This window comes from Cavia porcellus, unplaced genomic scaffold (assembly GCF_034190915.1).
Source record: "Cavia porcellus strain 051 isolate PalLab524CR breed Dunkin Hartley unplaced genomic scaffold, mCavPor4.1 scaffold_34, whole genome shotgun sequence".
Taxonomy (NCBI): Eukaryota; Metazoa; Chordata; class Mammalia; order Rodentia; family Caviidae; genus Cavia; species Cavia porcellus.
In genome coordinates, this window is record NW_026947517.1 from 19,417,496 (window position 1) to 19,489,584 (window position 72,089).

General features: G+C 37.9%; 1 protein-coding gene, 1 long non-coding RNA gene and 1 other non-coding gene across 14 annotated transcripts in view; all 3 read left to right on the plus strand.

Moving 5' to 3' along the window:
- The window catches only part of LOC134474614 (uncharacterized), an 18,749-nt gene extending 9,140 nt beyond the window's left edge, over positions 1–9,609 (plus strand). For 3 of the 4 annotated variants that reach the window (XR_010045484.1, XR_010045485.1, XR_010045487.1), the window contains 4 exons: positions 1,232–1,290; positions 3,607–3,733; positions 3,907–3,990; positions 5,525–9,609. This is a non-coding gene — a long non-coding RNA (uncharacterized LOC134474614). The remainder of the gene's footprint in view (positions 1–1,231; positions 1,291–3,606; positions 3,734–3,906; positions 3,991–5,524) is intronic. The other variant, XR_010045486.1, reaches the window with a different exon arrangement.
- A 13,483-nt stretch (positions 9,610–23,092) lies between these two features.
- Positions 23,093–51,421, plus strand: LOC134474612 (zinc finger protein 431-like). Of its 9 annotated transcripts, XM_063243127.1 has the most exons (8): positions 23,110–23,385; positions 25,134–25,246; positions 27,149–27,189; positions 30,026–30,147; positions 32,685–35,377; positions 46,890–47,016; positions 47,216–47,276; positions 48,738–51,421. In XM_063243127.1, the coding sequence occupies exons 5-8, from the start codon at positions 35,375–35,377 to the stop codon at positions 50,311–50,313; spliced, it is 1,767 nt and encodes a 588-aa protein (XP_063099197.1). In that variant the 5' UTR covers positions 23,110–23,385; positions 25,134–25,246; positions 27,149–27,189; positions 30,026–30,147; positions 32,685–35,374; the 3' UTR covers positions 50,314–51,421. The 9 variants fall into 9 exon arrangements, 8 of the variants coding, with proteins under 8 accessions (XP_063099200.1, XP_063099199.1, XP_063099201.1 ...); XM_063243126.1 differs by having other exon boundaries at positions 23,101–25,246; XM_063243130.1 differs by lacking the exons at positions 27,149–27,189; positions 30,026–30,147 and having other exon boundaries at positions 23,093–23,385; positions 34,880–35,377.
- Trnak-cuu (transfer RNA lysine (anticodon CUU)) lies at positions 30,623–30,695 on the plus strand. Its single transcript has one exon. It is a non-coding gene; the product is annotated as a tRNA-Lys (tRNA).
- Positions 51,422–72,089: the final 20,668 nt, after the last annotated feature.

Sequence of the window (72,089 nt, forward strand, 5' to 3'; positions counted from 1 at the left end):
AGCTCAGTGATACAGTGAGCTGCCTGGAGAGAACAAGGTCATGAGTTCAATCCCTCATAGAAAAAAATAATTCACATTGTCAATGATGCAGTGCTATGAGCACATTTATTGAAATGGATACTTGTTAATTGATAGGCTCAATGTTTCTTTTGTGGTCTACAAAATACCTGCAGATAACATGGCAATTACCATGAATGATATACTGTCCCCTATAGGATTGCTATTTTCTGAGTTGTTTTTATTTTTTGTTTTCCCACATACTTGAAAGTTGAAAATGTTGGCTGGTGCTAGGTAGAAAAACTGTGATAATCATTTTTTTCAATTTAATGATATATTTCCCTATATTCTTTAAGAACATTTTATTTGCTACAATTATTCCAAGTGAAATTGATAAACAATTCTTAATGTTACAGGCAGCTGAGTTAGTTAGATATACAGGCAGCCATACCATGTTATAGTAGAATGAAATTCCTGAACTTCTATGTCTGTTATGAGTTTGTGTTCTCTAAAATGGAAGAATGAATTTTAGAAACAACAGAGGTGAAAAGCAGAATATATGTATTGAGAGAAAGCAGGTGAAAGTGTTTTGCCCTCAATAGGATATTTTGGCAGTGGAATGAGGAACCAGGAACCTTTTATCTTGAGATCACTTTCCCCTCCCCTATGCAACTTACCTGTGTCCAGAAAAGAGTCTCAATCAGGCACCTGTATACACCAATGCCACCTTTAAGCACCACCCAAATCAAAAACTATATGTGTGCCCCACACATTTCCAGAAGAAAAAGCCAGAACCCCAGTGGTCATGGGGTTCTCTCCCTGATTTTAGAATAAAGGCCTTTTTGACTTTATATGCTCTTCTTTACTACACCAAAAATCCTATTGGAAAGCTTCTGTCTGAGAGAAAGAGGAGGGGTTCTGAGCAGGTAGCAAAGGGCTCTGTCTTTTCTAGGGACTTTATAGAATAAAAGCATGTGGTGAGATAGGTATAAAGTGGGTTAGATTACTGAGGTTAGTGAGGAGGTAAATTAGTACATTAGAGAAGCAGAATATAAGAAATGGAAAAGTGACCTTTTATTTAAAGAATGTGGAGAGGTTCCCACAGCCACCAAGGATTTGGATTCTTTTTTTCTGACTGACTATGGGGTTATGGGGTATATGTGACTTTTGACTGGATGTGGTGCTTGGAGGGGACAGTGATGTCATGCAAGGAGCTGATGGAAATTTTCTTTAGGCCCCTGGGAAAGAAAGAGGAAGTTGTAATCAAGGAGAAAAGAGGAAGTGGCCATATGAGTAAGCATCCCTGATTTCACCTTCTTCCACCTTGGACTACAACCATGAGGTCCTGCAATTGTTTCTAGCGCAAAATTCTTTCAAGTACATCCTTCGGTTTGAATGAAGATATAAAAAAAAAGAAATTTTGCTATCTGTCTTCCTCCATGGCTGGTGGTAAACCATGCATAAGAAATATTTTGAGTCATTTCTTTAATGCATTGTTGATACCATAACAAAAATTACAGGTCAGTTCACTTTCAGAAAACAGAAGCAGCACTTGAGGCAGGGCTAAAGCCCTTCAATGCAAGTATCACTGTAATGGTGACATCAACATTGTAGAATACAAACTACTGCTGATTTCTCTGACTTCAAGAAAGAGAAAATTTATACTGATATTGCTATAGGGGAATGAATCTCCCAGTCTACTATGTCTGATATGGGTTCGTGTTCTCCAAGGTCAAAGAATGAATTTTAGGAACAAAAGAGATTAAGGGAAAAATACACTTATTGAGAGAAATAAAGCTGCTTGAGACACAGAAGGGTTTCTGAGCAGGTTGCCAAACACTGTACTTTCTATGGACTTTATAGAGTAAAATCATGTGGGGAAATGAGTTTAAGGGGGGGAGAACTAGGAATTCACAATGCAGATGGGCATAAGATGGGACAGAGCTATGGTAGCCAATCAGATTATAAGTTCAGGTAAAGTTGATTAAATTGGGAACAAAGGGGAAGGGAGTCACAAAGAAAGCATGCATTCTCAGGCAGCTGTGACTCTTCACTTAGGGGTTTCTGAGGGTGACTCCTGAGTTGATCAGGATGATAGGAACTATTTAGAATGTCAGCCTATAAGATAAGGATACATTTCTTTGAATGGTGACTCCTGACTTCCTCAGAGGGCTATGGAACTATTTAGAATATCAATCCTTAGGATAGGCATGAATTTGCTTATCATTTGTCTTGAAACCAAATTTATATTTCAAAATATTGCTTAATTATATTAAGAACAAAGTACTCAAGTGAGATTTGAAGAGACATCATCTGTAGTCTATCAAAGGGATTGATGAGATATTTTTATTTTTTTTAATTTTGAAAGTGGTGAAATACAACAGAACAAGACAGAATAAGGCCACCTAAGATTATACAGTGAAACTGGTACAGAATTTCATGGCAGGTTAGTGGGATAATAATAATAGGTATCACAGTATATTTCATTATTTTATAATAGTTGTTCTTTCAATCACATATATCCAAATGAGATGAAATACAGAGCATTATAGAACTTATCAAAACAAAATATTGAATAGAGCAGTGCCATTATTCAGAATGGAGCAAATTAGTAATAAAAAAATTTGCCTTCCAAGAGATAGTAAAAGGAAATCTCCCTTATTTGCTTTGGTTAACTTCCCAGGAGACGCTCATTTTTCTGGTTCCCATTTGCTAACAGGAGGATGATAGGAGAAGAGGGGTAGGGGAAGTGTGATATTTGATTCTAGGCTGTGAATCAGTATCAGTAGGTTCATTATTGCTTAGCAGGGAGGCAGGCTGGTTGTTTGGTTTCACAGCGTCCTAAGTTCCAAAATGGCGTGGATCTCAGGAGCTGCTGTTGGTTCTCCCCCTGAAGTGCCGCAGTCTGCCAAACCACCACTGCTTACCAGGGATGGCAGGTGCTTGCTTGGCTTCCCAGTGTCCTAAGTTCCAATATGGCATGGATCTCAGGAGCTGCTGATGGTTCTCCCCCTGGAAGGGCTGCATTATGCCAGACTGCCACAACTTAACAGGGAGGGGATGTGCTTGCTTGGTTTCCCAGTTGATTGATGAGATATTCATCTGCCTCTGAACTTTGTGGATGCTGGTCCTTCAGGCTTCTCACTGTGAACTCTGCTTTAGAGACAGTACACAGGGAATCTTGCAGTGACTGAGCACAAGAATCAGTGCTCCTATTTGGCTCTTAAATTAGCAGTGTGTCGCAATCTAGCATCAAACTTGCTGTCTCCAAAAGTGTGTATATTCACACAATTAATGACCCAGACATGGAATTAAGATTTGAATGAATCAGTCTCCATTCAGCTGTTCTATTTGGTGTTATTTGTTTAGCTTAGTTTTGTTTTATAGAGACAAGCATTCTTTATGTATATCAGCTGGATTTGTACCCTGTATGGAGCCTAGAAATCTCCTGACCTCACCAAAGAGCCCCTGTCTCAGCCTTGTGAGTGCTGGGATTATAGATATAGACCAACACATTTTGCTTTTGATTCAGATCTGTAGAAGAGAATTTAAGATATACCAAACCTGGTGTCTCAACATTCTTTGAGGAATATATGTATGATCCTTTAGGAGGTGGTGACCTTTGAGGATGTGGCTATGAACTTCAGCAATGAGGAGTGGACTTTTCTGAGTACATCCCAAAAGAACCTCTACAGAGATGTGATGGGCGAAATCTTTAGGAACTTGACTGTGATAGGTAAGCATGACATCTTTTTGTTACTCATGTTGTTAGAATGTTTGTTGCTCATCACTGCTGTTCCATTAAAAGGAATGTGAAAATATTTTGAAAAATAGCTCAGGCCTAGTCACATTATATCATAAATCTAAAAAAAATCTATTAATTTGTATTTATTACTCTAATCAATACAGGTATTTCTATGTCTACAATTCAGGAAGAGTTTGGGATATCCAGGAAGCTGAAAAAGAATGCAAAATTTACTGGAGATACTTAAGGTAATTCGCACTCACAACGGGAAGGAATGTTCCTGAGTAATTAGTTTGTGAGCAGAAAAATGACAGCCAAAGAAATGAGGCACCATTCAATTTAATGTCAGTAATATTCTCCCAAGATGTATAAGCCAGGGTATGTATAATAAGGGAATTAAATCATAAAAATGTATGACATTGCATATAGATGTGTGCAAAAGGCATACACTTTGAGTTATGAAATTCTGCCTCCAGTTTTTCTATCCATATATACTTGCAAATACAACACATTCTTTATCTAACAATTGCTAAGATTGCAATAGAATTTGAAATAAAACTGAGTGCTCATGTTTCCAAGCCATGCTATAGAGAATCAGCCATTCTGATTAAAATTCTCAGTAGGCTGGTGGAATGTTAAGTGCATTCATTCTGAATATCAGTATGCAGTTATCTCTAGAAGTTGATCCCCTTATACTTGTCCTGGATATATTTTTTAAAACACAAAATCCACATAAAATACAGATACATGCTTACTCATATACAAAGTAGATCAAGTTATAAGAGACCAAGCCTTGAAGCAGCTTAGCAATCTATAACTGTATTTGTGGAAAAGGAAACTGTTAATAGACTGTGATTCTGCATTCTTGTAAACCCAGCACTCTATGAATCAGATTTTGCAGAATGGCAAATTCAAGTTCAAACTTCACCGCTTAATAATCAGTGAAAATCTCTTAAAATAAATATAAAAGCTAGAGATTTTATGCTAATACCTGTTGTTCATTCCCAGCATGGAACCTAAAATCGTGTTATATAATGTCAAAAAATAAATAATATAATGTCATTTATGATAAGAAATGCGTGAGTCGTTCTCCCATCAATTCAGTGAAATAGCTCAGATATAAAGTCTAAAATGTCACAGGGTTTCTTTTAGATGAGAAACCAAAATATTAATTGTGGTATGAAATGAAAGAGATTGATAGTGAAAGGTAACACTGACTGTATGGAAATGGGAATTACAGGTTAGGGACAGAAAGGAGACTATGATTGAGAAATGTATCAGAATGATTTCTCTGTGATACACATATATACCCATGCCCAAAGTGAAGCTAAATATTCTGCATTTCAAAAGGTATCAAATTTTAAGATTTCCAAATGTGTACTAGTGTTTTGGGAATGGTTGTTTTCAACATATCTTACAAGGCCATTCTGTTGCTTCATTGTCAGAATTTCTTAGCAAGCATTAAAAGCAGAACTTCACGTTTATGTAGTCATTAACACAGAGACCCATTTCATTGTGATTTTTTTAAAATATTATGTAAGGAAAGACTAAACAAAACAAAATAAGTAGAAATAATGCTACTTTCAAAGTGAAAATAAATGGTAAGAAATAACTAGTCGATGATTTCTTATGTGCTCATAGAAATAGTTAATCAAGATACAAAAGTGAAACATATGAAGTGGGGATTCAAACAGTGAGACTGCAAACAGTTTTGTTCAACTCTCCAACAAAAACTTAGTAATATGGTTATCAATCCTATATGTGATTTTTTTTTCTTTACAGAAATGAAAAGCTAGGGAAATCCTATGGACATACACCTTGCAATCAATGTAAAGAAGTATTCCTTTGTACTGCAGAAGGTAATGTGAATGAGAAAGAAACAGAAACACACTACAATGTTCAGATCCATAAAAAATATTGCAGTGGAGGTAAACCCTATGTATGCAAGCAATGCGGTAAAGGTTTTACCACACATGGAATTTATAAGAAACATGGAAGAATTCACAGAGGAGAGAGACCCTACATATGTAAGGAGTGTGGGAAAGCTTTTACAACATATACATATTGTTAAGCACATGAAAGTCTACACTCTGGAGACAAACATTATAAATGCAAGCACTGTCAGAAAGCTTTCAGCACATGTACTTATTGTGCAATCCATGAAAAACTTCACAGGCAGAAATTGTATATATGTAAGAAATGTGGGAAACCTTTTATCAGTAACATTCATTGTCAAATACATGAAAGAATTCACACTGGCAAGAAACCCTATGTATGTAAGCAATGTGGAAAAGGTTTCACCCAACCTGGAAATTGTAAGCAACATGATAGAATTCACACTGGAGAGAAACCCTATCTATGTAAAGACTGTGGGAAAACTTTTACCACACGTGGAGGGTATAAACAACATGAAAGAACTCACACTGGAGAGAAAACCTATGTATGTAAGCAATGTGGGAAAGCTTTTACCAAACACGGACATTGTAAGTAACATGAAAGAATTCACACTGGAGAGAAACCCTACATGTGTAAGCAAAGTGGGAAAGTTTTACCCTACATGGACATTTTAAGCAACAAGAAAGTTGACACTGAAAATTAATCCAGTGTATATAAGCATCGTGAGAATGGTTTGAGCCCATGTACATATTGCATAATGCATGGAATCTTCACACTGGGCAAAAAAGTTATATATGTAAGGAATGTGAGAAAGGTTTCAGCAGAAACACTCATCGTCCAATACATGAAAAAATTTACACTGTTGACAAACCCTATGTATGTGAAGAACATGAGAAAGCTTTCACCACACATGGATATTTTAAAAGACATCAATGACTTCACACTGGTGAGAAACCCTATGTATATAACAATGTGGCAAGCTTTTAATGCATAAAGTCACTGCAAAACATGTGAAAGAATTCACACTGGGAAGAACCACTGGCTATGTAAGCAAGTGGAGACACTTTCAGCAGCCAGAGCCATGTATTTCACTTACATGAAGAAACTCACACAACAGATAAATCCTATGTGTTATGGGAATCCTCTCAGCATACATGATCATTGTTACATATCTGAAAGAGCTCACTGGGCTGAGATCCTATGTGGATTAGCAATGTGCGATATATTAGCAATCCATATTTGTTGTTAAATACCTATTAAAAGCGTCACTGGTCAGACAGTTTAGATCTAAGTTTACTTTAAAATTCCCTAGGAGACTTGAAGAAATAATCACAAATTTTGCAGAAATGACAAATCTGAGGTGGAGCTCTCCTCAAGTGCACATGTTGCAAGGTTTTCAGTTAATCACTTGTACCTCTCTAGATTTTTTAAAGTGTCTTTGTGCTTCAATATGGCATTTTGTAATTAAACATGTTAAACTGAAATGTGCTTTTCATTTTCAGGTATGGATAGTTACTGTTGTAGTCAGGGGTGTGCACAGAGAACAGTTGGATCAAGACAAATGTTTATAATATTATTTTTATAATAGTCACCGGGAGTTAACACAGGAAACTGCAGGGAGTCTATCCACAGTCTTTACATACATAGGGATTCTCTCCAGTGTGAATTCTATCATGTTGCTTACAATTTCCAGGTTGGGTGAAACCTTTTCTACATTGCTTACATACATAGGGTTTCTTGCCAGTGTGAATTCTTTCATGTATTTGACAATGAATGTTACTGCTAAAAGACATAGATTATTTAGTCAAGAGCATAAACCCCATAGCAATGTCCCACATGAGTCCAGATAAAAATCCAGAGCTCAGGACAATGCCTACTATTAGTCCAACTGGAGGTCCAGAGCACAAAAGAAGGATTCATGGAGTGTCTTTTATGGATTCATGCTGGAAAGACTCAAGGGTCAGTGGTGGAAGCTAGAAAGTCTATGCCAGCTGGATGATGGAGCTGTGCTAGTGGGATGAGTGTTCTATGCTGGAGTTGAGAAGTCACAGTCACAACAAAGAACAGGTCTATCCTGAAAGGTACTACAGCAGTCCTCAGTGACACAGAGGCCCAGAGCTCCTCCGATGAGAAGCACAGTCGAGTACATGCCTGGAACCAGTGTGATGAGCTCATTCTGGAGACCAAGCAGCACATGTCTTCCTATCCAAGCCCTTCCCAGCCAAGAAGTAATGCTCAATGTGAGGACCAAGGCTTCTTCAGGAGAACCAACAGCTCAGACAGCAACTCGTAGGACAACCCACAATGCTTCCTTAATGCCTCAACCCTCATCACCTCCTTTGTTCTCCTCGTATTTATCCTGGCAACTTACCTCAGGTGGAACACCTTTGCTCAATGCCATGCTGATGTAATCCAGCTGACATTCAGTTGACCACCAGTTCTTAATGCAAAACAGTATCTATGTACTTAATGTTTTGTCTTTAAAACTTAATTTTCATATTTTTTGGTGAATTGTTATGTTTTTGTTTAAAGAGAAAAAACAGAAAAAAGGTAGAAATAACACAGAATTTCAAAAAAATAACAAGAAATCACTAGTTGATAAGTTACATATTGTCATCTTAGAAATAGTTGTTCAAGTTAAAAAATTAAAGCATACAAAGTGGCGTTCAAATAATGACACTGTGAACAATGCTGCTCAATGATCCAATAAAAACTTAGTAATATGCTTATCTCTCCTATGTACCTATTTTTTAATTTAAGGAGGGTAAGATTAAACATGACAAAACAGTACAGTACAGTTCATAAGAAAACAAGTTAAAGAAACACAGATTTCAAAGCAGCTCCACTGGAGATGTTCACTGTTTATCTTACTGTCTCTAGTTTTCTTTTAAATAGTTGTTCCCATATTCACACGCACTGAATATATACTGAACATTATAGAACTAATCAAATAATTACAGGATGATGCAGGTTTTTTGGTCTTCAAGTACTGATTTTGGGGAAGTTTATGATAATTACAATAAGGCCTTTCACTCTCTTCGTGGTAGCTGTCTTTATCTTTATGTATGCTGAAATTCAACATACGAGACTAGACTACTGTCTTACTTACTTTTTACTCATCGCTGAGACAAAATACCTGAAGCCCAAAGTTGGGAAAGGAAAGGTTTATTTCATAAAATTCTTTGAGGTTTCAGTCCACACTTAGTTGGCTCCAAGACAGGCGGGCATGGCTGGACCACAGTTCATGGCAGCTGCCAACAGCAAGCTCAAGCCAGAAAAAGAGAAGGAGACACCTTCCTGCCATTACATCACATCCTGGCTCCACCCCTTTGTGGGTGGAGCCCTGACACCTTCAATCCAAGCACTAGATACTGAACGAATAACAAATGCACAATTCAAATTTATGAGGCCTGGGGGACACAGACAGAAACCATGACAACTATTATCACTCTGAACAGTGAATAATAGTATCCTGAGAAGGAGAAAGGTGAGGAATTGCCTAAAAAAAGAAGGCAGAGGGCATTGTTAAAAGTGTATCAGGATTTAAAAGCTACAGTAGATTTATTGCTCTGTTTAGTTTGATTATATTTTGTTCTGGTCTGTCTACTCATATTAGATTTGAGGGCACAGACATATAACCCAAAAATATCAGGTTATACCATGGTAACTATCCTTAATTTCTTATTAACTTAAACTGAAACCCTATATTACTTACATTGTCTTACTATGACTAATATTTGAAGCTGGTTTGTCTGAATGCTATTTGGCCTTGACTGATTTTATTCACATTTGGTATGCTTGCTGGTATCAAGTCTAAGAGTAGAGGCAACTACTCTGAAGATGACAAGATGTAAAAGATATGCATTGGGGCGCTGGGGATTTAGATCAGTGACTTAAGCACCTGTCTGGCAAGTGTGAGATCGTGAGTTTGATCCCCAGTACCAAAAACATAAATAAATAAAAGATATCCATTCCAGGTTTGATTATTAACTGCTTTCACATCATACAATGTCTTCAAAGTTGTTTTTATAAAACTAGCTATGCAATCTTATGCTTAACTATATAATGCTTGATAGTGTGGAAAACTCTATTGATAATAACAAGAGAAAGCATAGAAAATAACTGTACATCACCCAATATTGTGGTCTTATATGTCTTTTTCATATCATGATTTTATACGAATTTGTTTTGTTGTCTTGTTTTGATCTGTTTTTCCCAATAATACAGAAAGGATTGATATACACATAGAGATTCATACCTGGGAAGAATTTCTAACCTATTTATGGGAACAAGTTATATAATACACGATGTAATGAACAGATACTCTGAAGAAAAGACACTAAGAAGCCCAATGCAAATTCTGTAACACTGTGATATAAAATTGAGCAATACTATTAATTAGTCTAGTCACTTATTTGTTGGTGAATTGTAATTTAACACTGCATTTGCTTTAATCTTTTGATGCACATGCTTCAATTTCTCTTTCATAAATGATGCTTCTGAAGTGGATGAAATATTTAGCACTAAGATATACATTTGTAAGGCTAGGAGCATGTGGTTTTGACAAAGTTGTGTTCTTTTCACATAACTTGCACATTAATGAATGTTATGTTTTCCTTGTGGTGACGAGACAAGATATCTGCTGATTCCCTAACATCACTGGACATCATACCATGTACATTATGTTGGCTGATTTTCTTTCTCAGTGGCGCCAATATTTGTGATTTAACTAAACTGTTGTTTTTGTACCCATCAGAATTTTAGCTGTTATGTTTATATTACATTTTTACTTTGCCAGTAATGTTTCTCCACATCTACCAAAGTAAACCATAGTACTGTGAATTTCTGATTGGCCCATACTGACATAACCATAACTTGTCTCTAATGGCACACCACAAAATATATTAATATCTCCAGAAATTATAAAATTTGGTATGATTTATGAGTAACAATACTTTGAAATCAATTTTCTTAAATGTGAAGGTGTTTTAGGGGAAAAGGTTGCTATTGGATGTATCATGCAAATGCCTTTATTTTAGTCCTTGATGCTGTGAATGCATTATATATTTTGTAATTATTACAGCTTTTTCCTAAAACACTGAAGTAATGGCATGAAGGGAAACCTAAATTTTGAGCTGTCAACACAGTAAAAAGTAAATTTGCTAAATTAAGATTCAGATTGTGTTCTGTTTTACTGAATTGTGAATTTATACAATGACATATCTCTTTATTTATAAGGACCAGTGCCTGATATTTATGGTGTGTGCCGATTATCTTTAAACACATACAATGGGCCATGAGTCCCAGTTGGTTTCCTGTGGCCTGTGGTTTTCACTTCCATTTTTACATTCATGTAATTTGTAAAGTGTTTAATGCAGTGTTGTTGAATTCAAAATCTGCTTAGGTTCCAATGGTATTATGTTTTGAAAATATGTGGTGTCATGAAAACACAAGTGAGCATTTCATTAAATACCCCTAATCCAGTGAAGATAGCTTGCCCAAGTCTCAATTATCCTTGGAAGAATACAATACTCACCTGTTGTGTAATCATCACTAAAACTATATCTATTTTTTTACCTGAAGTACCTGACATACTTCATAAAGTAAAAGACACTGTAAACTACATTGTTAGCCTGTATGTACAACAGCATGTGGCCAGATTCCCTGAAGCACATTTCTGGCTTACCATCAATGGGAAAATTTGGAGTTTGTATTACAGCTAATAATAGAAGACTGAATCTATAATACATATATCCTGAGTACATGTACTTTCTCATTTCATCATGAAAGTAAATCTTGCTGGTCTTGTTGATGCATGCTTGTAATCCTAGTACCTAATGGAGCTTAAATTAGTGGAAGAGGAATTTGAGTCTAACCTACACAATTAGTGTGACCCTGTCTCAAAATATATCTTCAAGTTCTGCAGATGTAGCTTAATGCTTTAGATCTCCTCCCTTTCCTTCCCAGCATCAACATTTTTTAATACAATTTCACATCAATAGTTGTCCTTTTATCACTTGGCCACCTAGTAGTTATCCCCAAGAATCACTTGGGAAGCTCATTTGTTTATCCAGTGACCATCCTGAGCATCATTGGGGCAGTTGTCAATTTAACCCATTCATTCTTGTATTGAGTATAGGAGAATTGTCACTTTTATATTACTTTTTATTTTATAAAAACTAAGAAAAAGTATGCATTTTTGATCATTTTGTATTTAAATAATTGCATTGGTAAGGAGTTACCTATAAAGATTGGCTAATGGTGATTTCTTTAGTCCCAGCATCAGGAGAGAATGAGATGGGATGATCATGGCTTTGAAGCTGACTTTGGGTGGCAACTGCTAGATGATTTAGCAGAGTGTGAAGCAGTTGTTTTTATCCCTGCATTTGAAGTTTGAGGAAACAAGTAAGTTGAGGTCAGGAATAAAAATGTATGAAAGAACAAAAGAATCACTACTGCAAATTGTGATTTTTCTTTCACTCAGGAAATGTACTTTTATTGTAATTTGTGCAGCACTATCAAATATGCCTCTATTAGAGTAAAACAGTGAAACATGAAAGAGCCAGGCATTCCATGTTCTGAATGTACAGGTATTAAAAACATTTTTTTAATGCTATTGCTGCTGTTTTGTGTAGAAAATAAGATAGGGTGACAAAACAAGCAAAAAGGACTTTGTAAGATTTTAATCCTTCTGCATAAACATAGAAGCCATGAAAAAAGTCAAACAAATTTACAAAATAAACTACAAAATGAGAGAAATTTTACCTGTTACTCCCTGATAGCTAACATGTAAAACCAATAGGAACGTGAAAGGAACACACATTTTTCAGCATATGTACAACTTGCCAAGAAATACCTGAGGAACTATTGAGCATTTTTGCCCAATAGAGAAATTCAAATAGGGACATCGTCTCATTGCAGAGAAAAGAAATCACCACAAGATCTAAGGAATGTGCATGAGACTGCAGGAGTAAAGAAACTATTTAACCTTGTTGGTGGAAATGTAGGTAAGTAGTTCAACTACTACCAAAGTCAGTTTTTCAAATATTCAAAAGACTAAAATTAGTAATTCTCATTAGTGCACTGCTTCCTTTAGTGGGTCTCTTCCCCAAAGAGTTAAGGACATATTGCAGTGATTCATGCAGATTCCTGTTACTGCAGCAATAGTCATTTTTCTATGGAGAGCAGCAGCAAGCACAGCTCCATCACCACCAAATATCAATGATGAACAATAAATACTCACCAGTGTACTCCATTTGGTAAACGGTGTGATATTTTATTGTGAAATGGGCTGTAAGTTAGGTTTCCTTAGTAGACTATAGGTCAGTATAAACGTGATAGTCATGCTAATGTCACAAGGCAAACACTAGTACACTATTATGTTCATTAGATTTGATATATTTATCTTTTTGAGTAAGCATGTTGCTATGAAGTCCAGGCTGGCTTTGAGATCACTTTATAAACCAGAGTGGTCTCAACAAGTCTCCTTCCTCAGGGTCTCAAGTAATGGGCTCCATGCACGAGCCACCAGGCCCACTTTAGATTTGGTATATTCAGTGTATTCAGTATATTTTACTTCAACTGTTTTTGTTGTTAAATTATTTCCACTATTTTACCTCCAGCATCTGGAGAAACTCGGCCTTGTTGAGGTGGTGATGTACATACCACCAGCCTTGTGACATTCTCTCTTGGGTTCAGTGCTCTCAGGGTACTGCAGTGAAACATAGGTGTACATAACTGCTTCTTTTTATACATTCCTTAGAAAAGATTTTTAAAATTTCCATGGAAAATCAGAGGGTCAATTACCCTGACTACAGTTTCATTCAAATGACCACAGTTATGTAGTGTGTAGGACACACAGATAGAAACATATCACATATTTCGAGTGAGAGGTTTGTCAAAGCAGATGTGAAGACTACTTTGTGAAGGTTTGTGTTCCTGATTATTTCATTAGAATGAGCCTCGGGTTTTCTCACTGTTGTTTATGTGAAGCAGACCAGATGATCACTTTAATATATGAAGTGATATAAAGCCTGTTTAGATTTTAAGTATCTAAAGAACTGCTCTGGTGCTGTGGCCTGCTTAGTAATGGTCAACTTGGATTACCCAGTGAATGAAGTCATCATGGTTTTGGGACAGAACATGCATTGATGGATTGTTTAAAACAGCATTAAAGGAGAACTAGAGGGAAAGGAGCTGGGATGTTGATTCTCATGGTGAAGCTGGTAGTACTGGTTTTCCAGATATGAACTCAGCCATCATCATCATCATCAAAATCATCATCAAAGAAGCTCAGGTCCTCATTATTGCTGTGCATGGCTACTGTTCTCTTTTGCAGATCTCTGGCTCTTATCTTGAACTTCATGCCTTGGCTCCAGTAATGATCACTCAACTTTGTGGCATAGATTCTGTGACCAAAGGAACAGAGTTTCTAGCTTCCAACACTGAACTTTGAGCCTTCCTAGGGTACTATCTTAACAGAGAATTTCATGACACATTGTAAGTGCCTCTAAGTCTCCAGGTAAACTTTTGATTGTCCTTGCCCTGGGCTCGAATTCTTCAGCTGTACTTGTGCTGGATATTGTCATAGCATTCAAGTACTCAGTTGGATTTTTTTGGTCTCTAGTATCTGAAAAGCTCTATATCTCTCTAAATCTGACATTCTGAGATAAATATTGTTAAATTATCTTATCAATTATAAGTTCCATGTTAAGTCTCTTTCCTCACAAACCCTGACTACAACAGATGGGAAAGGATAAGATGTGACATTTTTGAGACAGGAGAAATTTCTTTAGTTACCTAATGTTATATGTAATTTTTCTCTTGGAGAGAAACAAACCTATATCAATAGCTTGATTTTTCAGGACTGTTGATAGATTCTCCAGCAGTACCAAGCCATTACATTGTGTGTTGCATGGGCAAGAAGTAGGTGTGTTAGGAACCTGCATGGTGCTTCCAGTCACCTAAACATGAGCCTTTGCAGCCTATGCTGTCGGGCCTCTGTGTACCTAAATTGTCACTAAAGGATGCACTCACAGAGGAAGTCATTTTATATTGGCAAATAATTTGCAAGTCTCTCAGGTCTTTTACCGATGTTCTGATGTGAAGAAAAATGTAGGATGCACAACCTGAGTTCCCAAAAATAATTTTGATAGCAGTATAGATTTATCCAAACTCATGAAAATTCATCTATATGCTGGCTTATTCCATCAAGAATTTGCCTTGAACCTAAGTGGCTCTGCAACATTTTACTAGACTTCTACAAGCACAAGAGAGATAAGTTTCTCAGAGGTTCAATCCTCCTTTTTGGTTCACATTTGGACAGTGCATAACAATGCCCCATCTTTTTGCTCAGCAGAGCCTCATGTCTTTGCTCATGTCTACTGCTTCTTCCATCAATACTATTTTAACATTGTAGGGGTAACCTCCTTGTGTTATTCACACAACTGTATGTAAAATGTCATTTCTTCAATTAAGTTAATGAGTTTCACATCACCTTTTCTTATTTGCTTACAGCATCTTTTACTTTTAATTTTTCATTATTATCACAATGGTGAGTTTCATACTCATTTGGTATGAAAATATTATGCATGCTGAGAAAGAGTATTGGCTAAAAGAAAAGTGTTACTCTGTCCTCAGCATCTCATGGCTCAGACTGCCATATTCTCTTCTGGTGAGCATGGTCACTAAGCATGAATGTGATTAGACAGGGCAAATATCAGTTTTCAGTAAAATAAAAAGGCTATGTCTGTGAGTGAGAGAAGGCAACAGTGTGTGAACGAGACCTGAGTGATGTGCACTTGTGATTCATGTAGTTATTTGGAAACTTGTTGGAGCCATTGAAGCTGAGTACACATGCAGGGCTCTGGCATAGCCAGGGCATGATTAATCTGAGAATGAGCAGACACTCAGTGGGCATGATAGGTCATAGCTGAAGCCACCTGGAGACTTTCTGGTTCATTTTCCTTAATTAGCGTTATTTGTTGCTCTGAAGGTTCCTTAAAACCATCCCAAAACCCTGCTCAGGTTTCCTCCATTGTCCACTCAACTCTTTGCTTGTTCTGATTACATATGGGCTGCTCAGCATCAGTCAGCCAGCCAGCTAGAAGAGTTATGAGCTCTGCCAAGGATTCAATTCTCTTGCATCCCTAAAGATTGTGTCACTTGTTTCATTCTTTTGGGCCTTCACCATACATCTGTTTGAGGGTTGGGGATCTAGGCATGGATACCAACAGCTTGCTACCTCAACAGGGACTCTGAAGTGAAGATGGCTGCTGTAGATGGTGACTTATCATTGCTGTGCTCATGGGGTAGAAAACGGCCCCAAAAGCATGTCTATTTCATTTTGTTTGGAAAATCACCTCATTTTCTGAAAAAAAAATCCCTTCACCTGTGAGGTCATGATGAATCCTACATCTGAAATGCAACAGAAACATAACACAGAACTGCTTTTCTTTAGGAAGGTGAGCCCTGTTACTTCCAATGATATTTTGGTGCAGCTCTTGTGGGAAATTCATGATCATTGTCTTTGAGGTGGGTGTGGTCAGTGTGAGAGATTGGGAAAAAACAGGTAAACTGCTGCACTGAGGACCCTTGAGCTCTGATCTGTGCCTTGCACACCTGGTATCTTTGCTGAGGTGACATTCGCCACTGCCTCCACAAGATGCAAACCCTGTAAAATCTCTTGGAAACACCTTACCTTTTCTTTTTTTTTAAACTCTTTTTGATTTCCTATTAACTTGTTTTGAAGTCCTATAGTACTCCCACGATCTTGTTTTGACTGATTAGACTCTGTTCCATTCTATATGATAGTATCAAGTTTGAAGACATAGGCAACTACTTTGAAGGCAATAAGATTCACTAAGATAACCATTCTGGTTTGACTATTGTCTTCTTTGGAAGTCCTGTAATGTTTACAATGCCTAAGTTTTATTGGTCTTGTTCTCTACTGTTTTGTCCAACTTTATAATATCTAATGAGATAGACAATTCTTTTTAAGGAAACAAGGGACAACGCTGATAACCATTGTTGATAACCTTGTACTCTGTTCAACACCTTACCTTTTCTAACCCCCATGGAAAAGGTGGCTCAAGAAGCCAAACAACATGGGGAATTAACTGCTTGTTCTGTTTTGCATCAGTGACAAAAGCCACAATTTGAAGATTTTCAGTAACTGTTTAAAGAGTTAAAAGGGGCTGAGGATTAAGCTCAGTGGCATAAGCACCTGCCTGGCAACTTCAAGATTATAAATTGAATCTCATCTTCCAAAAGAGAAAAATAAAAAAAGATAAAGAGCTTTTAAAAGGCTCTCCAGAATATGGATATAAAAGTATTTTTGTAATTGGCATTATTGAGGGTTATAGTCATGGCTATGAAATGACCCCTTTGGAGTGGAAAGTCTTAATGCATGCTAGTCACTCAAACCCAACATTAGGTGTGGCTCTAAGAATATACTGATGTTGTGGACAAGCAAGCTACAAATAATTTAGATTACAATATTGCTATAGGAGTTACTGAATTATGGGGAGAGAGCTTTTTCAGAAATTTGCCAACAAATTCATTGCCAACCTCAGACTATTACCCTCAAATGGCTTAAATCGCTTTAAAGGCTTGAAAAAGAATCCCTGAAGCAGTGCATACACAAGGTTCCTTTAGCACTGTTAAACAGGAGGCCACTGAACCTTGCCTTAGCTTTATAGAATGATAAATTAAGCTATTGAATGCCATGTGGACAACACAGCAGCAGTGTCTATCTTGTTAAAGCAATTAACATACAAAAATGCAAACCAGACTACAAAAATACTTGGAAAGGCATTTCTATGAAACCTGACCCTACTTTGGAAATCCCTGATAAGTTTGATAAGGTCCCTACTACTTTTCATGATCCCCTACCTCCTGGGACAGCTGGCCTGGTTCTTTCCTGTTCACGTGCATCAAAAATAGGCACTTTTGTGATTCCTGATGTCATTGATACTGCTTATACAGGCATATTGTTGATTCAATTGTGATCTGTCTTACCCATTCAACTAAATGTTTCTCAATCTGTAGCTCAACTGTCTTGTCTTATGTTTCCTCTAAAGCTTGTCATGTTATTTGTGGAAATCAAGGATTTGACTGCAATTTGGTGTCTGCTGCTATTCCCTTAGCAGATGCATGCCAAAGCCTCTCTTTAACTATTGACAATCTTTCCTTTTCATGTTTGCTACTGGAGCTGATGTTTCTCTTTTACTTCACTAACTTGGTGATATTTTATTTCCATTGTCAATTCCCTCTCATCTCTTGAGATGTACTGGAACACCTATAGTCATTAGAATTGATTTAATGGGTTGTGAATTTATGAAGCATGGTTTCACATTGGTTTCCGGCTGCTCGAAATGTCACAAAGACTGGGTATATGAATGCAATATGTTGTTATTCATCACTGATTTATAGTCTCATTATTTAGAAATTATATTATTAGGATGAATATAAACAAAGTCCTGGAGGTGAAAAGATGGTGATAGGTAACAGCAGACTACAGAGACTCTCTGACATGTCAACCTAGATTCCAAAAATAATACAGCATAGTGAGACCCAGGCAGAGGGAGATAGACCCTCCCAAGTCTGGAACAAATTAAGGTGAGAGAAACCATTTAAAAATACAGTCCCAGTGCTACTACTGAAGCAACTATAGTCTCGGTGCTGCCACTTGAACTTGCTACCACTCCTACACTTGATCTCATGCAGCAAAGATTTATGGAACTACACAAAAGCTCGTCAGTTTCATGTCACTGGAGATGCATTCACACTGAAGATGGGAGTTGGTGCTCTTAACTGACAGCTGAGCTGGCACGGTGCTAGGTGCTGTGGCCAGCATGGGGAAGGAGTCAGGCAAGAGACTGAAGACACATGGAGCCCAGTTGCTCAGGAGGCAAAAGGTGATTTATTGAAGGGCTCCAGAGTTTTTATAATGTTTCAAACAAAGAGCAGTACAAGTCACTTCAGGACACTTTCTTGTGCATACATCAAAGGTAAACATGTTCTTGGGCCCGTGAGAAACTTCTATGTTGTGCAACCCAGGAGGCAAACAAGTTCCTGGGTCCCTGAGAAACTTCTTTTTTATGCTATTCCCAGGTTAATATCAGCATGATGCTTTGCCTAGAAGGCTGAGGTTACTGCAGGATGAGGAACTGGCTGAGGTCCAGCTTCAGTGTGTGGTTTTCCATAACCGTTCACTGCCGAACCCCTGGTTCCTGCTCCCAACAGCAGGGAACCCTGCGTTGACCTGTGGTGAGTGATGGGAATGAACCCTTTCCATAGAGCTCCAAGCGAAGACATTCAGGGACAGGGCAAATTGGCCAGAACAAGGGGCTGCAGTGACTTCAGTCAGCTTCTCCCTTCTCAAGTGGGATTGATGGGGAACACCTGACCTATGTCATGCCTAAGGCTGAGACTAATAGGCTAGCCCATACCAGTCCTGATGCCTGTAAGTTCAACTTAATGCAGTGAAGCCTTCAGCAGTCTGATTAATCCAGAGGGGCTGGCCACCATAGGCTTCCCTGGTCTGTATCTACATAGTACACTGCACTTGGTGGGAACATACAATCAGCACTTCAGACAAACTGTAACCAACAAAGAAAGAACCTGAACCTCCCATATACACCTGTATGGAAGGAACAAAAAATAATAAGAGGAACAAATAAGAAAGGGTTCCCATTCCCCAATCATGAGAACATGGATCCAGGAAAGGTAAATGCAGAGAATGAGGACAGCAAACATGCAATATCAGACATGGCCCCAGTAGACATAAACAGTATCTTCAGGAATTCATAGATAATTTGAAAGGTGAAGTAATAAACCGAGTGAAGCAAGATACAAATAGAATAATTTAAGAAATGCTAAGCACCTCTCAAGAAAAAACATGGAAAAAGGGAAGAAAACAAAAAATGGGAGAATTGTTTCATAGGAAAATAGAGAAAAGATAGAAGAAAGGAAGCTGGTTCAAAGAGACAACCATGAATTTAAAAACTCCTTTGAAAGCTGGCAAAATTGATTGCAAGAAACTAAGGATAGATTATCCAAACTAGAGGACAGGTTTGCACTGTGGGATCATGAAAGGAAAAATTTCTTAAAAATAACAAGGAAACAAGTAGTAACAATACAAAGGCTAGATGATGACAAATGGATGTATAACTTAGGAATAATGAATGTGAATTAAGAAGCAGGAGTACAAACAAAGGAACTATAAAGGCAATTCACAAAAATAAGGAAAACATCCCAAGCTTAGGAAAAGGAAAAGATACTCAAGTGTATGAGGCATACAGAACTCCAGCCACCTAAACCAATCAGAACTACACATAGGCATATAATAATCAAGATCCCAGAAATCCAATATAAGAACAGAATATTATAAGCTGTCAGAGAAAAGAAATAGATCATTTATAAGGGAAAGTCCATCAGAATTATATCAGAGTTCTCGACACAAACCATCAAATTGAGAAGAAAATGGAGTGAATCATTCCAAGTTGTGATAGAAAATAACCTATGGCCCAGATTGATTTATCCTGAAACATTTTCCTAGAAATTAATGGAGAAACATGATGCTTCCAAGATAAAGACGAACTGGGAAAATTAAGAACCACCAATCCAGCCCTACAGAGAATAATATAGGACATTCAAAAAAGAAAGAAATCACCAGGATTTCAGGAACAGTGGTAGAGAGGCCACAATGAATGAAGCAAAATTCAAAGTGAAGAAGACAAATAGACAACTGATGACATAAAAAGAGAAGAGCAGAAATGAGACAGAGAAGGTTGGATTTAATTTCTAATGCAGATGTTCTATATACACTAAATTAAGGGGAAAAAAAGAGAGAATCACAGGCAGAGTGGATCAAAAAATAGGGCCAACCGAGATGATCTTTATAGGAAATATAATTGACCTGAGGAAGGGTATTTGGACCAAAATTGAATATGATAAAATAGAACTCGATGTGATACGGAATGAGAGAGTAATAGGGGCAACTGGACCAATATTTATGGGTAGGTTGGAAAGACAGGCTTTAATAAGTAAAAAAATACAAATAGAGATCAAGTCCAGGAGTGAGAAAGTTCAGAAACACTTAGATAAATAACAGGTTGTCCTCCACAATATAAAACCAATGGTGTTGGGGAGACCCAAAAATACACAGTACACCCTAGGGGAGTGAAAGGAGAAGAACAGTCTTTAAAAAGACAGAAGAAGATATTGCTATAAGTGTATCAGGAATTTAAACCCATATTACTTGTATCACTCTGCTTAGATAGAACTTATTCCATCCCAGTTTTTATACAAGCACTAGATCTGAGGGCACAGACAGCTATCCCAAAAATATCTGGATATAGCACAGTAATCACCTTTAATTTCCTGTTAACTTAAACCGGATCCCTCTATAACTTATACTGTTATAACATTACTGATTTTAGTTAAATCTGATTTGTTTGATTGCTGCTTGTTATTTCCTATTGTATTCAAAACCGTTAGTTTGGTAGTATAGTCAGAGTGTAGACAACTATACTGAAAATAGCAATTATTCATTATAATACCAATTCTGACTTGATTAATATCTGTTTTTGTAGCTCTACACTATCTACAAAGTTCTATATCTGTTAATACTGTTATGCACTGATATATTCAATTATACTTCATCTGATGATATAGCCATTTTTATTGATGATAACAAGAGACAACACAGTAACCACACCTTCCTTGTACAGCAGTTTTATATGTCTTTTTAGTTTTATGTATCTCTAGGATTATGTTTTGCTCTGTCCTTATTTGTTCCGTTTCTCCCTCTAATATAGGAAGGATAGTAACACATGTTAAGTTGCATGCTTCCATAAAACCTATCAACAATTTACAAGAACTTATGACACATGATGAAATGAATAAGTACTTTGAAGGAGAAAAAAAGGGACTACAGTACCCAGTGCTGATTCCATAGTGTTATGATGTGAAATCAAGCAATACAATTAATCTTCAATTAGAGTGATTTTAATCTGCTTTGGTTTGTTTAAACTCAACAGAAATGAAGATATGGATAAATACATACATGTTTAAGTGTATAGAATTGATTGCCATATTACTTAGTTTTAATAGATAGTTGAACAGAACTATGTGCAGTCTCCCTGTTTGAATTCCCATTTATATGTTCCACTTTTGTATCTTGAACAATTATTTGTAAGAGGACAATATGTAAACACAAACTAGTGATTTATTACTGTTTATTCTTTTCTTTGAATATATGTACTATTTATGCCTGCTTTCTGTTTTGTTTTGTCTTTCTTTAAATAAAAATAAATTTACAAAGATAAACAAACAAAGTCCCTTAGCAGTGAGACTGAGGGACCAATCTCTGATTGATAAATAAGAAAGCGGCTGTCTGGTAACATTTTTAACCAGTTTTTGTCCATTGATTAGAGACCTCAATGATCTCCAGAGCATTATAGGAGACACCTCAAACAAATTTATGAAATGTATTCCTAAATGTTCACATTGGTCATTATCAAGGGAAATAATACATATTTTTGGTTTGATGATGCCTATATAAAGGTTTCACATGGTTATGACAGTTGATTGTAATCAACTATATGATGTATTGCATATATTGGTAATTCTGGATGCGTAAGACTCCATGATTGTAAAGTGGGGATTACTTATGGTAACAGATTTTTGTCTCATGTGCAAACCTTTGCTGATAACAAAGACTTGTGAGATTCACATTCAACTAAAGATCAATACGTTGTTCAATAATACACAAAAAACTTCTTGTGTATTAGATAAGGGTGATTGACTAAAAGGGATATTTTATGTCAAAACAGGAATTTAGATTATTAAAAGAATCTCATGATTGTCATGATGCAATACTATGTATGATTCTGATTCCTGATATATTATGTAAAATATGCAACTGTTAATACTGTAGGTATTCAAATGCTAAAATGTCCATGGATAGAAGAAAATAGGATTCATTTAATGTACTAAGTTGTTTCATGTTTAGATAAAATAGTAATGTTAAACTTACTGCCTCTACTATACTCTATTGTTACCAAAAACTTCTTTTGGATGTTTGACAACTAAGGTTCGGAAGCCAAAACTTAGAGAAAGAGATGGGCTAAATGGATAGCCAATATTTTGGCCCCAGGCCTTCAAGTGTGGTGGAGACCCAGGATATAAAATAACCTCTGATTGCATCATCCTAAGATATTCAGTGAGTCCCTGGTTGTCTCATCAAGAAGATGTGAGACCACAGAGGAAAGTCACCTTCAATGCAAGGTGTGCCTAAGAAGAGTCACTAGGAGAAAAATCTCCCAAGCTTTCACAGAGAGCAATGTGGTCAAGCAATGACTGTGACTCTTCTAAGTGGCTGACACTGACAGAAGAGCCATGAGGTGTTATGCATGGTTCTAAGATAACTCCTGAGAAGACCCAAGTGACCTTAATAGGAGGTAAGTAACTGACTGCAGTTGTCATGGTTTATGCTTGTGTCCTGCAGGCCTCATACATTTGCATTGTGCATTTGTCATGGTTCATTGTCTAGTACTTGGATTGATGGTGTCAGTGCTAAACCCACATTGGGGTGGAGCCAGGATGTAATTCAATGGCAGGAAGTAGGTGTGTCTTGCTTTTTGCTGGTTCCTGCTTGCTCTTTGCAGCCTCCATGAACTGTGGCCCAGTCATACCTGCCTGCCTTGGAGCCAACTGAGTGTGAACTGAAACCTGCAAAAACTGTAAGAAATAAACCTTTCCTTTCTCAAATTGGGTTTCACGTATTTTATCTCAGCAATAAGTAAAAAGTAATTAAGACAATTTGGTACCTGGGAGTGGGGTCATTTGCTGTGACTATACTTGACCATGTTTTTCGAGAGGCTTTGGAAATGGCTTGTGGGCAGAGTTTGGAAAAGTTTGGACATGTCGCCTGGATGGGTAGAGTTGGAGCAGCTTAGGCTGTTCTGCAGAGGGGATTCTGGTCAGAGCTCTGGAGACCAGAAGGCTCATAGAGGGCCTGATGGTAAATACCAGGCTTGGGAGGTTTTTGTTGGGAAGAAGGACTGTATTGGTTGTTGGACTCCACATGATGTGTGTTATGGCTTGGCAGAAGGTTTGTCTGCAAACCTCAAGGTTTGCTCTTGCGCAGAGCCTTGGCTAAGGCTGAGATAAACGACAATGGACTGATTAATCTTGAAAAAGAAATTAAAAAGCAATCAAACCTTGAGGCTGTGGTATGGCTATTGTTGGGGGCTTTTAGCCAGATTTATGTGGCATATCAAAAGCAAAGAGATCAGCAGGATAGTGTACAATGCTGGAAGTTTGGCCAGAAGGAAAATTCCAGGAAGACTGTGCATTGCAAAGACAGAGTTGAGATTTTGATTCCTGAGGAGAAACGAGATAAGAAAGATGGCCCCAGGGCATCATAAGAAGGGGGTCCCCACCCTGTGCAGCCTCACTGCAAAAGTGAAAGAATTTGCTCAGAGGGAAAAGCTGCAGAGTGCCATGTTCCAGAAAGGCGACAGAGGCCATTTGAGGTTCCAGAATGGTTGCAACTTAGAGAAGCTTTTTCTGACAACAGGTAAACAGAGCCCTGCAATCCACTCAACTGACCCCTATAGCCAAAAGACAGAAAAGCCTAGGTACTGCTCCAGTCAGCAGCAAACCTTGGTGGCATCCACAAGGTGCTGATTTTAGGTGCAAGGGAAATGCACAAATTCTGAGGCAAGATGGCATCCACCTCACTTGCAAATTGCATGGGAGGCCAAAAAGTGTGCCCCTGAGAGGGCAATTTGTGAAGACATAAGGGTGAAGCCAAAGGTGTGGTGGAGACTGCAGAAGTTTGGAAAAGGCAGGAATGTGGATGATTCAAGGGAAGCTGCAAAAAGAGAGAAGAGAAGATTTAAGAGAAAAGCTGCAGGAGTTAAATCGCTGGAGTGCCATGGGGGTGGAATTACCCAAGCCTTTTGGAGTTTGTAACCAGATTGCTTCTGATGCTGAACATGGAATTCTAGGACTTAATGTTCACCTTGCTGGACTTCTTTTGTTTCCAATGTTTTATATTCCCCTTCTTGTAACTTTTGGAATGGTAATGTTTACTTTGTGCCTTTGCATTTGAGAAATGTTTAACCTTGTTTCATTTGTACAGAGGTTACAGTTAAGAGTTTGCCTTAGATCTTGGAGGACACTGGCAATTGGACTGTTCAGCCATGCTGAAACATAGGACGTTGGCAGCTCTTGGAAGTGGACTAAATGTCTTTTGTATAATGGATGTACATGAGTCCTGGGGGCCAGGGGTGGAATGTCATCATTTATGCCTGTGTCCCCCAGGCTTCATGAGTTTGCATTGTGCATTTGTGATGGTTCATTGTGTAGTACGTGGATTGATTGTGTTAGTGCTACACTCACATAGGGGTGGAGCCAGGGTGTAATATAATGGCAGGAAGAAAGTGTGTCTTGCTTTTTGCTGGTTCCTGCTTGTTGTTTGCAGCTGCCATGAACTGCGGCCCAGCCATGCACACCTGCCTTGGAGCCAGCTGAGTGTGGACTGAAACCTCCAAAAACCAAAGAAATAAACCTTTCCTTTCTCAACTTGGGCTTCAGGTATTTTGTCTCAGAAACAAGTAAAAAATAACTAAGACAGTAGTTAATGCAGGTCTCATGTTAGCTTGGCCTTGGATGTCCTTCAGAAGAGCCTGTCCTCTGAAGATGTAAAAGCTTGGCTGTGGGGGAATCTAGGATCACTAACATCTTCTGACAATTGCTGGCTATACTGGTAAATGACTACTGATATGAACTGATGGACTATAATGAGTTTAAATTGGAGTTCTCCTCAATGCTTCCCCACTTTAAGCTGGCTACCCATCCTGGGAGTCAACAAAACAAAAAAAGAGAGAGATGTTGGAAAGGGTTGAAGATGAATACATGTGCAGGGCTGTGATGTGGCCTGGGCATGATTGAATTGATAATGAGGAGACACCTTAAGGAACAAGATAGGCTACAGCTGAGGCCACCTGGAGACTTCCGGGTTTTTTTTTTCTTAATTAGAATCATCTGTTGCTCTGTGGGTTCCTTGAACCTCCGACAAGGGGCCTGCTCAGGTTTTTACCATTGTCCACTCACTTCCTTGCTTGTTCTGATTAAATATAGGCTGCCTAGTGACAGGTGGCTGGCTGGTTAGCAGATTTATGAATTCTGAAGAAGATTTCACTCTTCCTGTTGCCCTCAAGACAATGCCACTTTTCTGATTCTTTTGGTCCTTTGCTGTGCACTTTTTGGGGGCTAGATATTTAGGCATAGGCCCAAACAGAAAATTAACTTTCAGATAGGATAACTGTAAGTTTCCTGAAAATTTTGTTGCATGTATATTTAATTTACCTGTAGATGGAAGTGTTATTATCAACAAATATATTGCTATGTTATCAACATATGCTACCTTATTAACATATTGAGGGGTATTATAGTGATTTCTCAGAAATCATGATTATACACCTCTTTACATCATTGTGAGTATTCTGCATAACTTTTCTAAGTCAGTACTTATATGTGAAATTGGTAGATAATAAAGGAGGCCTCCATCAACTTGCTGAGTACTATGTAACATGAGTCTCGGAGTTTCTAGCACTTCATTTGTTTTAACCATGAATTCTTCACCAGATGCCAGTTATGCCTGCTTGAAAGAGAATAGATTGTACAGGAAATTATGTGGTTTTGATCTCCAAAGAATTGTTGGAGTCAAACAGAAACAGGTAAAAGCTAAAAAACTGTTAGGGTTTTCATAGATTAAAAACTCATTTACATAATTAGTTGAAGAATGAGTTGATGCATTTGGAAGATTATTCAGAACATACAGCTAGCTAAATTATATTAGATATTTATTTCTTTACTTTTATACAGGTACAAAATACCTGACTTACAGAATTTAAAATAAATATATTTTTTATCTCATTGTTTCCATGAGGGAAGTTTGGTTTTGACTGTTTCCAAAGCATAAATATCTTGGAAAAAAGTGAAAAGGAAAAGGCATCTTTTTTTATGAGGTCAAGGTGGCAGAGAACAGTTTCAGAACCTGAGAGGAAGGATCCAGGGATCAGATTTGGTTCATGAGTCCCAACACATATGGCTGCAGTGTATACATATAGAAGCAATCATAGTAATATCCTACACATTTCTGAAGCCAAAAAGGTGTTAAAAAATGGATCACTGGGTTTAGGAAATATACAACTTCTAGGAATGTTAAAATCCTGAACAGCTGAGTGCCGATTAGTGACAAGGGAACTATATGGCAAGGGGAACTTAGCGTGTGAAGTCCTCGGGTATCCCTGTCTCATCAGAAGGAAATGTTCAATTGGATTAGGAATTTTGTTCCATTTCAGCAATAATTGTCACCCCCATGCTTGGCAATATGATGACTTTCAGAATTCACATTTTTATGAGTCCGAATGAGTAGCAAGCTTGTCTTGGAGAACTGATGCTTGCTTTTATTTCATCCTTACTCTGTTGCAGACCATTACTATCATTTAAATGTGAAGTCTTCACTTTACACAGTAACTGTGCTCCTTTTGTGTTCACATACTGGGTTTCTAGGTGGAAAATTAATAGAAATCAGTGAAAATCATTAAAATAAAGTCTGCTGCCTCTAACACAGACTTCTGACTGTGTGCTGTTGTCTCCTGCCCTGGCCTGTTCTGAGAATATTTTCTGACATCAGGGGATTTTTTATTCCTGGAGGATTGAACTTGAATCCTGAAAACATTTGCAGCCCATTATGGAAAGAGTCCACTGATCCTCGAATTAAATCAGGGGTAGCCATGAAATGGCAGGGATAAATAAGAAATTTAGAGAAGACCTAACACCACCACTTCTCAAAATTTAATGAAATCAAATGGGAAATGATACTACTCAATTCATTCCTGGAAGCAGGCATTACCCTGATACCAAAACCAGAGAACAATCCAAATAAGAAAGAGAATTACAGACCATTCTGCCTAGTGAACATTGAAGCAAAAATCCTCAATAAGATACTGGCAAACAGACTGCAGGATATCATTAACAAGATTTTACAACATGATTAAGTGGAATTATTCCCTGGGGTGCAGGGGTGTTTCAACATACATATAATACACTGTATTGACAAATCCAAAAGCAAAAATCATTTGACCTTTTCAATAGATGCAGAAAAAGATTTTGCCAAAGCCCATCACCTATTCATAATAAAAAACCTATAAAAATTGGGAGAGATGATCTTTATCTCAATCTGATAAAAGCCTTTTATTAAAAACCAACAGTCAACCTCATACTAAGTGGACAAAAACTGAACGCTTTCGGTCTAAAATCAGGTACAAAACAAGGATGTCTACTGTCTCCACTCTTACTCAATATAGTCCTGGAAACTAGCTGGAGCAATTAGACAAGAGAAAGAAATAAAAGGTATAAAGATAGTAAAGGAAAATCTTAAACTATCATTATTTGCAGAAGACATGATACTCTACTTAGAAGACCCTAAAAATTCCACCAAAAGACTTCTAGTTTAAGAAGCAAATTCAGTAATATAGCTGGTTACAAAGGCAACACTCAACTATCAATAGACTTCATAAACAAGAATAAAAAACTCATGGAAAGAGAAATCAAGGAAACAATAACTTTTACAATAGCATGCAACAAAATGAATTACTTAGGAATCAATCTAACAAAGGATGTAAATGACCTCTACACTGTAAACTACAGTACTCTCAACAAGGAGATTGAAGATGATATTCTAAAATGAAGAGCTATCCCATAGTCTTGGGTAGGGAAATCCAATATAGTGAAAATGACCATACTTCCAAAGCTATTGTACAGATTTAGTGCAATCCCAATCAAAACCCAGTAGCATATCTCAAAGAATTACACAAAATAAATCCTAAAATTCATCTGGAACCAGAAAAGACCTAGAGTGGCAAAGATGATCCTGGGCAACAAAGAAAAGATAGGGTTCATCAAAATACCTGACTTGAAATTATACTATAAAGGTATTGTGATTTTTAAAAAAGGTGTGGTACTGACAAAAAACAAAACAAACAAAACCAGACAGAAAGATCAAAGAAACAAATTAGAAGATGGAGAAACAACCCCAGACCACTAAACCATCTTATCTTTGACAAAGGTGCCAAACAGAGTCATTGGAAGAAAAGCAGCCTCTTTAATAAATGGTGCTGGAAAAACTGGCTCTATAGGTTCTGAATATTATCTTTCAACGTGTATTAAGCTAAGATCAGAATAGATCAAAGATCTTATATTAAAACAGAAACATTAAATCTGCTGCAAGATAGAGTAAGTAAAATTCTTGAAGAGATTGATGTAAGCAAAGACTTTATGAAGAAAACATGGATTGCACAGCAAAAATCAAAGAGAATTAAGTGAGAATCTCACCCTACTGAAAAACTTTTTAACAGCAAGAGAAATCACTAACAGACTGAAGAGACAACCCACAACGTGGGAGAAAATGTTTGCCAACTGATCCTCAGACAAAGTGTTACTATAATAGAGTATGGAAAACTAAAAAAAATTCAGTTTTCCCAGATTTAAAGACCCAATCCAAAAATGTGCATCTGAGGTGAAATACACAGTTCTCAGATGAAGAAATAGAAACAGCAAATAAATATGTGACAAATTGTTCTGCATAAATTATCATTTTACAATTGCAAATTAAATAACACTGATATGTCACCTTGCCCCAGAAAACATGCCTACTGTCAAGAAATCAAACAATAACGAATGCTGGAGGGGTTGTGGGGGGAAAAGGAACCCTTCTCCACTGTTGGTGGTAAAGCAACCACTGTGGAAATCAGTGTGGAGGTTTCACATAAACTAGGTCTACAGGCCCACTCAACGCAGCTATTCTCCTTCTGGGTATTTACCCAGAAGAATAAAAATCATCATACCACAGTGATATATGTGCACCATGTTTATAGCAGCACAGTTTGTGGTAGCCAGATCTTGGATGGAATGCAGGACCTCTAGCTTGCCAGCCAGGCGCTTAAGCTAAATCCCTGGACCACTGTTGGGAGCCGGAGCCAGGGGTCCTGCAGTAACCTCAGCCTTCTAGACAAAGAATCACGCTGATATTAACCTGGGAATAACTTCATAACATAAAAAATAGAAGTTTCTCATGGGCCCAAGAACATGTTTACCTCCTGGGCTGCACAACATATAAGTTTCTCATCGGCCCAGGAGCATGTTTACCTTTGCTGTGTGCACAAGAAAGTGTCCTGAAGTGACTTGTACTGCTCTTTGTTTTGAAACATTATAAAAACTCTGTAGTCCTTCAATAAATTGCCTTTTGCCTCCTGAGCAACTGGTCTACCTGTGTCTTCAGTCTCTCGCCTGACTCCTTCCCCGCAGCTGGCTGCGGCACCTGGCACCTGGCGCCCAAACTTGGGGCTTGGAATATAAGCATTCGGAGCATTTTTCCAGTGGAAGGAGAATCGGGAGTTGCGAGAAGACCACTGCCACAGAGGACCCGGGTAAGTGAAAAGTGAAAGTAGCAGGGAGTGGTATATAAGCAGGGATTGAGAACAGGTAACTCCCCGTCATCAGAACGGGAACTTTTTGAACAAGTTATTTCCTCTTTGTAAAAGAGTAGGGGCATTCCTGTAGCTAAGCTTCAAATTCATCGGTTTGTTGATTTTGTGCATCAGGTTTGCCCCTGGTTTCCCGAACAGGGAATGGTTAATGTTGAGACTTGGAAAACAGTAGGAGAAAAGATTAAAGATTATTATTGTGCTTGGGGTCCTGAGAAGGTTCCTGTGGATGTGTTTCCAATTTGGACTCTTATTAAGGACTGTTTAAAAGGGGACTATGAGTCTAGTAAATGGGAAAAAAAAACTCGAGAAAGTTTTATAAGAAAAACCAAATCTTCAGAGAATGTGGCATCCTCCTTATACCCACCCCCCCGCCCTCTGCTCTGCCACCACTCTCTGAGCCACCCTGTTACAAGCAACCCAGCTAGCTCAGTCAGTAGAGCATGAGACTCTTAATCTCAGGGTCGTGGGTTCGAGCCCCACCTTGTGTCAAAAGTTTGTACATGCAGCCATTGCCAATACCAGATCTAAATTTGCCTCTGCCACCATTATTCATTATATGGATGATATTTTAATAGCCCATCAAGATTCTGAGATGCTTTTGCAAGTATATGCCTCTCTTCATCAGGATTTAACAAATAATGGGCTGGTCATTGCACCTGAGAAGGTCCAAACTTCACCTCCTTTTTCTTATCTAGGTTTTCACTTATATCCACAGCATTTTTCTCCTCAATGATTGTCTGTTAATACTTCTCACTTGTGTACGTTACATGATTTTCAAAAACTCAGGCGAAATTAATTGGATCCGGCCATCTCTAAAGTTAACTACTCAAGACCTCCACCCATTGTTTTCCTTATTAGCTGGAGATTCTGACCCAAGTTCACCCCGCCAAAAGATGGCAGAAGTTCCCAAAGCTCTTGAACTGGTTAATAAGGCTCTTCAAAGTGCACAGCTTCATTATTGTGATTTTTCCACTCCCTGGTCTCTTATCATCATACCCACATCTTTTTCCCCTACAGGTGTGTTGTATCAGCAGGGAGTTCTCTCATGGATTCATGGTTCGCATTCCCCGAAAAAGGCTCTCCCCCCTTATGCCTCTTTGGTTGCAGAAAGGATTATGTAAGGAAGAAAATTGTCTATAATGCATTTAGGAAGAGACCCTCACTCTATTATAATCCCTTATACATCTGAACAGCTCAAATGGTTGCTTAATATGACTGATTATTTTCCTCTTTCTCTAGCATCCTATACCAGTCAAATCCAACACCATTATCCCAAGGATAAAATTCTTCAATTTGCCTCCAAAGTTACCTTTTCATTTCCTCAAATCATACGCATGAAACCCCTTGTTAATGCTATTACTTTATTTTCAGATGGAAGCTCCAATGGAAAAGCTACTTTAGTATCCCCAAATCAAACTTATGTATGGCAATTGAGGAGTACTTCAGCTCAGGAGACTGAACTTTATGCTGTTCATCAGGCTTTTATTCTTTTCTTTGATGTTCCCTTTAATTTGTTTTCAGACAGCCAATATGTAGTACAAGCCTTGTCTGTTTTAGAATGCATCCCTGTTATCAACACTGCTAATATCCTTGTTGCACAGTTATTTGGTCTTATTCAATCATCTTTACATTCTCGATCTGCACCTTGTTTTGTAGGACATTCGCAGTCACTCTAATCTTCCAGGTGCTTTGACTCATGGAAATGCAATTGCAGATCGAGCCATGCATATTGGACTGTCTGCTGTTTCGCAAGCACAACAGTCACATGCTCTTCATCACCAAGCTGCACAGGTTTTACGTTATCAATATGGTATAACACGGCAGCAGGCATGAGAAATTGTTAAAAACTGTCCCTCATGTGAGCCTCTCCTTCCAGTACCGCATTTTGGAGTCAACCCTCGAGGACTCCATCCAAATGACTTCTGGCAGATGGATGTCACTCATTATCCTTTTTTTGGGTCATTAAAATACCTACATGTTACCTTTTCTCATTACATGCTTGTTTCACCTATGACTGGAGAAACTGCTCCCCATGTAATACAACACCTACTATATTGTTTCTCTATCCTGGGCATTCCTCGATCCATTAATACGGATAATGGCCCAGCATATGTTAGTAAACCCTTTGCCAAATTCTGTCAGACTTTCCACATTAAACATGTTACTGGACTGCCTTATAATCCTCAAGGACAAGGAACTGTTGAACTTGCTAATCTCTCACTAAAAAAACACATTAAAGAAATTTAAAAGGGGGAGATGGTATAAGTATTCTCCCAAAACACTTCTTAACCATGCTCTTTACATTCTTAATTTTTTAACTTTTGATGCTTCCAATAGATCTGCAGCTGAGAGACATTGGTCTCCTGATTTGCCCTCCAAGCCAATGGTTTATTGGAAAGACCCATTAACTAATCTATTACATGGCCCTGACCCAGTATTGATATGGGGAAGAGGGTATGTTTGTGTTTTTCCCACAGACGCTGATACACCCAGGTGGATCCCAGAATGCTGTGTATGACTTGCCCAAGAGCAAGATAGAAAAATTGCGCAGGACGATGCTTCCACTAACCATGACCTCGAGGACAAGAACAATGACCAGAAGGTCTCCTGCGACAAGAGATGAAACTCTTCTGTTTTTGGCTCAACTGTTAAGCATTATTTGGGTTTTGCATATATTTTATATGCCTGTTTGGGTGGATAATTATTGGGCATTTGTACCTAATCCTCCTTTGTTGCACCCTATGTCATGGGGCGACGACCATGATGTTACTGTTTATGTAAATAATACCCGTGTCTTAAGTTTTCCTTCTTCCACTCATACACAACCTATCTCTATTGTATATAATTACACTGAAATGTCTGCTTCATTACCCCTATGTTTTTCTAAAACAAATAAGAATTGTACATTAATAGAAAGATATTCTGATTGGGATGGAAACTACTAATGGAATGCACTGGGGAGTATATATGATGTATGTATTTCGCAACAGTAGTGAAACTAGAGTGGGAAAAGGTAATCCCCCTGAGCATATTCCAGAATGTAGACAAAAATATCCAAGCAAAAGTGTATATGGACCCTCATGGCGTTTGTGCCATCATAATTATATGTTACAAAGATCTATGTGATTGGAGTGATTACAGAGAAACAACCTACAGGCCCCGAAATTTATTATATGGAATATGGACAAGGAATAACATCACCTTTTTTACATGCTGTGGAAGTTGGTTGCGGCAATTGATTACATTGCTGTTACAAAGGAAAAAGTTGTATGGCAACATATAGGGACACAGGATGCTATTTCTGTTAATGGCACAGTAAAAAATGTAACTATCATAGCTTGTATTTCTGAACCATATGGTTTTATAAGTGGAGAACTTACTGTAAATAAGAACAATGAATCTTATGAAATTACTTGTAAATATTGCATCTTATCCAATTGTGTTAATGCTTCACGAAACCACTCATCCATATTACTGGTCAAACAACCTCCATTTGTATTTTTTACCTGTTAATATCACCACAGAGTGGTATCAAGATCCTTCTGTGATTATTTTGCAAAAATTAACTAAGCTTTTAAATCAGGCCAAACGATTTGTTGGGATGTTAATGACTGGAATTGCTGCACTTATTACTTCGATAGCCTCCACTACAATGTCCGTAATATCTCTTACAGAAAGTGTGCAAACTGCATCCTATGTTAATGAGTTATCCCATAATGTTTCTTTGGTTTTGAAAATACAGGAAAATTGGGATAGTCTGACTGAACAAAAGTTAAATGCTCTACAAGATACAGTAATAACCTTAGGAGATCAAATATATGCTTTGCAAGTACAGTCTTCTTTGAAATGTCATGCCTTATACGAACATATTTGTGTTACTTCACATAGATATAATGAAAGTGATTTACCTTGGGATAGGGTGAAAAATCATTTGCTAGGAATATGGCATAATTCCAATACTTCTCTAGATTTGCTTAAGTTGCATAAGACTATCCAAGATATAACCAATGCACCAGCAATAAAAGTTGACATAGCAAAAGAAACTGAGCAAATATTCAACGCATTAACCAGCCATTTTCCAGGCCTCACGTGAATTTTGCATTTTATCATTCTAGCTGGTATTGGAGCTCTAGCATTTATTGTCATGATAACATTTTTTCCATATTTTGTGAGAACTGTTGTTGGGCAAATGAGAAATGTGCGTTTTGACTTGAAACGTTTTAAGTTAGAATCAACTGCTAATGAAATTCCCATGCGACACATTGTCTAAGAAATAAGGGGGATATGTTGGAAGCAGGAGCCAGGGGTCCTGCAGTGAACGGCTGTGGGAAACCACACACTGAAGCTGGACCTCATCCATTCCCTCAGCCTTCTAGACAAAGCATCGCGCTGATATTAACCTGGGAATAGCTTCATAACATAAACCATAGAAGTTTCTCATGGGCCCAAGAACATGTTTACCTCCTGGGCTGCACAACATATAAGTTTCTCATGGGCCCAGGAGCATGTTTACATTTGCTGTGTGCACAAGAAAGTGTCCTGAAGTGACTTGTACTGCTCTTTGTTTTGAAACATTATAAAAACTCTGTAGTCCTTCATTAAATCGCCTTTTGCCTCCTGAGCAACTGGTCTCCCTGTGTCTTCGGTCTCTCGCCTGACTCCTTCCCCGCAGCTGGCCGCGGCACCTGGCACCTGGCGCCCAAACTTGGGGCTTGGAATATAAGCATTTGGAGCGTTTTTTCCAGTGGAAGGAGAATCGGGAGTTGCAAGAAGACCGCTGCTACAGACGACCCGGGTAAGTGAAAAGTGAAAGTAGCAGGGAGTGGCATATATGCAGGGATTGAGAATGGGTAACTCCCCATCATCAGAACGGGAACTTTTTGAACAAGTTATTTCCTCTTTGTTAAAGAGTAGGGGCATTCCTGTAGCTAAGCTTCAAATTTATCGGTTTGTTGATTTTGAGCCCGAGCCAATCAGTGATGAAGAGGCGGGCTGTAAGAACTGTCCAATCAGGAGGGCCAATGTAGGCGGTCTCTTCCGGTGTCATGGCGTCAATTGCAAGGCCAGGGCAAAAAAGGGAGCGCTAGATGTTTGCTAGACAACTGTTTTTTGCTTCTGTTCTCCGTGGACTGCTTAGAAATAACCTGGGAGACCTCCAAATTACATAATGGTGATGTTATGGGATGGGAGCAGTGAAATGGGGTGGAATCCGGTTGAGACCAGTTAGAAGTGGTGAGAAGGGATTGGGGGTTTAGCTCAGTGGCATAAGCACCTGCCTTGAAAGCAGGCAGTCATGAGTTTGATCCCCGGTACCGATAAAAAGGAAAAAGACAAAAAAAAAAAACACAAAAAACAAAAAACAAAAAACAACAACAACAAAAAAAAACAGTGGTGAGAAGCAGCTGTGCTGTCTAGAGCCTGTGTTCTTAGCCTCAGACCCTAAGGAGCTCTAGTGCTAGCAGGGAGTCATCCTGTGTCCCTTTTACCTCTAGCTGGGGTCAGGATATTTCTGGGTCCCTAGAACGCTGTCACCACTGTGATACCACCAGGCCACAATGCCATTTTTGAAATCGCCTGCTGCCCTTGCTCCTCCAACAGTCTGGACCCAGGACAGGGCATGAGGAGACCCTGATTCCGAAGTGGTTTCAAGTTGGGTGCAGCTGTAAAAAGCTAGATCTCTGCTCTCATTCCTGTCAGCAACAGATCTGAAAGCCAGAAGTTTATAAATGTCTGTGCTGCAGGACCTCATAGCCACAACTGCTCTCCTTAAGCTTATGCATTTATGTATTTTGTGATCGTCTAAATTTATACTATGTTCTCATATTTCCATGCTCATTAAAGGTGGAGGCAAAGGTTCTGAGAATTCAAAGATGTGTAGTGATGTGCCTCAGTGGAGGAAGGCTCCCCAAACACCGCATGAACTCCTGTGTATTATACAGAACAATGCAAAGAATTTCTGAACATACTTGATGTGACACATGTGCTCATAGACAATGTTTGGGAGAACATCCATAGAGGTTTAAATTTTGAGAAAATGAAGCAGATATAAATGTGTCATCAAGGGCAGGGAAAAGTGTGTTTACTAAGGACAAATTCCAGAAAGGGCTGCCTGTTAAATTCTCCTTGAAAAATGCCTAAATTTAGTTATTTGCATATATATATATATATATATATATATATATATATATATATATATACACACGTGATATCCTTCTGAATGGAAAGGAATTTGGGTGTCATATCTGAATTAAGAGGTGATTTAATAGCTTGGTTGATCATATACATTGTTTAAATATGGAAATTCTCTGTAATGGACTTTACTAATTCATGTAAAGAGATTCCCTAAATTGAAATTGTGCAGGGATATCAGTAGTTAAGGCATGAATGGTTTTCTGCTTAGGGTGGATCAGACAAGCTTGGAAAGGATGTGGAAGTGACTAGCAGGACACAGTGTGCCAATAGCAGGACATACAACAGAGAGGGTCTTCCCTGAAAGTCAGGGAAGCATGAAGTTAAAGCATGAAGTTCTTAGGGTAAGCATGAAGTTAAAGTTGGCTTATGATTTCTTCCTTGAGGTGAATAACACCACCTCTGGTAAGAATCACTATTCCACATCCTTGTCAACCCATGAATCCTTTGTTCTTTACTTGAGATCTAGTTTTGATTATCTCTAATTATGACCCAGTGTCATAAACGAGAAATTTGAATTTTTTTTGTAACAGGGATCAAACTCATGATCTCAAGCTTGCGAGGTAGGTGTTCATGCTGCTGAGTTAAATACCCAGCTCTGAAAGTGTTTTCTGTATACTATGTATGATATCAACATTGTTCCTCAGAAAATGTTGAATATTAGGGAATTTTCCTATATTGTATGGATATAATTTTTAAAGCAAACCAAAGGTGTCGTATGCAGTTACTTTTCAAGTTTCACATTGTCTTTGAGGTGTCTCAGTCAGGGTTTCTATATTTCAGACAGCTCTGTAATTTAGGCTAGCCCCAAACTCTAGGAAGGTTTCCTGCATCAGCCTCCCAAGATATATTTCTTATATCTGAATGGAGAGTGATCACTTGGTGATCACTTGGTGACACTGAGCTATAATTTGAAACTTGTACCTGGTTTCATTGTTTATACATTTTTTACATACAGCAGTTTTCAATGAACATGTGAGTTATTATTTATGTATCGTATTTGATGTTATTTATGTTTGGTTCTATGAATCCAAATTTAAATATCAAAATGCTGCTTAAGTATATTAAGAACAAAGGACTCAGTGGCCTAAATAAGATTTGAAGAGATATCATTGTTAGTACATCAAAGTGATTCATGAGATATTTGTCTGCCTCTGTTTTTAATGGATGCTGGTCCTGCAGGCTTTCACTATGAGCTCTGCTTTAGAGACAGTGCACAGGGACTCTTGCAGTGACTCACCATAAGAATCAGTGCTCCTATTTGGCTGTTATATTAGCTGTGAGTTGCAATATAGCATTATTTGCTGTCTCAAAAAATGTGTATATACAAAAATTAATCCCCAAGATGTAGAATTAAGATTTGAAGAAATCAGTCTCCATTCAGCTGTTTTGGTTTTATTTGTTTAGTTTAGTTTTGTTTTATTGAGACAAGTTTTCTCTATGTATATGAGCTAGATTTGAACCCTTTATGGAGCACAGAATTGCCCTAACCTCAAAGCAGCACTCCTATCTCAGCGTCTTGAGTATGGGATTATAGATATGTGTGTTTTTACTCTAAAAAATATTGAGACTTGTAACTTAGCTGTGTTGTAGGTTGGCTTAATAGATGCCATCTTGAGCTTTGCATTTAACTAGTGCCCTGTATTTTACTCAGAAAAATGGAAAATCACTCAGGGTATAAGTCCAAGGAGAAAAGCAAAATGAGCTGTACCCAAAGAAAAAAATTATCCTGCTCAACAAAAGAAGCAGAATACAGTTGTCATTCAAAAATTATTATAAGATTCTAGCTAAATGATTTCCAACAGGATCTTTTTGTGATTCTATCTTTAAAACATCTCTAACTTTCCAGTTCGGAGCCTCTTGTTTAGATCTTGAAATGGGGTTAGGGTTTCTGTATACAAGTGGTGCTGAGCCCAGCTAATGAAATTCCACATTTCTCAATCGGGTTGCTTGGCTTCCTATATTATTGTTCACAAAATCACCTTGAGCTGCAGAAACCTTACTGACACAAGCAAACCTCAGGATTAAATGACCATGCCCCTGAAGTGAAAGAATAGTTGTGAAAAGGAGAAGAGAAAAAGACAGATGCCATGTGCTATAATGCCCATCTCTTTTCCCCAGCAATGAAGAAGCTGAAACAGAAGAATGGCCATGTATTCAAAGACAGCCTAACCTACATAGTGAGTGCAAGGCTGGCCAGAACTCTAAAGTGAGACTATGTCTTTAAATCAAAAAACTAAAATGAAAAAAAAAAACAACCAATTAGACAGAAAGACTATTGAAAACACAATAATAGAGCTGAGTGAAATTTGACTTATGTAAAATGGGAATTATTGAATGATGCTGCAGATGAAAGAAGGCCATGTAGTGGCATCCAGGAGGCAGTGGCAAACACATACTTAGGAATGGCACCTATTGTGCTACAGGACAACAGTGACCTCCTTCCTGCAATACATTTGCAGTTCATTAGACTGAGGACTTCTAAAAGCTCATTGAAATTTTAAACTCAGGGCAAACAAGCAGCTTGAAATTCTGGCTTTGGAACAATGCCTTTAGCAGACACTTCATATTTAAATTGAGATAAGAGAAATATAATCCTGCCCTGTTTGATATCAAATGCATGAAGTTTTATGACTCACAAAACTGAGAAATGAAGTCATAAATCAAAAAAAAAATTCAAAAATTTTCTCAGAAAAACAGAGAGAAAAATAGCCCTGAATTATCAGGAGTGGTCTTCGGTGTTTTGGCCATAGACTTATTGTCAGGGGTCATTTATACACGAAAGTCACAATGTGGGTACAGTGTGGGTCTCAGACTACAATCAACCTATAAGCTTATAGCTGCTTAACTAATGTTATTCAACAAGGAACAAGTCAGCCAGAAAAGGTATGTGGAAAGAGCCAAGGCATTTTGTGGGAACAATAGTCCAGTTGTTCTGGTCATTGAGTATGGTAATTGATGCCTATCAGGACTTCGTGGAGGGGGTGGTGGTAACTGTACTACATTTCAAGCTGCTGTTTTTCTCTTCAGGAGCATGTAGACCTAGTCACTGCATCTTCACATTCAGGTCGGGCTTTCTTCAGCTGTGCCTGTAGCAGTGATTGTTGTATTTAGTATTTTGCATTGACTATTTGAGGTTCCAGTTCCTCTCTGATTGTATATCAATTTCTGTCTACCTTGACATCCTTTGTAAAATCACAGTTCTGTTTGAATGAATAAACTGAAACATTCATTAATACAGGCCAGGGATTTAGCTCAGGAGGCAGAAACGCCTGCCTGGAAAGTGTTAGGTTGTAGCTTTGATCCCTGGTACCTAAAACAAAAAGTAATTTAAACCGCAAGGAAAGAAAATAATTTCATTTGTGAAAATGTAGGTTTACAAAATTTATAACTAAATATGTCAATGGCAAATTAAACATTGTTAATAGTCATATTTACTATCTAAAGTTGTTGGGTCTGGGGATTGATCAGAGGTATACAAGGAGCTGCCTGGAGAGCACAAGGTCATGAGTTCAATCCCTCATACAGAAAAAAAATCACAGTTGTCAATGATGCAGTGCTGTGAGCACATTTATTGAAATGGAAACTTGGTATTTAATAGGCTCAATGTTTCTTTTGTGGTCTATGAAATACCTGCAGATAACATGGCAATTACAGTGAATGATTTACTGTCCCTTATAGGATTGCTATTTTCTGAGTTGTTTTTATTTTTTGTTTTCCCACATACTTGAAAGTTGAAAATGTTGGCTGGTTCTAGGTAGAAAAACTGTGATAATCATTTTTTTCAATTTAATGATATATTTCCCTATATTCATTAAGAACATTTTATTTGCTACAGTTACTCCAAATCAAATTGATAAACAATTCTTAAATTTACAGGCAGCTGAGTTAGTTAGAAATAGAGGCAACCATACCATGATACAGTTAAACGAAATTCCTGAACTTCTTTGTCTGGTATGAGTTTGTGTTCTCTAAAATGCAAGAATGAATTTTAGGAACAACAGAGTTGAAGAGCAGAATATATTTATTGAAAGAAAGTGAAAGTATTTTGCTCTAAATAGGATATTTTGGAAGTGGGAGGAGGAACCAGAGGACTTTTACATTGAAGTCACTTTCCTCTCCCTATTCAACCTACCTGTGGCCAGAAAAGCATCTCAATCAGGTACTTGCATATCAGCAATGCCAACTTTAAGCAGCGCCCAAGTCAAAAACTATATGTATGCTGCCCACACATTTCCAGAAAAGAAAGCCAGACCCCCAGTGGTCATGGGGTTCTCTCCATGGTCTTAGAATAAAGGCCATTTTGACTTTATATTCTCTTCTTTACTACACCAAAAATAATATCAGAAAGCTTCTGTCTAAGAGAAACAGGAGGGATGCTGAGCCAGTATCAAAGGACTCTGATTTTATACAATAAAATCATGTGGTGAGTGTGTTAGCTGGGACCCCAGCATAAAACCCAAGGAAGCAAGAAATTAAAATTTGGGGAGCAAAGACTTTATTTTAGGCCAGGCCAGGTGATGCAGTCTTAGGGAGCCAATTTGGAGACTGTGGGCCTTACAGCTAAAAAGGTTGGGTTTTAAAGCTGAAAACCACAGGAATGTTGTGAACTTTGACCCAGTTTGATAACTTTCTTGTAGTTAAACATTTCTTAGGGACAGTACATTGTATTGCAGATAGGCTGAAGGGGGGGGATTACAAGAAACTGAAACTTAAAGCTTTTATGGGAAATGGAGACTTAACCTAAGAATGGGGAGGGGAGGGGAATTTACAAGGAGCTGAAACTTAAGTCTTCACTGGAGATGGAATTTTAATCTCTTGAAATGGCGCATATAGAACAGGAAGGGGGCACATCCGGTTAGAACTAAGTTACAACAGTGAGATAGGTTTAAAGTGGGTTAGATTACTGAGGTTACTGAGGAGGTAAATTAGCACAATAGAGAAGCAGAATATAAGAAATGTAAAAGTGGCCTTTTATTTAAACAATGTGGAGAGGAGCCCACAGCCACCAAGGGTTTGACTCCCCTCTCCCTGGACTAAATATGGGGTTTTGTGGTTGTGATAATTCAGACCCCGGAATAAAATCCAAGGAAGCAAGAAATTAAAATTTAGAGAGCAAAGGTTTTACTTTAGGCCAGACCTGGCAAGGAGTCTCTGGGAGCCAATTTGGAGACTGGGCACCTGACAGAAATAAGTCAGGGCTTTTATCTTGTACATCAACAAACAGCTGCTGGTCACACAATGCAAGGAGGGGGATAGGGTGTGGCGCACTACAAAACAGAAACATAGGTGCATTACATTTCATGGGAAGAGCAAGATTTGGGTAACAAACAAGTTTTCCTTTAAACAAGCAAGTTTAGGTAATAAGAAATCCTGTTTTCCTCAGCAGAGACTAGAAGTCTGGCAGTGATTAACAATTTCTGTTATCTTAGCTTAGCATCACATGTGTTATTTGTAGAGGGCAACAATGGTGAACATATCAACTAGGTATTTACAATTCTTTACACAGGAGAGCATTGATTAACATATTAATTAGGTCATCCAGAGGGGGAAGGGAAAAACACATATACAGAAAGGCCAAGTTACAGGTATTACTATGATACAAAAATAACGAAGCTATTTCTCTAGAGTACAACAGAGGTATATGTGACTTTTGAGTGGATGTGGTGCTTGGAGGGGACATTGATGTGATGCAAGGAGCTGATGGGAATTTTCTTTAGGGCCCTGGGAAAGAAAGAGGAAGTTGTAATCAAGGAAAAAAGAGGGAGTGGCCATATGAGTAAGCATCCCTGATTTTGCCTTCTTCCACCTTGAACTACCACCATGAGGTTCTGTAATTGTTTCTAGGGCAAAACACTTTCAAGTACAACCTTCAGTTTCAAGGAAGAAATCAAAACAATGAAGTTTTGCCACCTGTCTTCCTCTATGGCTGGTAGTAAACCATTCATAAGAAATACTGTTAGTCATTTCCTTAATGCATTGTAGATACCATAACCAAAATGACAGATCATTTCACTTTCAGAAAACAAAAGTAGCACTTAAAGTCAGTGATAAAACCCTTCAGTGCAAGCATCCCTGGAAAGGTGAGATCAACATTGTAGAATACAAACTACTACTGATTTATCTGACTTCAGGAAAGAGAAAAATTTATACTGATATTCCTATAGAGTAATGAATCTCCTGGTCTAATATGTCTGGTATGAGTTTGTGTTCTCTAAAGTCAAAGAATGAATTTTAGGAACAACAGAAATTAAGAGCACAATATACTTATTGAGAGAAAGAAAGCTACCTGAGAGAGAGAAGGGGTCCTGAGCGGGATGCCAAACACTGTCCTTCTAGGGACCTTTATAGAGTAAAATCATGTGGTGAGATGAGTTTAAGGTGGGGAAAAATTGGAACTTATTATCCAGATGGGCATAATACGGGACAGAGCTATGGTAGCCAATAAGATTATAAGTTCATGTAAAGTTGATTAAATTGGGAAAAAGGGGGAAAGGGAGTCACATAGAAAGCAGGCATTCTTAGGCAGCACTGACTTTTCCCTTAGGTTTTTGGGAGGGTGACTCCTGAGTTCATCAGGATGATAGGAAATATTTAAAATGTCAGTCCTTACGATAAGCATACTTTTCTTTGAATGGTGACTCCTGACCTCCTCAGAGTGCTATGGGACTATTTAGAATATCAGTCTTTATGATATGGATGAATTTGATTATCATTTGTCTTGAGACTTGGCCCATAGCATGAGGTGTCAGTCTTCCCCATAGTTATACAGTATCTGGTCTCCTGCATGGAATCCTTGGAGGACCTAGCCCTGCCTTATGCCAATACTATTTAAATAACTCAGGTGCCTGTAACAGTACTCTTTGGATAATTGATTACAGATGTCTTGTGCTGTGGATGAATGATCTGGGGATTACAGTGTGCAGTGTATATTCCAGTGTTGCCCCCTGATTGACATGTTTTTAAATTTAATTTTAGTTGATGTGTTCTTTTTTCACTGAAATAGAATGGATTTGAAAATTAAAAGCCTGAGGTAAAGCTCTTCAGTACAAACACTCCTCTGGTCAAGCTGAGATCACCACTGTAGAAGAATGGCAGCTCCAGAAGTCTCTGCACTACAGTCTATCATTTGAGATCCTCTCTTGCAGGGAGGGTTTTCTTTCCCTGTTGATTCTTGACTCAGAAGGAGAGCAGTAGAGCAGGATTCAATCAGTGATGAAGGGGCAGGCTATGTGAGCTGTCCAGTTTTCAGGCCATTGCTAGCTGTGACTTTTGTCTCTTCTGGTGTCTCAGCATGATTTACCTTTTCTGAGTCCGATACTGGTAGCAAAATGCTTGCTGCATCTCATTTAGTACTTTCGATGTCCTGTGGCCTGATTTGCAAAAACCTGAGGGATCCTGGAGCCATGAAATGGTGAGGTTGTGGATGGGAGCCCAGAGTTAGGGTGGATTCGGTGAAACCAGTTACAAGTATGTAGAAGTAATTCCTGTGTCTGGAGCCTCAGGTATTTAGTTAGCTTCAGCTCCTGAGGTCCTCCAGCATTGCCCATGGGTCATTCACTCGCCCTTTTGCCTCTTGCTGTTGGCAAGGGTGATTTGGTGTCCCCAGAACTCTAGCTTCATTATTACAGCAGCAGAATCAAGTATCATCTTTGGAATTCACTGCTGGCCTAGAAACTCCACAAACTTAGGCATTGGAAGAAGCTTGAGAAGATCCTATGATGCTTTTTATAGCTTGTAGAGCAGTAATGAGCTAGGTCTCTGCTCTCTATTCTCAGAGTAGAAGATCTGGAATGTCCAAAGTTTATTAATGTCTGTAATGCAGGGCCTCATTGCAACAATGGTTCAACTTAAACTTGGGCTTTTTTGTATTTATAGTGATCTCCTCAATTTATAGTATGTTCTCATATTTCCATCCTCATGACAGGTAGTTGCAAATGTTCTGAGAATTCAGAGATGTGTAGTAGTGTGCCTCAGTGGAAAAAGGCTTCCCAAACAACTCATGAACTCCTGTGTATTATACAGATCAGTGCAAAATAATTTCTGAACATACTTAATTATTTAGGTGGCACCCTTGCTCACAGACTAGGTTTGTGAGCACAGCCATAGAGTTTTGAAGTCTGAGAAAAATGAAGCAAATATGAAAGTGTTATCAAGGACAGGGAAAAAATTTGTGAAGGACGAATTCCAGAAAGGGCTACCTGTTAAATTATCTTCAAAAAATACTGAAATTCAGGCATTTGCATGCACATATACACGTGATATCCTTCTGAATGGAAAGGAATAGGTGTGTCATCTCTGAATTAAGAGCTGATTTAGTGTCTTGGTTGTTCATAGACAGTTTAAATATGGAAATGCTCTGCAATGGAATTTATGAAATGGTGTAAAGAAGAAGCTCTAAACAGAAATTTTGCAGTGATATCAATAGTTAGGCATGACGGGTTTCCTGCTGAGGATGGATCAGAGGAGTGTGGAAAGGATGTGCAAGTGACTGACAGAATTCAGGAAGCCAATAGCAGGACATACAACAGAGAGGGTCTTCACTGAAATTCAGGTAGTTCTTAGAGTAAGTGTAAAGTTAAAGTTGGGTTCTGATTGCTTCCTGGAGGTGATCAACACCAGCTCTGGCAACAATCAGTATTTCACATCCTTGTCAACCCATGAATTTTGTGTTCCATACTTGAGATCTAATTTGGATTATCTCTAATTATGCCCCCAGTGTCATGAAGGTAAAATGTGCATTTTTTTTGTACCAAGGATCAAACTCATGACCTATGCTTTCCAGGCAGTTGTTCATGCCACTGAGCTAAATACCCAACTTTCTCTTTGTTGTATGGAAGATATCCACATTGTTTCTCATAAAGTGTTGAATATTGTTGGAATTTTTCCATATTGTATGGCTATAATTTTTAAAAACAAACTAAAGGTGTCTTATGCAGTCTCTTTTCAAGTTTCACTTTGTCTGTGGGGTGTCTCAGTCTTTGTCTGTGTGGTTTCTCTACTTTAGACAGCTCTGTAACTTAGGATAGTCCCAAATTCAAGGAAGAAGTCCTTCATCAGCCTCTCAAGATATATTCCTTATATCTGAATTGAAAGTGATCGCTTGGTGACAGTGAGCTATATATTACAGCTTGGGCCTGGTTCCATTTTATATACTTATTTTTTAAAAACAGCATTTTCCACTAACATTTGAGTTATTATTTGTGTACCATATTGGAGATTATTTATGTTTTGTTCTATGAAACCAAATTCATGTTTCAAAATGCTGCTGAAGTATATTAAGAACAAAGTACTCACTGGCCTAAATGAGATTTGAAGAGACATTATCTGCAGCCTATCAACGTGATTGATGAGATTTTTTTTCCTTTTTTCAAATTTTGAAAGTGGTAAAAGAAAACAGAAAAATGCAGAATAAGGCCAACTAAGATCATACAGTGAAATTGGTACACAACTTCACAAAAGGTTACTGCGATAACAATAATAGGTATCACAGTATATTTTATTATCTTTATAATAGTTGTTCTTTCAAACACATATATCAAAATGAGATAAAATACAGAACATTATAGTACTTATCAAAACAATTTTGAATAGAGCAATACCATTAATCAGAATAGAGTAAAACAGTAATAAAAATATTTGACTTCAAAGAGATAGTAGAAGGAATTTCCCCTTATTTGTTATGGTCTGCTTCCCAGGAGACACTCAGATTTCTGTTCCCCATTTCCTAATGGGGGGTGACAGGAGAAGAGGAGTAGGGAAGTGGGTTGTTTGATTCTAGGCCGTGCGTCAGTAGGTTCACTATTGCTTTGTAGGAAGACAGGCCGGTTGTTTGGTTTCACAGCTTCCTAAGTTCCCACATTGCATGGATCTCAGGAGCTGCTGCTGGTTCTCCCCTGGAAGGGCCACATTCTGCCACATTGCCACCACTTACCAGGGAAGGGAGGTGCTTGCTTGGCTTCCCAGTTGATTGATGGGATATTTATCTGTCTCTGTGCTTTGTGGATGCTGGTCCTGCAGGCTTCTCACTGTGAGCTCTGCATTAGAGACAGTACACAGGGAATATTGCAGTGACTCAGCACAAGAATCAGTGCTCCAATTTCACTCTTACAATAGCAGTGAGTTGCAATCTATCATCAAATTTGCTGTCTTCAAAAATGTGTATATATACAAAATTAATGACCAAGACATGGATTTAAATTTGAAGACAGCAGTCTTCATTCAGCTGTTTTGTTTGGTTGTATTTGTTTAGTTTTGTTTTGTTTTATTGAGAGAAGCTTTCTATATGTATATCAGCTGGATTTGAATACCCTATGGAGCCTAGAATTGCCCTGAACTCACTGAAACCATCCTGCCTCAGCCTTTTGAGTGCTGGCATTATAGATATATACCACCACACTTTGCTTTTGATTCAGATTTGTAGGAGAGAATTTAAGATATCCCAAACCTGGTGTCTCAACATTCATGTGAGAAATATATGTGTCGTCCTTTAGGAGGTGGTGACCTTTGAGGATGTGGTTGTGAACTTCAGCCATGAGGAGTGGACTTTGCTGAGTCCATCCCAAAAGAACCTCTACAGAGATGTGATGGGCGAAACCTTTAGGAACATGACTGCAATAGGTAAGGAAAAAACACTTTTGTCACTCATGCTGTCAGAATGTTGTATGTCACACATCAGTGCTGTTTCATTAAACACAATGTGAATATATTTTTAAAAATAACTCAGACCTGGACACATTATATCATAACTCTAAACAAAATCTATTAATTTGTATGTATTATTCTAATGAGCGCTGGTATTTCTATATCTACAATTCAGGAGGACTTGGGAATATCCAGGAACCTGAAAAAGAATGCAAAATTTATTGGAGATACTTAAGGTAATTCGCACTCATAATGAGAAGGAATGTTCCTGAGTAATTAGTGAGTCAGCAGAAAAATACCACCAAAGAAATGAGGCACCATTCAATTTATTGTCAGTAATATTCTCCGAAGATGTATAAGGAGTTATAACATTCTCCCTTCAGTTTTTCTACCCATATATACATGTGAATACAACACATTCATCATCTAAACATTACTAAGATTGTAATAGAATTTGAAATAAAATGGAGTTCTTGTGTTTCTAAGCCATTCTCTAAAGAATCAGCCATTCTGACTAAAATTCTTAGAAGGCTGGTGGAATGTTAAGTGCACTCATTCTGAATATCAGTGTGCAGTTGTCTCTAGAAATTGATCCCCTCATACTTGTCCTGGATATATTTTTAAAAATTCAAGATGCACATAAAATACTGGTACATGCTTACTCATTTACAAAGCAGATCAAGTTATCATAGATCAGACCTTGAAGAAGCTTAGCTATCTATCACTGGATTTGTGGAGAAGGAAAATGTTAATGGACTCTCTGTGATTGTGCATTCTTGTAAATCCAGCACACTAAGAATCAGATTTTGCAGAATGGCAAATTCAAGTTCAAACTTCACGGCTTAATGATCAGTGAAAATCTCTTAAACACATTTAAAAAGCTATAGATTTTATGCTAATAGCTGTTGTTCATTCCCAGCATGGAAAAGAAAAAAATGTCTTATATAATGTCAAAAAATAAATAATATAATGTCATTTGCCATAAGAAATAGGTGGTTCTTTCTCCCATCAATTCGGTGAAATAGCTCAGCTATAAAACCTAAAAGTTCACAGGGTACCTTTTAGATGAGAAACCAAAATATAAATTGTGGAATGAAATGAAAGAGTTAATAGAGAAAAGTAAGAGTGACCATATGGAAAAGCAAACTGCAGGTTAAGGACAGAAGGGAGATTGTGATGGGGAAACATATCAGAATGAGCTGTATGTGATACACATATGTACCCATGCCCAAAGTGAAGATAAAGATTCTGCATTTCAAAAGGTACCAAATTTTAAGATTTCCAAATGTGTACCAGTCTTTTGGGAATGGTTGTTTTCAACATGTCTTATAAGGCCATTCTGTTACTTCACGGTCAGAATTTCTTAGCAGGCATTAAAAACAGATCTTGACATTAATGCAGTCATAAAATGGAGACCCATTTCACTGTGAGTGTTTCTTTTTTATTTAATGTAAGAAAAGACTAAAAAAAACCAAAATAAGTAGAAATGATACCACTTTCAAAGTGAAAATAAACAGTAAGAAATCTAAAGACAGTGATTACATATGCTGCTCATAGAAATAGTTAATGAAATACAAAAGTGAAACATATGAAGTGGGGATTCAAACAGCGAGACTGCAAACAGTTTTGTTCAAATCTCCAATAAAAACTTAGTAATATGGTTATCAATCCAATATGTGATTTTTTTTTTTTTACAGAAATGACAAGCTAGGGAAATCCTATGGACATACATCTTGGAATCAGTGTAACGAAGTATTCCCTTGTACTGCAGAAGGTAATGTGAATGTGAAAGAAGCAGAAACACACCACAATATTCAGATCCATGAAAAATATTGCAGTGGAGAGAAACCCTATGTATGTCAGCAATGTGGAAAAGGGTTCACCAAATCTGGATATTGTAAGCAACATGACATACTTCACACTGGAGAGAAAACTTATGTATGTAAGAAATGTGGGAAGGCTTTTAACACATGGGGATATTTTAAGAAACATGAAAGAATTCACACTGGAGAGAAACCCTATGTATGTAAGGAATGTGGGAAAGGTTTTACCCGACATCAAAATTGTAAGCAACATGAAAGAATTCACACTGGGGAGAAACCATATATATGTAAGCAATGTGGGAAAGCTTTTAACACATGGGGAGATTGTAAGAAACACGAAAGAATTCACACTGGAGAGAAACCCTATGTATGTAAGGAATGTGGGAAAGCTTTTAACACAAGGGGATATTTTAAGAAACATGAAAGAATTCACACTGGAGAGAAACCCTATATATGTAAGCAATGTGGCAAAGCTTTTATCACACGTGGACAGTGTAAGGCACATGAAATAATTCACACTGGAGTGAAACCATATGTATGTAAGCAATGTGGGAAAGCTTTTACCCGACATAACTATTATAAGCAACATGAAAGAATTCACACTGGAGTGAAACCCTATGTATGTAAGCAATGTGGCAAAGCTTTTAACACACGGGGAGATTGTAAGAAACATGAAAGAATTCACACTGGAGAGAAACCCTATGTATGTAAGCAATGTGGGAAAGCTTTTATCACACATGGACATTGTAAGAAACATGAAAGAATTCACACTGGAGAGAAACCCTATGTATGTAAGCAGTGTGGCGAAGCTTTTACCACACAGTCAAGTTGTAAAATACATGAAAGAATTCACACTGGAGTGAAACCCTATGTATGTAAGCAATGTGGGAAAGCTTTTATCACGCATGGATATTGTAAGGCACATGAAATAATTCACACTGGAGTGAAACCATATATATGTAAGCAATGTGGGAAAGCCTTTAACACACGGGGAAATTGTAAGAACCATGAAAGAATTCACACTGGAGAGAAACCCTATGTATGTAAGGAATGTGGGAAAGCTTTTAACACACGGGGAGATTGTAAGAAACATGAAAGAATTCACACTGGAGAGAAACCCTATGTATGTAAGGAATGTGGGAAAGCTTTTAACACATGGGGAGATTGTAAGAAACATGAAAGAATTCACACTGGTGAGAAACCATATATATGTAAGCAATGTGGGAAAGCTTTTATCAGACCTGGACGTTGTAAGGAACATGAAAGAATTCACACTGGCGAGAAACCATATATATGTAAACAATGTGGGAAAGCTTTTAACAGACCTGGACGTTGTAAGAAACATGAAAGAATTCACACTGGAGAGAAAACCTATATATGTAAGCAATGTGGGAAAGCTTTTACCCAACATGGACATTGTAAGCAACATGAAAGTTCATATTCAAGATAAAACCAGTGTATATAAGCATCATGAGAATTTTTTGACCTCAATTACATATTGCATAATGTATGAAAAACTTCACACTGTGCAGAAAACTTATATATGTAAGGAATGTGGGAAAGGTTTCAGCAGAAATGCTCATTGGCCAATACATGAAAAAATTTACACTGTTGAGAAACTCTGTTTATGTGAAGAATGTGGGAAAGCTTTCACAACACATGGATTTTGTAAAATACATCAATGACTCCACACTGGTCGAGAAACCCTATGCATATAACAATGTGGCAAAGCTTTTACCACATACAGTCATTGCAAAACAGATGAAACAATTCACACTGGGATTAATCACTGGCTATGTAAGCAAGTGGAGACACTTTCAGCATCCAAATTGTAAGTGAAATACATGAAGAAACTCACACAAGAGATAAATCCTATGTGTTATGGGAATACTCTCAGCACACATGATCATTGTTACATACCTGAAAGAGCTCACTGGATCCTATGTGTATTAACAGTGTGGAACATATGGCAATCCATGTTTGTTGTTAAATACATAGAAAAAGCAGCACTCTTCAGATAGTTTAGATCTAAGTTTATTTTAAAAATTCCAAGTAGACCTGAAGAAATAATGAATACAGAAGTTTAATGTCAATATTTCTTCACGAATTTTCCAGAAATGACAAATCTGAAGTGGAGCTCTACTCAAGTACACATTTTGTATGGGTTTCAGTTAATCACTTATACCTCTTTAGATTTTTTAATGTGTCTTTGTGCTTCAACATGGCATCTTGTAATTAAACATGTTAAACTGAAATGGGCTTTTCACTTTCAAGTATGGATAGTGTCTATGTACTTAATATTTGTTTTTAAAACTTAATTCTCATATTTTTGGTGAATTTTTATTTAAAGAAAAAAACCAAAAAGTGTAGAAATAATACAGAATTTCTGAAAAATAAACAATAAGAAATCACTAGTTGATTAATTACATATTGTCATCTTAGAGGTAATTGTTCAAGTTACAAAATTAAAGCATACAAAGTGATATTCAAATAATGACACTGCGAACAATTTACCTCAGTGATCCAAAAAAAAACTTATTAATATGCTTATCTGTTCTACAAACTTCTTTATCTTAAAGATGGTAAGATTAAATATGACAAAACAGAACAGTTCATAAGGAAACAAGTTAAGGAAACAGGTTTCAAAGCAAGTCCACTGAGATGTTCATTTTCTATCTTAATGTCTCTAGTTGTCTTCCAAATAGTTGTTTCCATCTTCACATTCATTGAATATATACTGAACATTATAGAACTAATCAAATAATTACAGGATGATGCAGGCTTTTTTGATCTTCAAGACTGATGTTGGGGAAGTTGATAATGATTACCATAATGTATCTCATTCTCTTCATAGTAGACCTCTTTATTTTTATGTATGCTGAAACTGAACATAAGAGACTAAACTAATATCCCTCTGAACAGTGAATAATAGTATCCTGAAAAGGAGAAAGGTGAGGAATTGCCTAAAAAAAGAAGGCAGAGGACATTGTTAAAAGTGTATCAGGATTTAAAAGCTACAGTAGTTCTGTTGCTCTGTTTAGTTTGATTATATTTTGTTCTGGTCTGTCTACTCATATTAGATTTGAGGGCACAGAGAGGTAACCCAAAAATAGCAGGTTATACCATGGTGGTAACTGTCCTTAATTTCCTATTAACTAAAACTGAATCCCTATTACTTACATTGTCTTACTATGACTGATCTGATTGGAAGCAGGTTTGTTTGAATGTTATTTGGCCTTGACTGATTTTATTCCCATTTGGTATGCTTGCTGGTATCAAGTCCAAGAGTAGAGGCAACTACTCTGAAGATGATAAGATGTGAAAGATATATATTGGGGGGCTGGGGATTTAGCTCAGTGGCTTAAGCCCCTGCCTGGCAAGGGTTAGGTAATCAGTTTGATCCCCAGTACCAAAAAAAAAAAAAAAGATATAAATTCCAGGTTTAATTTTTTTTTATTTAAAGAGAAAAAAAAACATAAAAAACAAACCAGTAAAAGGGTACAAATCATACAGAATTTCAAGAAAAAAATACAGTAAGAAATCACTAGTTAATAGATTACATATTGTCTTCTTAGAAACAGTTTTCCAAATTATAAAATTAAAGCATATAAAGTGAACATTCCTACAGTGAGATTCTAGACAGTTGCATTCAATGAACCAACAAAGGTCAGTAATATGGTTTTCCTTCCTACACACTCAAACAGGCAATTATATCTCTTAGACTACCTTCCTTTCCTCTCTTCTTCACAATTACATTTACACTTTTGGGGTTTTTTTACTCCCATAGTTCTTATTACTTTTTTTGAAGAGAATAAAACCTCAAGTGAGTTAAAAAAAACAGAGTTGGTTAGAACATAAGGATGGGCATAGTACTTGATGCAAAAATAGAATATCAGGTGATCAAAAATGGTTACCATTGTGCCTCTTGCTATTTTTTAAAAAAAGTTGCTATATCATCAGGTATAATAGAATTGATCAAAACTGTACAGAACAAGACCAATAAAATCTACACTGGAGACCTTACAGGATTTCAAAAGAAGATAATAGTCAAACCATAATGGGCATCATAGTAAATCTTATTGCCTACAAAGTGGTTGCCTATACCCTCAAACTTGATACTATCAAACAAAATAGAATATAGTAAAATCAGGCAGAACAAGATGGGGAGAGCAATACTGGGATTAAAATCAGGCTAATAGGAAAACAAAAAGTTACTATAATATATCCCACTATTTTTTAATTTAGTTTTATTTTAATTGAAAAAAATAAGAAAACATAGAATAATTTTTTTAAAAGGGTGGAGATCGAGATAAAAGAGACATTGTCATAGAACAACACAGGTCAGAACTGCACAATTAAAGCATTTTGTTTCACCACCAGATAATCTAACATAATATTAGTCACCATAGTGCCTCTTTCCTTGAATTGTTTGAGTATAATGTCGTATACTATAGAATCAATCATATCAAGACACTGTGAAGCCATTCAAGAGAATGAAAGAATTACAGAGTATTTAGAGCCAGTTAACAGAAAATGGACAACAATTTCTATATTATCTCTTTGTCTGTGAAAATTTTTATTTATACTATCACATACAGTAAAATATATTAAGTTACAACATGTTAAAACCAGTGTTAACATGTACAACACCTTGATGGGAGTTCCAAAGAAGATGATATTAATTCAGCACTAGCTTTTATGATGTGTTATTTTCTTCAGAATAGCTATTCGTACTATCACCAATACTAAAATCGAAAAACTCAGGGTAAAACCACTGCACTTAATACCATGTTGATTGTACTACAGTTGCTTTGTAGTATAACTTCAAGTCAGGGATTGTGGTACCTCCTGCCTTGCTTTTGCTGCTTCTAACTGTCCTTGCTATTCTAGGTTTCTTCTCATCCCAGATTAATTTTAGGGATGATTTCTCAAGTTCTATGAGTTATGTTGATGGTATTTTTATCAGGATTGCATTGCACTTAATAATGAGTGAAAACATTATATGGATTCAAACCAATATGATTGGGTATCATGATTACCACATACTTCTATGTATTATCATTTCTTATACTAGGGAATATATTCAGTATTTATACATGTGAGTTTGATTTATTTCACTTATGAGTATGGTCTCAATCTGCATCTATTTATTTATATGTCAATGTGATCATTCTTTATAGCTGAGTAGTACTCCATTGTATAAAATCACCATAACTTTTTTATCCATTACTCAGTTGATGGACACTTAGGTTGTTTCCAAGATCTGCCTATTACAAACTGTGCTGCTATAAAAATGGGTGCACATATATCACTGTGGAATGATGCTTTCAGTTCTTCTGTGAATATGCCTAGAAGTAGAATAGCTGGGTCAAAAGGTGCTTCCAGTCCCAGCTTTCTGAGAAATCTCCACACTGATCTCCACAATGGTTGCACCAGTCTACACTCCCACAAACAGTGCAGAAGAGTTCCTTTTTCCCAACAGCATCTCTAATATGTGTTGTTGGTAGTTTTCTTGATCTTGGCCATTCTTTCAGGAGTGAGATAAAATCTCAGTGTGGTTCTAATTTGCATTTCTCTAATGACCATTGATGGTGAACATTTTTCATGTATTTATTTGTCATTTGTATTTCTTCATCTCAAAATTGTTTATTCATCTCAGATGCTCATTTTTGGATTGGTTCTTTGAATTTTGGTGGTCTCATTTTTTAAAATACTTTATATGTTATAGACAGAAGTCCTCTGTCTGAGGGGCAGTTCACTAAGACTTTTTCCTAGTTTGTGGGTTTTCTTTTCACTATACTAGAGATTTCTTTTGATGTGCAGAAACTTTTTTATAAGAGGTTATCCCAGTTATTGATTCTGGGAAGCATTTCCCATGCGGTTTGAGTCCTGTTCATCAATTCTCTACCTACTCCTATGTATTCAAGGTTTTTACCCAATTTGTCTTCCCATAGATTTAGTGTTTCTGTTTTAATATTTAGATCTTTGATCCATTTAGATTTTATTTTAGTACATGGTGATAGGCATGGGTCTAGTTTTAGTTCTAGGCATATGGAGAGCCAGTTTTTCACCACCATTTATTAAACAGAATGTCATTCTTCCAGTGAACGTGTTTGGCCCATTTATCAAAGATAAGGTAGTTGAGTGTGTTTGTAGTGGTGGTTGTATCTCCTCATCGATTCCACTGATCTTCGGCTCTGTTTCAATTCCAGTACCATGTTGATTGTACTACAGTTGCTTTGTAGTATAACTTCAAGTCAGGGATTGTGGTACCTCCTGCCTTGCTTTTGCTGCTTCTAACTGTCCTTGCTATTCTAGGATCCTTTTCATCCCAGATGAATTTTAGGGATGATTTCTCAAGTTCTATGAGGTATGTTGATGGTATTTTTATTGGGATTGCATTGCATCTATATAAAAGTTTTGGGAGAATGGCCATTTTCACAATATTTATTCTTCCTATCCATGAGAAGGGATATCTTTCCATTTTCTGAGATCATCTTCAATTTCATTTTTCAGTGTGTTATAATTTTCCCTGTATAGGTCTTTCACTTCTTTCGTGAGAGTAATTCCTAAATATTTCATTTTTTTGGTTGCTAGTGTGAAGGGTGTGGCCTCTCTTATTTCGGTCTCTGTGACGTTGTTGTTAGTGTATAGGAATGCTATTGAGTTTTGAGTACTGATTCTATCCAGCTACATTACTGAATTTATTATATCTAGGAGTCTTTCAATAGAGCTTCGGGGATCTTCTATATAAAGAATCATGTTATCTGCAAATAATGATAATTTAACTTCTTCTTTTCCTATATTTAAGCCTTTTATCTCTCTCTTGTCTAATTGCTCTGCCCAGTATTTCCAGTAGTGTATTAAATAGGAGCTATGATAAGGGACATCCTTGTCTTGTGCCTGATTTTAAAGTAAAGGCCTTCAATTTTTGATCTTTAGTATGGTACTGGGTGTTGTTTTGTCATTGCCAGCCTTAATTATATTGAGGTAAGGACCATCTATTCCAATTTTCTGCAAGGCTCTTATCATAAATGAATGTTGGATCTTATCAAAAGCCTTTTCTGCATCTATAGTAATGATCATGTGATTATAACTTTTGGCTCTATTGATATGGTGTATTACATTTATTGATTTACATATATTAAACAATCTCTGCATGCCTGGGATGAATCCCCCTTCATCATGATATATGATCTTGTTGATTTGCTGCATCCTATTTGCCAAAATTTTATTGAGGATTTTTGCATCCTTCTTCATTAGGGAGGCTGGTCTTTAGTTCTCTTTTTCAGTTGGGTCCTCCTCTGGTTTTGATACTAGAGTAATATTTGCTTCTAGGAACAATTTATGAAGGATTGCTTCCCTTTCCATTTCATTGAAGAGTTTGTGGAGTGTTGGCATTAGATCTTCTTTATATTTCTTGTAGAATTCTTCAGTGAATCCGTCTGGGCCTGGGCTCTTCTTTGTAGGTAATGATTTTATTATGTTTTCAGTTTCATTAATAGAATTTGGGTTATTCAGTAGTTTTATATCTTCATGACCTAGCTGTGGTACTTCATATGCTTTTGGAATCTGTCTATTTCCTCTGTGTTATAAAACTTTGAGAGTAGAAGTTTTTGAAATAGCTGTTGATGATCTTCTGTATTTCAATAGGGTCTGTAGTAATTTCACCTCTTTTATTCCTTATTGCTTGCATTTGAACTTTTTCTTCCATTTTTTAAATAAGGTTGGCTAGGGGCTTTTCAATTTTATTTATTCTTTCAAAGAACCAGGTCTTTGATTCATTGATTTTTTGGATTGTTTTTTTAGTCTCTATTGCATTGATTTCTGCTCTGATTTTTATAATTTCTTCTTTTCTTTTGGCTTTGGGCTTGACTTGCTCTTCTTTTTCTAGATGTTTGAGGTATAACATCAGGTTATTTATTTGTATTCATTCTGTTTTCCTAATGTGGGAACTCATGCAATAAATTTTCCTCAGAGGACAGCTTTCATTGCATCACACAGATTGTGGTACATTGTATTTGTGTTTCCATTTGTTTGTAGGTATTGTTTAATTTATTCTTTAATTTCCCCTGTGACTCACTGATTACTCAAGAGTATTTTTCTGTTTCCATGTGTTTGTGGGATTTTTGCAGTATCTTTTATCATTAATTTCTAATTTCATAGTGGTATGGTCTGGTAGCATGCAAGGGATACTTTCAACCCTTTAGCATTTATTTAAATATGCTCTGTGAATTAACATATGGTCTGTTTTAGAGAATGACCCATGTAATACTGAGAAGAATGTGTATTCTGTTGTTGTTGGGTAGAATACTCTGTATATGTCTATTAAGTCCATTTATTCACAGGTGCGATTCAGTTCTTTTATTTCTTTGCTCATTTTCTGTCTGGTTGATCTGTCCATTGGTGTCAGTGGTGTGTTAAGATTTCCTGTTAGAATTGTGTTACTACTAATTTGATTTTTTCATTTTTGTTAGTACTTGTTTTATATAATTGTGTGCTCTGGAGTTTGGTGCATGTAAATTTAAGATAGTTTTCTCTTCCTCTTGGAGTTTTCCCGTAAGCACTATGTAGTGACCTTCTTCATCCCTTCTGATCATTATTGGCTTGACTTGCTGGTCTTGGCAGGAAACCATGGGTTCTACATCAGGTTTGATTATTAACTGCTTTCACATACTACAACATCTTCAAAGTTGCGTATTTATAAAAATAGCTATATAATGTTATGCTTACTTGTATAGTCCCTGATGATGTAGACAATTCTATTGAAAATAACAAGAGAAAGCATAGTAAGTAGTGTATATCACCTAATATTGTGGTCTTATATCTCTCTTTCATATCATGATTTTCTAGGAATTTGTTTTGTTGTCTTATTTTGATCCGTTTTCCCCCATAACACAGAAAGGATAGATACACACATAGAGATTCACACATTGGAAGAATTTCAAACCTATTTATTTAAACAAATAATATAATGCATAATGTAATGAACAGATACTCTGAAGAAGTGACACTAAGAAACCCAATACTAATTATGTAGCATTATGATATAAAATTGAGCAATACTATTATTCATTGTTCAGAGTGATATTAGTCTAGTCTCTAATTTTTTGGGGAATTGTAATTTTAACATGGCGTTGTTTTAAGCTTTTGATGCACATGCTTCATTTTCTCTTTCATAAATAATGTTCCTGAAGTTGAGGCAATATTTGGCATTAAGATATACATTTGTAGAGGCTTGGAGTATGTGTTTTTGACAAAGTTGTGTTCTTTTCACATAACTTGTACATTAATGAATGTTATGTTTTCCAAGTGGAGACAAGACATCTGCTGATTTCCTAACATCACTGGATATTATACCATGTAAATTATGTTGCCTGATTTTGTTTCTCAGTGGAGCCAACATTTGTCATTTAAGTAAACCTTTGTTTTTCTAACCATCAGAATTTTACTTGTTATGTTTATATTACATCTTTATTTGCTAGTAAAGTTTCCCCACATGTACCAAATGTAAACCATACTACTGTGAATTTCTGATTGTGCCATACTGACAGAATCATAACTTGTCTCCAATAGCACATCACAATATATATATATATAAATATCTCCAGAAATTATAAAATTTGGCATGATTTATGAGTAACCATACTTTGAAATCAATTTTTTTAAATAGGGGTTGTTTTGGGGGAAAATATTGTTATTGGATGTATCATGCAAATGCCTTTATTTCATTCCTTGATGCTGTGAATGCATTATATATTTTGTAATTATTACTGTTTTTTCCTAAAATACAGAAGTAATGGCATGAAGGGAAACCTAAATTTTGAGCTGTCAACACAGTAAAAAGTAAATTTGCTAAATTAAGATTCAGATTGTGTTCTGTTTTACTGAATTGTGAATTTATAAAATGGCATATCACTTTATTTATAATGACCAGTGCATGATGTTTGTGGTGTGTACTGATTATCTTTAATCACGTACACTGGGCCATGAGTCCCAGTTGGTTTCCTGTGGCCTGTGGTTTTCACTTCCATTTTAACATTCATGTAATTTGTAATGTGTTTAATGCAGTGTTCTTGAATACAAAATCTGCTTAGGAATTATGTTGTTAAAAACAGTGGTGTCATGAAGACACAAGTGATAATTGCATTAAATACCCCTAACCCAGTGAAGATAGCTTGCCCAAGTCTCAATTATCCTTGGGAAAATAAATTACTCACCTCTTATGTAATCACCACTAAAACAATATCTATTTTGTACCTGAAGAACCTGATATACTTCACAAAGTAAAAGACACTGTGAAGTACATTGCCAGCCTCTATGCACTACAGCATGTGGCCAGATCCCCTGCAGCATATTTCTGCTTAGCATTAATGGGAATATTTGGAGTTTGTATTACAGCTAATAATAGAATACTGAATCTATAAAACATATATCCTGAGTACATGCACTTTCTCATTTTACCATGAAAGTAAATCTTGCTGGTCCTGTTGATGCATGCTTGTAGTCCTAGCACCTCAGCGGGCTTAAATTAGTGGAAGAGGAAGTTGAGTCTAACCTACACAATTAGAGTGGCTTGTCTCAAAATATATCTTCAAGTTCTGCAGATGTAGCTTAATGCTTTAGATCTCCTCCTTTTCTTCCCCAGCATCAACATTTTTTAATACTCACAATTGCACATCAGTAGTTGTCCTTTATCAGTTGGCCACCTGGCAGTTATCCCAGAAAATCACTTGGGAAACACATTTGTATATGCAGTGACCATCCTGAGCATCATTTGGGTAGTTGTCAATTTAACCCATTCATTCTTGTATTGAATACAGTAGAATTTTCACTTTTATATTCCTTGCTATTTTATAAAAACTAACAAAAAGTATGCAATTTTTTATCATTTTGTATTTAAATAATTGCATTGGTAAGGAGTTACCTGTAAATATTAGGCTAAAGATGATTTCTTTAGTTCAAGCATCAGGAGAGAATGAGATGGGATGATAATGGCTTTAAAGCTGATTTTGGGAGGAAATTGCTAGATGGTTTAGCAGAGTATGAAACAGTTGTTTTTATGCCTGCATTTGAAATTTAAGGAAACAAGTACATTGAGGTCAATAATATAAATGTACGGTAGGGTAAAAGAATCACTACTGCAAATTGTGATTTTTCTTTTATTCAGGAAGTGTACTTTTTTGGTAATTTGTGCAGCAGTCTCAAATATGCCTCTATTGGAGTAAAACATAATGAAACATGAAAGAGCCAGACATTCTGTGTTCTGAATGTAGAGGTATTAAAAACATTTTTTAATACTATTGCTGCTGTTTTGTGTAGAAAATAAGGTAGGGTGACAAAACAAGCAAAAAGGACTTTGTAAGATTGTAATCCTCCTGCATAAATATAGAAGCCACAAAAAAGTCAACCCAAAAGGATGAAGAAATAAACTACAGAATGAGAGAAATTTTGCCTATTAATCCCTGACAGCTAACATGTAAAACCAATAGGAACATCCAAGGAATGCACATTTTTCAGAATATGTACAAATTGCCAAGAAATACTTGAAGAACTATTGAGCATTTTTGCACAATAAAGACATGCAAATAGGGACATCATTTCATTGCAGAGAGAACTAATTACCATAAGATCTAAAGAACATTCAGGAGATTACAGGAGAAAAGGAATTATTTAATCTTCTTTGTGGAAATGTAGCTAAGTAGTTCAACTACTACTAAATTCAATTTTTAAAGTATTCAGAAGACTAAAATTAGTAATTCTCATTAGTGCAGAGCTTCCTTTAGTGGGTCTCTTCCCCAAAGAGCTAAGGACATATTGCAGTGATTCATGCAGATTCCTGTTACTGCAGCAATAGTCATTTTTCTGTGGAGAGCAGCAGCAAGCACTGCTCCGTCACCACCAAATACCAATGACGAACAACAAATACTCACTAGTGTACTCCATTTGATAAATGATGTGATATTTTATTGTGAATTTGGCTGTGACTTAGGCTTTCCAGTAGACTACAGGTCAGTGTAAATATGATAGTGATGCTAATGTCACAAGGCCATCACTAGTACACTATTACATTCATTAGATTTGATGTATTTATCTTTTTGAGGATGCATGTTGCTATGAAGTTCAGGCTGGCTTTGAGGTCACATTATAACCCAGAGTGGCCTCAAACAATTCTCCTTCCTTAGTGTCTCAAGTGCTGGGCTCCACACAAGAGCCACCAGGCCTAGTTTATATTTGGTATATTAAGTGCATATTCAGGATATTTTATTTCAACTGTTTTTGTTGTTAAAGTATTTCCATATTTTACCTCCAGCATTTGTAGAAACTTCGGCCTTATTGAGGTGGTGATGTGCATATCAGCAGCCTCATGACATTGTCTGCTGGGTTCAGAGCTGTCGGTGTACTGCAGTGAAACATAGCTGTACATAACTGTTTCTTTTTCTACTTTCCTTAGAAAACATTTTTAAAATTTCCATGGATAATGAGAGGGTCAGTAACCCTGGCTAGAGTTTCATGCAAATGCTGACAGTTAAGTACAGTGTAGCACTGACCCGAAGATACTCTCTGTCATCTGAGAGTCTCTATAGTCCTTTCTGTACACACACTTTGTGCCTGAGCCAGCACCTGTTGTGGTTCCCAGAGTCTGCTGCAAGGCCATGGAACACATAGCTTTGTGACCGCCTCTAGACTGGTGTCCTATATGCCACTCTGCTGAGGCAGAGCACAGCTTCTGGCAGGAAGCCAGAGGCTCTGAGGCTCTGAGACAACACTGGTTTTTCTTTGTGAACACAGATAATATTATATTTCTGTAAGACAGACAGCTCTGTCCCATAATTCTACCCAGGAAGACAGAAGAGAAATCTGGAGACTGTGGATTAAACAGGGGTGCTGCCCTTCTGCTCTGCCAGCACTGTCTTGGGTGGGAACCTGACAGTGGCCCAGGCTTGCATCCTCCCAGGATCTGCCCTCAGGGCATGTCAGACCCAGTCACACTTGACTTAGGGCAGGAATTTTGTAGGGGGATTCACAGTGGTGGTCAGGCCTTAATGTTACTCTGCTGGACTCAGTGAGTCTGAGTGGCTTGTGGCCGAGTCTAGAGACACCTGTCCTGGTCTCTCTCCTGCCTCTGGATGCCAGAAAGCTGGGGACAGTGAGCCCTGTCCTTTAATGCCCTTGTCATTTGGCATTTGCCCACAATCATCCTGAAGGCTCTGGGATGAGTGAACCATTTTTTCAGCTATTCCCACATGGTCTACCTATGAAGGATCCTGAGGCTGGGGTCTCATGTCCTGGGAAAGCAGCCTAACTTGCTCCCTGCTCTCTGTCATGAGCCAACTACCTGTGAAGACCAACTGTCACCAGACCAAGGTGCCTGGTGAACCTGAGCCTTCAGAGTTCTGTTTGGACCTATCGCCAAGGAAGTGAGGTCATGCACTGGGGTCCACAGTTTGGCCTTCCTCTGTGATATCACCTTTCTTTTTGTTGTGGAACAAATCTATGTCCTCCCTAGAAACAACAAGTTAAAATGCTAGAAAACTGAGTATACTTTTAGACTTTGTTGCACTTTGAAGATTTTCATGCAGCAAACATGTAGATGCTTCAGATGTGTCAGGCTGGGTGCCAAACACAAATGTCCATCCAAAGGATCCATTGTCTCGGAGGATGAAAGACACATTGTCTTCTGTTAAAAATTTGTCAAATGTTAGGATGACTTGTTTTGTTGGGCTTATGTTAGTTTCATTTCAGTTCCATTAGGAAGCAGAATACCCATAATAATTTTACCAAACAATGTGAAGGTCTCATGTTATAAACCCCATATATCCAGGGGTGGAGGATTCATAGCCAGTTTTACTCTCAATTGCTTAGGAATGATTATTTATTCATCCTTAGATGTTTAACTCAGCCATACACTGTAGTGCTCCAAACTCTGACTTCCTGAGAAGGGGGGACAGCAGGTGGTGAGTACAAGGGGAGGTGACATCATCACCCCATACAGATGAAGGACACATGTGCATCACTCCTGGGGAACTTGTCTCCTAGCTGCTGCTGTCACTTCCTTTCCTCACATCCCAATCAGACCATGGGCTTTGTGCCCCTGATGGGTAGTTTCCCTTTCCTAGAGGTGATGGTGCTGAGCCTTTTCAGTTGTAATACTCTTTGGTTGGTCTGCTTGAAGCAGTGTTTCCATGCTGGGCTCTCTCTGTGCTGCCACCACCCACTATTATGTGGCTGAACCAAGCACATGCACCTGTCACCCATCTTGTGATGGCCTTTTTTAATGTTTTTGGGTCAGACTTCAAAAGGAAGCTGCCACACCCATTCTTACACAAGTATTTGAGTGGATACCGACATTTATTTCAAAAAAAATGCATCATATTGCTGGTGTATGGATAAATGAGAAATTCTTGCTGTATCTTTGGAAGCAGATGTTTAAAGCAGAGTTATGTGGTTCCTTTTTTATTTTGTTTTGTGATATTATGCTATACTATATTATGCTCTGTTATGTTATATTATGTTGAATGTTGGTGAGGATTTTGAGAGTCCTTCAGGGTGTTTTCAGTACTTTCTGATTTGGTTTTGTATAACCAACCTAATGAACTTTGAGAATATCAAAATCTTTGACGAGTTTTGTTTTGGAGAAAATTTAATGAGGAAAACACAATCAGGGATGTTGTTGCACACCTGTCATTTCAGGCCTCTGAAGGCTGAGGCAGAAAGTTTGTGGTGAGTTTTAGGTCATCCTGGGCTACAAGGGAAGATCAAGGCCAGACTGAACTGCATAGCAAAACCCTGTCTGAAGAAAAAAGGAAAGAAGAAAGAGAGCAAAAAAAAAAAGAGAGAGATAAAAATGAAAAGTCAAAAATAGACTTTCTAGTGAGAAATCTTTGTGAGTTTCTCTTGCATGAGTACTTTAGTCAGCACACCTAGCATAAGGTTTACCATCATGGAGACATTGAAGTGCTTCCAGGTGTTTGTACTCTTTCAATTTTTTAAGGCTTTTTACTTAGATGACGGCACATATGCTGCTGAATATATCCTCTTAGGTTTTGGGTAGTTCAGTATGAAGAGATTTTGATCATTCTGTTTTTTTTTTTCTGTCCTAAATTTGTATTTAGTGCCAGAATTTGAGCAAGGGATTACTATTTTTATTTTGAAATAATAATAAGAATCATATAAAGATACACTTTTGAAGTCTATAAAAAGATAAAATATGTATAGATTAATAGTGATTAATGTACCTTGTTCAGTGACTTCTGAGATTTCTTAAAGATCAATATTTTCATACATTTGTAAAAGCTTTGGTTTGGTACAAATTTAAAGACATGGTCTCACTAATTTTCTAAATGTCCCAGGCTAGGCTTAAACCTTTCCTCATCATTCCTCCCTCTCCCAGAGGGCTGGGATTACAGGTGTATATTATCCTGAGTTGGCAGTTGGTAGCAATGCTGTGTATTCATGCAATAAAATGTTTGGCTTTGTTGTTCAGATGTGGATTTTTAGATGGAGTCACTCTAGTTAAGCTGTCTGCCACCTTCCTAGCCTGCAGCTTCTTTCACAGTGAGTAGGACTGAAAATCCCATTAACACTGTTAGTAGCTTCTCTGCTTTTCTAACTGTGGTAAGCAGGAGCTTCAGAAGATAACTCCAAATGCCTTCGGCACTAGGATTGAGGCTTGGTGTCTTTGAAGCACATTCTGTTTTTTTTTTTTTTTTTTTTTTTTTTTTTTTTTGATCCCTCATGGAATTTGATGATTGTTTGAAGTCAAATCGCAAGAAAGGTGGGAAGGTTAAAGCTACTTGGGGCACACTACCCTCCAGAAGGCCAGGCGAGTGTAAAAATTTATTTTCCCTCCTGGTGTCAGTTGCAAGGTTTTTTGTTTTTTTTTTTTTTTTTTTTTTTTGTTCAATTTCTAGGATTTGAATACAGAGCTTTGCATTGGCTTCTTTGTCTTCACCTTTTAATACTTTTCTTGTTTTGAGCCAGGTCCTTAATAAATGGCTAAATTGCTGAGGCTCACCTTGAATTTGTGATGCTCCTGACTCAGCCTTCCAGACTGCTAGGATTACAAGCCACACCAGCAGACCCGGTCTCATCATAGTGTTGTTAAAAACTTATTGGCTGAGCAAGGAATGGTGAAAATGCCTGTAATGCCTGTACTCAAGTGGCTGAGGCAGCAGGGTTCCTGGAGTTCCAGACAAGCCTGCAACATATTCTGAGTTCAGCTCAGCCTACAATGACACAGGGAGACCCTGCCTATAAAAAGAAAATGAAAAAATAGGGAAGAAAAGGAAAGGATAGGAAAGGAAAGGAAAAGAAAAGAAAGGAAAGAAGAAATAAAATAAAATTCCTAGTAATTTTGTCACTTGGTGTGCATCTGGGCAAGCTGTTTTAGTCTGTGGTCCTTTTCTTCCAGTGTAAAACCCTTTTGACTACTGTTACTTTATAATACCTGGAAACTAGTATTTTGATGCTTCTACTTTTAAGCTTCTTTCTGTGGCTATAGGATGACTCTTTGTAATTCCTTGTGAATTTTCATTTTTTTTATGTTTCAAGGAAAATGGCACTGATACTTTGACAGGAATGGCACTGAAACACCTGGTTGCTCTGGGTAGCATGTACATTATAATATGAATTCTTCCCATCCCTCATCACAGTATAGCTTTTCTTCTGTTAGTGCTCTTCTACTTATTGCATTCCAAGAAGAGGTGAGTTTGCTTCAATTTAACCTAATCAATAGTTATTTTTGATTATTTGTGAAATGAATTGTGTTCTTTGTATTTGAGGCTACAATTTGTTTGTAGGATGTAGTAATGAATTGATTAGGGCATGTTACTCATGTATCCTGCAATTTAAGTGATTTGTGAATTTGTTCTATAACGTTGTTAATGGAGTTTAAATTTCTTATGTACAATGCTGCACCCTCAGGAGAACTGAGACAACACTTAATTCTTCCTTTCTGATTTGGAAGGCTTTGTTTTCTCTTTCTGGATTAAATTCTATGGCCAGGACTTTGAGTACTGTATTTTGAAAAGAGTTGCAAGCCTTGTCTCCTTCCTGACCCTAGAAGGTAAGCTTGCAGCTTGTCAGCCTCTGAGTACCATGTCAAGGATGGAGCTTGCCATGCTGTGCTGAGGTCGATTCCTCCTACTTATAGTCTATGATTGATTTTTATCATGAAAAATGGTGACCTTTTGAGGTTCTCAAAGCTGTTATTCCAAATCTCTTCAGGGGTTAGCTGTGCCTTATGCTGTGAATGTGGTAAGCGACACAATAGTTTGTGCGAGAGGGAACATTCTTGCACCACTGAGATTGAGCCCAGTGTTGATCGTGTTGGTTAATTTTGAACATGCTGGTGAGTTAATGTGGCAAACATTTAGCTGAATACTTTTGTGTAAGTTCATTAGGAATATTAGCCAACAGAGTGTTTTCATTTATTTTATTTTTAACACATTATTTTCTGGCTTCATTCTCAGGATAACTTGTCACTTAAAAGAAGTTGGTGGTGGTTTTTTCTCCAACTTGATAGAAGAATTGAAAAACAATCAGTATTTATTCTTTATTATATACTGGATAAAATTCACCAGTGCACTTATTGTATCCCAGCTTTGTTGTTGTTATTAAGCAGCTGTGATGTTTACCCATTGCCTGTGCTCCTTATTGCTCTGTTCATCACACTCTTTCCTTTTGATGCATGTGGTTTGGGGACATCAATGGACACCACATATCCTTTAAGGGTCATGTCTCATTTTATTTATGGATGCTACCATTTACTTTTGTATCTTCAAACTATCTCCATAATATATAATTTTGTGAGTAACTCCTTTCAGTTACTCAGTTTTTAATGCACACTCTTGCAGGGTTTGGTTACTGCTGGAGGAAACTGGGGCTGGTGAGGGCCTGGTCTCTTATTTAAGGCTTTGTACCCTGACCTGCCTGCAGTGCCTCCATCTCCTGGCCTGCACCCTGTAAACACCTGTCCTATTCCATAGCTATGGTGAGTCCATATGTTGCAGTTCAGATCTGCACCTGGGTGGAAAACATTCATTCAGTTTGAGCTCTGTAACAGACTGACCTTCTCATACAGAGCTCCCCTGAGTGAGACAGGGGGCCTCAGGCATGTAGGAAGGAGCTCGGGAACCATTTCAGCTCTCTCCTGTCCAGTGTGGAGTGTGTGATGCTTTCCTTAGAACTCACTGATGGATGAGGCAGCCTGGACTGGGCCTTTTTTAGCCATGGTTCCTGCTAGGTGCCATGGTGTCCTGCACCTCTGCCTGGACCATCTCTCTGACTTCAGATCTCCACAGAGATCTGAGCAAACTCAGTCTTCCTCTACCAGGCTCTAACTCTATGCTGAGGATTCAGGTGAAATATCTGCAACCCTCAAATTCATCTTATATACATTTAACCTGGAAATTCCACTTCTAAGTGTCATAAAAAATGAGATTGATAGACACCATATTCTCTTCTTAATCAGTTAAGGTGTGGACAGTTAGAAACCATGAATGTTCCACAGCACAGCTGCCAAGTTAATTATAAATGACAGCCACTGAAAATGCTGAAATAAGGCCATGTCCTAGGCCATGTCTCTGATCTTTCAATTGAAGAAAGCTTGTGTCTTGGCTCTCTCTCCACCCAGTAGTGAAGAGACACAGGCCTGCACAGCAGGTGAGGACAGGGGAGAGGAGCTGGTCAATGGCAGACCTCTCATCCTGGGAGGGATGCCTTTGTGGTTTTTCCATGTTATGTTCCACTGCATTATTTATAGTGCTCCACTCAATATTACTTCTGTTCAATTCACTTAAGAATAAATAGTTGGTATTTTCTTGAATAGGTGAGTGGAAATGGATGACTTAATTTTCTTTTATCTGTAATGTAGGATAAGCGTATAGAACATTCAAGCATCACTTTATAGATATATAAAATAAGGAATCTTTTTATTCAGAAAGCCAACATATCATTCATGACTAACTTTTAAACCCCCAACACATGAAGCCATGCGGATCCCGCTGTGGTGGGTGTCCTGCCCTCCCTACCTGCGAAGTCACTGTGCTCATCCGTGTCTTGTAGAGGACAACCAGAATCTTCTTCAGAGTCTCTTTTTTCAGCAAGGAAGACTTGAATCTTCCTGTGTTCAGGCCACACAGGGAGTGTGCAGCATGCAGAGGAGCCAGCACCTCCTGCCTTACACCCATTTCCACCACTGCATCCATGCTGCAGCCCTGCAGGCCCAATAAGGCAGAGCCACCAGGGTGCAGCAAAGACTCTGCCACCTCAGCCCCAGGGGCCTCAACTCCTGGGTCCTGGCCTCAGCCTCCACCAGGCTCCAGGCTCTGCCCTGGGTTGGACTTACATAGTGGGCCAGACACACCATCAGTGTCTTCTGGCAAAGTCCGTTTTACACAGTGACACTTCCATTAAACAAATTTTGATCCTTTCCTTTGTAAATGAGGCTGAGGCATTGGAGACAAAACCACACATTAGCATTACTTTTTGTTTTTCTTTCTTTCCCCTTCTTCTTTTATTCTTCCCTTTCCTCCTCCTCCTCCTCCTCCTCCTCCTCCTCCTCCTCCTCCTCCTCCTCCTCCTCCTCCTCCTCTTCTTCTTCTTCTTCTTCTTCTTCTTCTTCTTCTTCTTCTTCTTCTTCTTCTTCTTCTTCTTCTTCTCCTCCTCCTTCCCCTTCCCCTTCCCTTCCCCTTCCCCTTCTCCTTCTCCTTCTCCTTCTCCTCCTTCTCCTCCTCCTCCTCCTCCTCCTCCTCCTCCTCCTTCTCCTCCTCCTTCTTCTTCTTCTTCTTCATCTATTCATCTTTGTCTTTGTCCTTTTCTTGGACTTCTTTGTCTTTGACTTCTTTGTCTTCTTCTTGGTTTCTTTGTTGCTTTAAGCATATATTTAGAGGTGCATTTTGCCAAAAACCTTTCTTTGTCTTTTCACTTTCCAGTTAACTGAAGTTTTTACAGATCTGTACTGTAATTCTAACCCTATGTGTTTGAATGCTCAGAATCCATTCTGTGGCTTGGTAGAATGAGGGAAGTAAAGCAGAAACTGAACTTGGGGAAGTTTTTGTGCATTTTAGCATATCGTACAACAACACCTGACTCGTGGCTTTTTACCTCGAAAATATGGACTTCAGCAGCAAGTGGGTCTGTCACAGACAAAATGAGTTTCCTGTAGGTGTTTCAAACAATCTCATTTCCCTTCAACTTGTGAAGCACATGGTATAGGTTTCTTATGGACAAACTTGAAAAATTATTTCCAGTACATGAAAGGCTGCCACTGATCCTGAAATCATGACGGAACCTTCTTGTAAACATATAGTGTGATCCACACTCTGGCCGACAGAAGCTAAGAGAGTCAGAGATGGCTGACACAGATAGAAACACCTCAAGATTGTCAACTACCAGCCACAACAAGCAGGAGCCATGTTGCTGAGCTTTCATTGTTGTGTGATTGAATTGTGTGGTGGGTTTTGAACTAGGTTTTCTGAGGCAGCTCAGTAAATCTAGGTTGATGCCTGGATCCCCCTTCCTGCAGTGCAATACAAACAGAAAGTCATGAACATGCATCATTTATTTCAAAATTTCTATTGCAGTTATGAAACCTTTATGCATGAGGGTCCACATCTCTGCCATAGCAGACCCACACACGTGCATTACCACCATATCTTGTAAAGGGTCAGTTTATTTATACAAAATGCAGAGTGATGTTCTCAGCCTTGATTTTCCAGACTGGTGCATTTCTTGAAGGGAAGTCATTTCTTGAAGGGAATTTCTTGAAGGGAAGTCATAAGTCATTCTTGAAGGGAAGCTAAATGATTTAGTTTGAGTAAACTTCAAGTATGTTGCTGTGCTTCTGTGTGATGTCCTCGCTGCCAGACATGAGGAAAGCAAAGAGTGGGATCTGGAGGTTTAGCTCCAGAGGGACACACTTTGCACAGCTGTGTCAGGCAGGGCTCTCCATCACCTGACTGGCCACCCTTGCCCAGTGCTGTCTCTGGCTTTGTGAGGTGCTGGATTGCAGTGGAGATGCCCAGTGTACTGGCTGGCTGGCCCTGGGGAAACCTTGTCATGCCATGAGTTTGTCATCCTTATCCCTGCACTTCTGTGGCCCTGGGGCCAGGGCAAGGTTCCCCCCAGCTGCAGTGAACAGCATCATCTAGACAGCTCTCCTTGTGTGTACACTATGTGGAGGCTAGCAAGGGTCCCAGCTCATTCCTGCTTCAAAGAGTACTGGGAATCAAACTCTTGAAAATTTGTGCAGCATTCTGTGTGGGAGAAAACTCTATTCTTAGTCCTAGGAATTCTGGGGAAGGCTGTTTAGAGCTCTGATGGGAGCTGTGAGATATGGCTGTGCTCTGCCCTTCCCATTGTTCTTCAGCACCTGCCTTAAAATGTGTCAGTGGATGGGGGAACAGCACTTTTCAGGGATGTGTGCCTGCAGGAAACCAGTTTAGGAGGCTCAGTGTTTTGTGTGCTTGTTGACCATGTCTGATGATTCCCTTTGAGTTAGAAGAATTTTCCATTTCCTTCACAAAATGAAACCTCTTTCACACTTGTAATAAAAACCATCTATCTGACTATTGGTTGTAAAGAAATGTTTCCTGTTTTGGTTTTTGCATTATTGTTGTTTTTCAAATGCAATGAATCAGCCCTTTGTAGCTCCCTTTGTATCACTGAAATCATGGAAAACATTTTCAAAAATGAAAAGATTAGTACATACACAATGGTCTCTACATTTTCCCTGTAGACTTTTTTTCTCTAGGATTTTCTCTTCTTTCAAAGAGCAGTAGCAGCCAGTCTCCTCAAGAAATGTTTGGCCAAGCAGAATCTGATGCACTGATGTGAAAGACCCAGGGTACACACTGGTAAGTGGCGGTAGTGTGGGCCACTGCAGCCCTTCCAGGGGGAGAACTAGCAGTGTCTCCTGAGATCCAAGCCATGTTGGAACTTAGGACTCTGGGAAGCCAAGCCAGCACCTCCCCTCCCCTGGTAAGCAGTGGTAGTGTGGCCCACTGCAGCCCTTCCAGGGGGAGAACTAGCAGTGTCTCCTGAGATCCACGCCATGTTGGAACTTCGGACTCTGTGAAGCCAAGCCAGCACATCTCTTCCCTGGTAAGTGGTGGTAGTGTGGCCCACTGCAGCCCTTCCAGGGGGAGAACTAGCAGTGTCTCCTGAGATCCATGTCATGTTGTAACTGAGGACGCTGTGAAAACAAATGACCCTTCTGCCTCCCTCTTAGCAATAGTGAAGCTACTGCTACATGGCCTAGAGTCAAATATCCCACTTCCCCTATCCCCCTTCCCCTCCTCATCCCCGCCCATTAGCAAATGGGAACCAGAAATCTGAGCATGTCCTGGGAGGTTGACCATAGCAAATAAGGGACACTTCCTTCTACCATTTCTTGGATGGCAAATAATTTTATTACTGTTTTGCTCCTTTCTGATTAATGGTACTGCTCTATTCAATATTCTGTTTTGATAAGTTCTATAGTGTTCTATGTTTCATCTCATTTTGATATACGGGATTGAAAGAAGAACTATTATAAAGATAACAAAATATACTGTGATACCTATTACTGTTGTTCCGGTAACCTGCTGTGAAGTTCTGTAACAATTTCACTGTTCAATCTTAGTTGACTTTATTCTGAATTGTTCTGTTGTATACTCTCAAAGTAAAAATTAAAAAAAAAAAAAAAAGAAAAAGAAAGACCCAGGGTAGTAAATCACAGTGAGAGAAAAGTCAGCACTGGGTGGGGACTAGCAGGAGAGAACAGGGTATGGATTGGTCCAACACTGAGCAGAAAGCTGGCACTCCACAGATGTGAAGATTGTACCAATTGACGATGTGCTTATGTGTGACTCAACTGAACATGTGGAAACTAATGAAATCTTAACTTAGAATTATCTTAGAATTTAATGTTTCAAAGAAATGTAGACTTACGAGTAGAACGGAAAACTGAGAGAAATAGAAGAGGTAAAGGGAAGGGGAAGCGAAGGGCAGGTGCTTTGCAGGACTTGAGCCCTGAGTGGAGCTCAGGACACCTGCCATGGAGCCAGCGACAGACCTGCCTTGGAATTCCACCAGACCGGGTATCTGCCCTTTATTTTCAGGTTGACCCCAGAGCTGGCGAGGTCATTGCAGTTGGAGCTGGCACAAGATCTGTAAGTAGACCTTGAGCTCAGTCAGGTACCAGCCATGCTTTAGAAAAATCACCACTGTCCTTGCTCCTTG

Coding starts and splice junctions, on each gene's coding strand:
- LOC134474612 (XM_063243129.1), top strand. Junction 47,017..47,215: donor TAGGAACATGACTGCAATAG/GTAAGGAAAAAA, acceptor TCTACAATTCAG/GAGGACTTGGGAATATCCAG. Junction 47,277..48,737: donor ATTTATTGGAGATACTTAAG/GTAATTCGCACT, acceptor TTTTTTTTACAG/AAATGACAAGCTAGGGAAAT.